Raw genomic sequence first — 72,089 nt, 5'->3', positions numbered from 1 at the left:
TGAGTTCTTGTGTCCCATCTCCCCCACCTGAATGCAGTCCAGTGAAACAGCCCCAGCTTGAGACCTGGTCTTCAGCTATTCTGAATGTGTTATAATCCCATTATAAACTTGAATCACTAGAAGTCAAAAAAGGAAAGAAAAAGAGCAATCTTCTGCCACTTGGCCTGTCGTCTTCCTACTCCATGTCCACTCCCTTATCAGATGCTCCCCTTCACCCCTGATCATCATTCATCTAGGCCTCCCTTGTCTGGGTAGAGGGTCCTTTAGTAACACTGCACCTGGTGCACTTAGTGTACATTGAGGTGATTACCTTTGTTGATTAGTTTTGTCAATTCCTCTCATCCTTTCAGCAAATTTAGTCGGGTCACCTTGACGGTACTTCAGTTTTAATTTAAATACATTTTTTTTTTAAAACTTGCTTGTATTCTCTGACAGCTGCTATCATTCAGTTTGCTCTGTGAGATATTCTAGAAGTTTATTCTCCCTTTTTGTTTTCCCCTAAGATATATTGAGTTCAAAACCAAAATCATAAAATAAGACTGAAAGTTGGCTTCCAGAGGTTATTAAATCCCTTCTTTCTTCAGAAGGACTGCAAGGAAGCCACATCTGAAAAAAAGAAAGACTTACTCTATTTTCAGAGATTTCTGGGGAAAGGAGAATTCACAGCTGCTCTCCATACCCATGTTGGGGCTAAAGAGGCTTGTCAGGGAATTTTTCCTTATATCTAAGCTAAATCTCACTTAATGTTCCTTTTAGGGCAGGCAAAGTACACAGTGTTCCTTTCATACCCAAACTAAGGCTTTCTTTTTGCTCTGATATGCTCCAAGTTGTTTTAGGATGGTGTTTGAGTATGTCAGAGAGAAAATAGGGTTTTTTGTTGTTTGGTCTGAATCTCCATTAGGTGCCTATTTGTCTGGACATACAGGCAGGAGGGCCCATCTTTAAATAATGAGCTCAGAGTTACCTGGAAAATTATTTATCAATGAGTGTTACCTTCTGGATGAGAAAAAATAGCTGATAAAATCACTACTAATGGTTATAAAACACCCAGGTGGGTAGTATGTGCACCTTTCAGCTGGATAAATCATGGCTTTCTAATCTATTTGGAATTCTTGAAAGAGTTAACAAAATAGTAAAGTGTAGAGAAGTAGTGGGCATTAAATATTTAGACATTCAAAAGGCTTTTGATCAAGCCCCTAACCAGAAGACATTTAGGATCCATTTCAGCCTTATGGAGGACCCAAGAGGTGAGAGGTAAAAATTTTGCCTTGCAAAAGCTTAAAGTTAAAAAAAAAAAAAAATGGTTAGCAATGAAAATGAAAGGTAGAAATAAATGATGTTGTTAGCCTGAAAGGGGGTTAATAGAAAGGTGCCCCGGGGAGTGGTATTGGAACCCGATTTTTCATATATGTTAACACCAATCAATCTGGAAAGCCATCTGAATAATGAGGTTGCAAAATGTGTTGGTAACAGAGAATTATTTAGCTAGTGAGAAGTGGGGAACATTTTGAGGAACTCCAGAAGGACCCACAAAAAACAGGTAGTTGAATAATCTTTGTCAGATACAATCGAACCAAGACAAGAGAATGGTACTTTATACTACGAGGCATAATTTAAGCTACTGATAGATTTTGAATTAACTGTAACCTTTCAGGAAAAAGGTCTAACCGTCATTATGCACATCTCAATAAAAGTATCTGCTCACAGCCCAAAGACTGGAGGAAAGGCCTACAGGAGTGCAAGTGAAATGATTAGAGACACATGAGAAACGATGGAGAGGGTCAGGATTATTTCATTGGGAAAGGAGAGAAAGTAAGAGGAAATTTGTTAGAGGAGGGTAAAAGTTGAAATGTTAAAACAAAAAGTCCAGTTGAGTACCATTCCCATGGTATGAGGAGTTTAGGGAAATTAGTTCATGGAAAATTTAAATGAGAATGGAGGGAACTGCTTACAAAATTCATAGTTAACATTAAGAGCTCCCTGCATGGAATGTCACTGAGCTAGATACCAACTACTGAGCAAGGTACCAAATGGGTTACACATTCACAGGGGTGGGCTGAGATTAAACTCGTTCCCTAAGATCCTATTAGAGATGGTGTATGTATGTATGTATTTCAGCCTTTCTTGTAATTGAGTTAATTTATGTCTGTCTCCCTTCTCAGGTTATACATTCCTAGAAAGCAAATTTTTGTCTACACATTTTTGTATGCTTACTCCTTTCCTCTTCAGTGTCTAGTAATATGCTATGTGTCTACAAGGTACTCAGTAAATGATTGCAGATTTAGAGCATGTGTGGCTTGGGGTGGAGCAATGAAAGGGAGGATTTTCTTCCTTGAGTCTATCTGTCCCAGCGCTCCCACTAGACTTGTTTAACTCATACTGCAACCACCAAACTGCAATGAAATGAGATGACATCAGAGAAAGGAAAGGAAGCAGAGAAGTAGGATTGGAAGCCATTAATCATAATTAACAATCTGTGTGTACCAAGCACTTTGCTGTCTGTCTTGATGCATGTCCTTTTACTAACACCTTAAAAAACAGTTGTAGTAAAGTCCAGTCACCACTTATTTGGCAAGGAAATATTCCTAATTTTTCTCCCTGTGCTTGGGCCCATTCCCAAGAATATGCAAGTGCTCAGGAAGATGACCCTTAGTGCCTTTCTTAGAAGTTATTACCTTAAATAAAAAGCACATAATACAGAACCAATAGGGTGTGTGTGTGTGTGTGTGTGTGTGTGTGTGTATACATTTCAATTTTAAGGAATTGGCTCATCTGCTTATAGAGGCTTAGCAAGTCCAAAATTTTCAGGGTGGGCCAGCAGGCTGGAGACCCAGAAAAGAATTGTACTTTGAATCCAAAAGTCATTTGCTGGCAAAAATTCTGTTTTCTCCAGAGAGATCAGTCTTTTTCCTGTAAGCTTTCAACTGGTTAGATCAGGCCCACCCACATCCTGGAAGATGATCTGCCTTACTCAAAATCTGTTTATTTTAAATGTTCATTTCATCAGAAAATATCTTCACAGAAGCATGTGGGATCATGTTTGACCAAACATGTGTTTAAGTTGACGCATAAAAGTGACCATCCTGGTACCGCCTTCCTATTCAGTCACTGGGAGAGTGCAGCTTACAGGAAATTCATTTTTGGCCTGAATGCAGCCATGGATTTCAAGTAAAGTAGTGGACAGAAAAATGGGACCCTAAGAGTGCATCTAAAGTGATTCAAATAGCCACAAATGAGGAGCAGGAATGGAGTAGCCATGTGAGCAAACCACTGTGTTAACAGGCACTATGCTAGTGTGTTGTACATGCATAAGCTCATCTCAAAACACAACTCAGCATTAATTAATACCATTGTGGAAAGGAGATACATTGGCTCAGAAAGTCTATGTCACTTGGGCAAACTCTTCTGGCTAAGAGTAAAGAAGCTAGATTTAAAATTCGTCTTCCTGGTCCCAAATCCTATCCCTTTGTACTCTATTCTACTGACTTTCTCATCTGTCTCGGGATTAGAAGAACCATGAAATGAAGAAACAGGCATGGGGCAGCAGAAGCAAAACATCTTGGGCATGAAAGAATCATCCACTCCAACTGAGAGGCATCCTAATTTATTTCCTCCTAAGGCAACTTCCAGTCCCCAAGGAAGTCTGGGTTCAGGCCCACCCGTGAAAGCAAGAAAGCAACTAGATGCAGTCGGTGGCAGCAGTGGGTCTGAGGACAGAGGCACGGGCTGATCCCGACATAGCTTTGTGAAATGGGAATGAACTATCAGAAACAGAAGGCAGTTTTCCTTTGAACGTCTGTCACATTCACAATGAGAGTGATGAAAGACTTTGCTTCCTTGCCTTTTAGGTGACTTCAATATGGCCAGACTTTGAAATCTAATACTGTACTGAATTTTGTATTGAATGTGGTGGTGCGATATTGAACTATAAAGAAGGGGCTGGAACAGTACTTTTCAAATACTTGCTGCTCAGAATCCTTTTGCCCTTTTCCACTTACAGGTATGATCTTATCTATTGATATTTTCTGTCTGAAAAGACCCTCTGTCTATTCTATCGGGTTGCCCTATTTTTCATTGTGTAATAGGCTGTATTTTGAAAATGAATAGCCCAAACAACTTCGATATATTGCTATTACTGTGCTGTTCTTTTGAAGAAATTCTTCACTTGGCATTTGCACTTTAATCAGACTTCAAACTGCTCTGATAGCGGTGTCCCTTCTTTGCCAGGTCCCACCACCACCTAGGCACTGTCTTTTTTGTAAATCTCAATGACGTCCGTCTTCCTTAAGGCCGAGAGTGCCCCTCCTGACATGCTGAGTTGGTAAGGCGTAGCTGGAGGCTTTCTTCCCACCTCTTCCCGCCAATGGCCATGGCCGCCATTCCGTAGCAATCAGCACACGCACTGTGTGGCTTTCTTGGTGCTCCTCACTGCCTTGTTCTGTCCACCTTTGTCTGGATGCCCACTTAAAATCCTTGTGCATCACGTGTGCAGGTCCTCGTGGGCACTAAACCTAAAGTGAACATGCCAGAAGGAGCTACAGGGAGGCTGTATTTTTTTTTTTGTATATTCATATATTTCAATATTCAAAGCTATTTGTGTTCTAGAGGCATACTGAAGAGCAATGCCACTTGTGGAAACACCCAGCACGTTGCAACAGTGGTATTTTAGCTGCAGTTCGGAGAACTTCTAAATATGACTGGTCTGGGTATGGAATAAAATTATACAGATATGAATAGTAGCAGCAAGCTGTGGTCCAAGTCATAAAAGAAACAAAGCTAACAATATTGTCTGTGGAGCATCTCCTTGAAGACCGGCACTGAAGCTCCCAGCGCTGGGGGCACTCAGGTGCCATGCCGGCACCGGCTCAACCAGTGGGTATGTAGCTGAACAGAATTTAAAAGCAAGGAAAATTGTGTTTCTTAAGCTTATTTATGTGGGATGCGTTGCAGAGTTTGGGATGATCCAGTGAAAGTGAAGAACCCTCCCTCCAGAAACACGCACACACAAAAATTTGCATCAAGTTTTAAGTGGTTCTGTCACTCGCCTAAGGGTCTGCCGGGAAGCTCATCTGGGATTTTCATATACTCCAGAGTCTAATGGAAAGATTTAAAAATCAGAGGAAAGCCAATGAAGTATCAATAATCGGGATTATTGATCCTCATCTGGCAGAAGGTTGATGATCTGACATTTAGATACAACCCCGACATTTACTGTATCTATGAAAACATTTCTTAACCTACCTAACGTTGTTTTTTTCCATCTCTACGCTATTGTGGCATTCGATGTAACAATTTATATGAACAGTTACATAAGCTCTTCAGAAACTGTATTATGATTGAGAAAATCTAAGCTATTTTATTTTATGTCTGCTTGTTTCTTTTCAGCCTTTTGTTGTTCTTCTCCTCCTCCTCCTTTTCCTCATCGTCTTCCTCCTCCCCTGCTCCTCCGTGTTCTTATTCTTACTCCTTTGGCTCCGTGTTTGGTGAAAAATGTTAGTATTTAGTGGTTGTCCCGTATACAAGAAGAGTCATCGGCAATGAAGATACCTAAATATCTCATTAGCATGTAGGGGGTGGTCACCAATATGTATTCCTCAGCTCACATGGTTTATGCAAAAAACTTGGGGTCAGAGCTTAAAGGATGGTAGATTTGAACACTTCCTTCCATTTATTTTAGGACGATTACATAACAATCTTTTTGGTATGACTGTACTTTGTAAAGCTTGCACACTTGGAAAATGGGGATAATGACAACAAGATTATTTGAGAATTCTAGAGACCTTATACTTTAAAATAATACTTTGCGAACTGGAAAGCACTCTGTAAGAGTGACTCGCCATTAGAAAATAAAGATGAGAGAGGGCCAGTCCCACTGCTCGTTGACTGTCAGTGGATACTAGGAGACTGAACTATGATTTTTGTCTGTGCAGCCCCTCCTGTGAGGTCTGAATTGCTCTCCAGATTTCACCCTGTGCCGGCACATATGGGAATGACAACTCCTCTGTAATCATCTTCCCAGCACTGTGATTGGTCCTGGGTTGGCCCAATTAGACTGCCCCTAAAGTTTTCCACATTAGAGTAACAGAAGAGGAACTTTATCTTTCAAGGAGCCAAGCTGGGAAGTTTTAAGTCTGGAGCTTCAAGGGGCCATAGTTTGGCCTCAAGTGAAAAGCTGTTTGGAGCGGATAAAGCCAACATACAGCAGGAAGCTTAGAGACAGGACGGAATGGATCCTGAAGTGATTTTAATCCCTGACATCCCGGAAGTCACCCCAATCCCTGCTTTCTCGAGGCTTGGTTGTTCCACTGTTTCTTGAATGATAGGATACATTTCTGTTACCTCATTTTCGAAAGGTTCTTTGAGGTGGGTTTCTACCACTTGCACACAGGAAAATACAGGCTGACACGGACTCCTGCGTGTGCCTTCACAGAAGGCACAGAACGGAGCTATCACGATGTCTTTGCAAACCTAGAGATAACAACCTCTCTGGTCTCTCTCTGGTCCGAGGCCAACCAAACCCACTTGCAAGTTCTGCCTCCCAAGGAAAGCAGTATGATCCATTTCATTTGCCTAAAAAGCCAGGAAGACACATCTCCACAATTTACAAAACGGTGTGTTCCTTAGCCCAGAGCTTGTGTGCAAAAGCACCGTGCTTCCTATGAATCATCGTGCTTCTCGGAGCCAGAGTGTGTCTTTAAGCAGCCCAGTTGAGGGAGACCACAGGAATAGGGCAATTTAAATTGACTGGAAAGGAGACAAGCAGGAGGAGGCGACAAGGAGGAGACAACAGCAGGAAAGAAATGATTTCTGAGCGAGAGTAGATTGCCTCTCTTTGGCTCTTTTAGCCCATGGGACCCAATAATAATTTTCCTCAAGTTTCAGACGCCTTTCCAACACAGTCCTATAATCACATGTGTAGCGAGGTCTGACTGACTTTGCTTGTCAAAAAGGAGAGCTGTTTGTAAGTGGAGTGTTAACATACTTCTCTGCCCTCAAGTCAACTGAAGACAGATCCGTCTGGATGGAAATAAGGGAATACCTAAAAACTCCTACTTAATGTCAAAACAATACGGAATTTTTAATTATTCCGAAATTCGATCATAATATTTTGTTTTAGGCCTCACCAGAATTAATCCTGTCATGTTTACATTTGATGCTGTGTCAAAGTAATATACTTTAATTTTAAAAAATCAGTTTGTAATTGCCTGTGTAAACCTTTCTATAGAAAGCTTCACCCTCAAAACAGAACAGATACAGAGACTAGGGACAAATATAAAAATAGGCTTTAATTTTCCTTAAAGCCTGGTGGGGGGGGGGGAAATTTCCTTAAAGCCTGGGAACTCTCTTAAAATGCCACAAAATAAAATACTACTTCATATCTTAGGACTATGTAGTAAAAAAATCTTCTATAGGAATTCCTAAAAGTGATGGTCTTTCATCCCCTCCATCAACACCTACTCCTAATAACTACTCTCACTTTATAGTTGTCACTGTTCTTGAGTTTTCTATGTTTGAAATTCCAGAACTTTCTTCATGCTTAAGGAACCAGCTAAGTCTAAGGGATTCTGCTTGCTTGTTCCTATCTTTAGGTATTTAAAAAACATTTTGTCCTGTTAGCCCCTTCTCAGTTTCAAGAGTCTCTGCAAATTAAGTAAGTATATAGAAATGCTTGCTAATTCCTTACTGCTGTACTCATTTTTCTGTAGGTATTACTGTACATATGTCTAGAATTACTCTTTAATGTAATTAACTTTATCATTTGCTCATGCTACACCTTTACATCTTCACATACTCATTAAAAATCCTTGATATTTTAACATTTAATTTTGAACTTCATGGTAAAAATAAATAAATAAATAAATAAATAACAAGCATTTTTTTTTCAGTTGCCTCATTTTCTACTAGTATTTATATTATACACTTTCCTGGTAACCCCACTCTACTAAAGATAGATTTATAAGTGTCAGTTAGAAACAACTGTGTCATTATAAGTATCATTTAATAGATTTTTATTTCTCCCTTTCAATACTCCCTAGGTCCACTCAATTTTTTTTAGACAATTAGATTTTAAACATTATCCTTCAGGATACTATATTGATCTAAATATGATTCATGTTGTCAATTGAGTTTTCAAAAATTTATCAGCCTGTGCTCACACATAATTCAAGGTAGGTATAGTTTTCTAGTCTTTTGCCCTTTTGCCCTGCATAATGTATAGTAAATCTATAAATACAAGTAGTTTATGTCTGGGTGAATTATTGAACTAAAAGTTTAATATATGATCTGGGGGAAATACAACATTTTCACTGAAGGCAAACCGTGAATCTCTTCGGGGCAATTCAAGTTGACTCCTTAGATGTTTATTTCAAGGTTTTTTTGTTTTGTTTTGTTTTTTTAAGACATGAAGTTATATATCTATATCTTTATACTTATGAGTGTATTTCATTTTGTGGTTAATAAAAGCATTATAGAAAATGTTAAAGAAGACATTTATGTTTCTGTAGAAACTTTAAAATCTGCCAATGGGCAAATAAATGGCAAAATTAATCTAGTGCTTTAGGTTGACTGTCCTATGAATTGCTTTCATGTTTTCCAAGCCTTTACCCCACAACATAATTTTATTTATTAAATCAATAATATATAGCACATTCCTAAATTATAATGAAGTAGAAGCATGTAAGAAAAATGTGAGTATCCCCTTTTATTCATCATTCCCCCAGTCTCACACTTGCATACACATGTACACACACCTTACACCCAACTGCTGAATCCCACTTCCTTTGGTATATGATTACTTTTGTGGTTTAATGTGCTTCCTTCTGGAATATTTCCATGTATTTAAATACCCAAATACAACTAATCTTAAATATATTTCTGCCTGCTTTGTTTTGAATTGCTATGTGCTTATAGGTAACCTGGTCAGGCTTTCCGTTGCTCTTTCCACTTCCTGAAATTTTGTTTCCCAAGATGGATAGCAGGCACAGTCCTTCAGTCTAATCTCTCCCTTTATTAAGACCTCTCCTAGCTCCCCTGTTAGAACCAAAATTCCTCTCTTCTGTATAGTCTCCTCTATACCATCCTTGTCCTTGAATTATATGTCAGATCTCTTACATCTTGTAAGTGACATGTTATATAATTTGTTTTTGTTGTTATGTACACACTGGAATGCAAGATACATCTGAGCAGATTTTTTCATCTGGTTCATTTATTTCTAAACACCTCAACACCTAGAATAGTGCCTAATGCAAGTAAATATTTATTGTGTTAATGAATGAAAATTGTGGTCACTAAAAGTGATTGTTTGGAACCAGACTACCTGGATTCAACCCTAGCTCTAACATCCACTAGTTGCAGGATCCTGGAAATTTATTTAAACTCTTTATTCTTTGGTTTCCTTTTCAGTAGTATAAAGAAAAGAATAACATCTATCATCTGGGTTAAGAATTAAACAAATTTACATAGACACAGGGCAGTGCCAAACTTACATAATTCTCACTCAATAGTTAGCGAGTAAATGTGACAGCAGTAGTTGGAATGTCAGTAGTAGTAATCCTGTGTTATTAGCTCTTTCATTCAACAGTGTCTTAGAAGCATTTCAGTCATTAAATATAGGTCTACACATTGCTACAGAGTATCCCATTGTATGGACTTATAATGTATATAACTGCTCGCCTATTGGTGGACATAAAAGTTCCCCACATTTCTATGTTACAGAGAAATTGTAATTGCAAATGATATTCTTGTACACTTATGTTTGTGTACAAATTTGTGTAACACCATATTATATTCATTATGTGAATCTCTTGGTCAAAGAACAAGACTATGCCAACATTCTCTCTCTCTCTCTTTCACTTGCCTTTGCTTTACAGAAGTTTTGAAATGTTAGTCAATTGAACTATCAAGGGGCGCCTGGGTGGCTCAGTGGGTTAAGCCGCTGCCTTCGGCTCAGGTCATGATCTCAGGGTCCTGGGATCGAGTCCCACATCGGGCTCTCTGCTCAGCAGGGAGCCTGCTTCCCTCTCTCTCTCTCTCTGCCTGCCTCTCCATCTACTTGTGATTTCTCCCTGTCAAATAATAAATAAATAAAATCTTTAAAAAAAAAAAAAAAAAAAAAAATTGAACTATCAAGTATTTTATTTATGACTTCTAGATTTAAAGATTATAAACTCTTTCATATTTTCTTCAAGTGTTTTTATTATTTTCTTTAATTGAGTACTTAAATCCACTTGGTAGATATGGTGTTTATATGTATAGCATGAAGTTGGTATCTGATTTCATTTTTTCTTAAAGAAATAGCTTCATTGTCCCCACATAAGGTATTGAAAACTATTTTCTTTCCCCACATAGTTGATATTATATCTCATTCATATATCATATCTCAAACACTTATGTTTGTTTCTGCACTCTGTCTTTTCATTAATGTCCTCATATATTCATATGCAAGTAGCATACTACTTTAATTACTAGAGCATTATAGTTTGTTATGAAACCTGTTTGGGTTTTCCTTTTTTAAATTTTGCATATTGTACTTTCATTAAGGTAAAGTCTTGGAAATTACTCAAGTCCAGATTAGCTTGAAAAGTATTACTGTCCATATTTTTCTAAAAATATTTAATATCAATTTTCTTTGTTAATACTTACAAAAATAATAATTTCACATCAACTTCAATGCTACTGAAATAATTCATAATAATTATAATATTATAGCAAGTCACTTTATTAAGCGTTCTCAAATGATCTTTATAAAGAACCACATATCAAAACAAATCTTCTAGACCAAGGTTTCTCGACTTTGGCACTCTTGTCACTTGGACCAACTAATTATTTGTCCTGTCTTGTTATATGTTGCCTACAAGAGACTAAGTTCCCCTTTAAGGACACACATAGGCTGAAAATGAAGAGATAGAAAAATATATTCCAAGCAAACAGAAACCAAAAGAGAGCAGGGTTATCTCTACTTGTAGCAGACGAAATAGTCTTTAAGTTAACAACATAACCAGAGACAAAGAATAAAGACAAAGGGTCATTTCATCAGAAGGATATAACACTTGTAAATATATATACACAACATCAGAGCCCCTGTGTATGTTAAGGAAATATTAACAAGTGTGGAGGTGAAATAGATGGCAATGCAATAATAGTAGGAGACTTGACTCCCCCACATTCCACAATGGATACATCGATCACCCAGACAGCAAGTTAGTAAGGAAATCATGGACTTGAACACAACTTTAGACCCAATGAATCCAACAGACATGTACAGAGTGTTTCATCCAACAGCAGCAAAGATACCAGAGATAAAATGTTTTGGCTAAATTCTGTCTTTCAGTGTGCCATTTACATGACAGTACATGCTCAAAGAGTTTACTGCCTTTTGAACTCCTGTGATATTGTGATAAAATAAGAAGTGTAAAGTTGGTCTTCTTCCTGGTTCCTGACACAGAGTTACGGAAGTTTTGGAATTTTTGTGACTGGGGTAAGAAGATCATCTTTTGTTATTCATAACAAGCCCTTTTCAACCATACCTGAGTTTATGTCAATGAGGTAAATCTTGGAGGATGAGAGCATGTTGCCAGAGGAACCAACCAGGGGCTTGTAATTAAAGGGTGGGAACTTTCAGCTGCACCCTCAGATCTCCAAGGAGGGTAGAGGGGCAAGAGATTGTGCTCAATCACTAGTGGTTAATGATTTAATCAACTATGCCCATGTAATGGACTGTCCAAAAAACTCTAAACAATGGGTTTCAGAGATCATCGATTGGTGAACACATCAAGAGATGTGCTAAGAGTGTGGCCCATCTGGAGAGGTGAGGAAACTCTGTACCCTTCCCTCCATCCCTCCATCCCTTGCCATATCCATCTCTTCTACCCAGCTGTTCCTGAGTTGTATCCTTTTATAATAAACTGGTAATCTTGTAAGTAAGCTATTTGCCTAACTTGTCTAGCCTTTTTAGTAAATTATCAAACCTGAGGAGGGGTCATGGGAACCACCAATTTATAGCCAGTTGGTCAGAACTACGAGTGACAACTTGGGACTTGTAATTAATGTTTGAAGTGGAGGAGTCTTGGGCAACAATCCATAGCCTTTGAGGTCTGAACTAACTCTGGAGTGTTGGTGTCAGAATTGGGTTAAATTGTGGGACACCCAGTCTGCGTCCACTGAAAATCAGAGAACTGTTTGGTGTGGAAAAATTCATACTTCTGGTACTATAAGTGTTGAGAATACAGAGAGAAACAGCATAGTTTACCTTTAACTCCATACTATATGGTAGGACATTCTGGGAACAAAGAATACTATCAAATGTTCTTGAGTATTGCTAAGGCATTTTGGAGGTACAGAAATCTTTGCTTTTAGTTTAAATTTGGCTATTTCCTGGGAGCCTGCCTTTGATCCCATTCCAAAATTCCCTTGATTGTTATACAGTACATTCCTATATAAGAGAATGGGGGTGAACCTTATCAGAAAGAATTTGACTAGCTTAGACCAGAAAAAAGTATCCAGACTAGCTTAGACCAGAAAAAAGTATCCAACGAACCTACCAATTTATTATTTTTGAAAATGATTTCAATTTTATAAACTCTATAAAACTGATTTCCTAAATCTCAGTGATATCTCTAAAGCATTTGGAATTTTCCTTAAACCGGTGAGTTTACATTGGAATACCCATCTCTTTAATAAATCACTTTTTTAAATCTTAGCAAGCATTCCTAGACAAATCAAGTTCACTGAATCATTTTGAAATATTTGAAATAGAAGACAATGGTGTTGGCACTAGATTATGGGCCAGACAATCTGGCTCTATCCTAAGATCAAAAATATTCAAAGAGCAAAATCTTTGCCCCCACTCAGCCATCACTTGGATTCATTATTTTATCAAAAGAGAATGAAGACCCAGTGAACAATTATATCCCTTATCAACAATTTGTGGGTGGAAAAGAGGGTTTTGAAAAAGAATAGAAAAGGGAAAAATAATAAAATGAACTTATGTTAATGTACATGCCCTCTTGTCTGTGAATTGGCAGAATTGTATTTACCTACAGAAAAAGCATTCCTTAATACATTTCTAGCCCTGATCTAACAGTAGGGAAAATAGTCTAGAGTTAACATCTGCTGGAGTAGAGCCCCAAATTTTTCTCTTACTCACAGTTACTGTTCATGCCTGCAACACCCAGCAGAGAGACCCCGTGTTGAACCTTTGTTATAAGTGTGGCCAGGGCCACGTGGCAAGCATTGGTAGGCCTCCCAGGCAACCGAATAGGAGTTTCCTTGTGTATTCAAGCCAGCTCCCCACAAGTCCCTGCCACCTCTCTTCTGCAATTTCTCAGCCGAGGCTGTGGTGTAAGAGAGGGAAAAATTCCCTCAACTGAGATATTCTCATTCCAGGCTTTCAAAAACACTGTTTCTTTACCTGGAATACACTTCCTTTCTTTATATTCAGAAAATTGGTATCACCCCTTAAATTTCAACTTTAACATCCCCCCCTTTTTTTAAGATTTTATTTATTTATTTGACAGAGAGGGAGAGAGAAATCACAAGTAGGCAGAGAGGGAAGGAGAAGCAGACTCCCTGCTGAGCAGATACCCTGATGTGGGGCTGGATCTTAGGACCCTGAGATCATGACCTGAGGCCGAAGGCAGAGTCTTAACCCACTGAGCCACCCAGGTTCCCCTTAACATCCCTTTGTTACAGAGATTTCCCTAACTGCCCACTTGGGTTACCTTATGTTTCTGTTACAGTCTATATTTTCCTGATTTTCTTAGAAAAATTGATTCACACATACTCACAGAAAGGCAAAGAAGACTTTAGGAAATTGATGCACACCTGAGAATTAATTAACATTTAATTTTATTTCCTCCTAGTGTTTTCTTCTATATGGAGTCCACTTTGATGTCTACACCTAATCTTACTTACCTCTGTCCTTGACCTAAGAGAAATACTGTCATGAGTTTAATTGACAGACTTCAAATCCACTCCAAATTTTTATATGCACGTACACACAAAAACACCACTAATAATAATACACCATTGCACTATATATATTGCAAATTTTTAGAAATACACTATTTTGCTGTAGAAAACACATTTTTTAAATATACTTGTGTTGATAGTTATAGACATAGCCCATTCTTTTTAATTTTATGGCTTATCACATGACTCTTTTTGTCTTTCACATGTATGTACCGAATCTTTTTGACTGTTTATTTCTCAGAAAACTTCATGAAGTTATGAACTCTGTTCACCATTGTTTCTTTCATTGCATAGCACAGTGCCTGCTATGCCACTGGCCACTGTAGGTTACTGAATCAAGTTTGCTCTTACACTTACCTTGAAATGAGACACATGTGTGTGTGTGTGTGTGTGTGTGTGTGTGTGTGTGTGTATACACACACACACAGAGAGAGAGAGGCCCCCTCTTGCTTTTACTAAAGTTTGTGGAAACATTCAGAGAAGATGTTGATGAAATTTTATTGATTTATATCTTTGGTCTTAATTTAGAGGGATTTTTGAGAGGCTTATTAATGTTATATACTGCTGGGCAACCAGTAGGTTAACAGTGAGCTTGTTCAAAATGCCTGCTGAGTGCAGGAGAGCTCCTCAATGGGGTCAGTCCTGATTTACATGACTCCTGACACACTACTTCTATTCTCTCTCCAAATTCCGATTTTATCTGTCAGATGTGGTGGGAGGTGATAATACTTCACCTCCAGGACCAAAATGAAATAACCCATGTCAAGCTGTTACACAGCATCCAGGATACCATATGACTACCATGATCACTGGTGGTTACCCAGATTACAAATGATTAAAATTCTCTACATTCTAAAATGCTGAGCAATGCCATGGATAAACTTCTATTGTGGGATAATCTCATTATGCTTTCTTTGGGAGAATACAGAAACTTACCTTTAAAGTTCACAAGTAATATTCACCATGCCCTTCCTATAAAATACGATATTCAGGGGCGCCTGTGTGGCTCAGTGGGTTAAAGCCTCTGTCTTTGGCTAGGGTCATGATCTCAGGGTCCTGGGATCGAGCCCCACATCTGGGCTCTCTGTTCAGTGGGGAGCCTGCTTCCCTCTCTCTCTCTCTCTGCCTCCCTCTCTGCCTACTTGTGATCTCTCTGTCAAATAAATAAATAAATAAAATCTAACAACAACAACAACAAAATACGATATGCAAAGAGCAGAGGCTTTGGACTCAGATCCAGGTACTACTAACCAGTTAGTCATATGACATTAGCCAAGCATTTTGCCTCTCTGAGACTCAGTGTTTCATCTGCTGATCACACATTTTCTCAGAGAATGTCAGACTTTCTTAGTAATCCAATGTCATTGGTCTCTCTGACTTCAGCCTATCACAGAGGAGCTTGATAGGAAAGCAAGGATAAAATAGCATTTTCAAAACACACACTGTGATACCAGGGAGGGAAGTGTTTGTGAAGTAATCAAAGCCTGTACAATGAATCTGGATGGTATCTTCTTTTCCTTTCCTCTTTTGTAATTGCTTGGCTTTTGTGGCTCGGTTGGTGGTAGGGATTTGCAATAGCTCCCCAGCCTTAAGATAAAAGTAGGAACTAGATGGAAGCCAAATAAAGCCTACAAGGAGCAGAAATCTCAAGGCAGCATTAGGACCAAGCCTTAAAGAGGGAAGGTGGGTTCTCAAGAACCTTGTATTGTTGAGGTTCAGCCCCCATCAAGACAGTATAGTATGCACAGATACGGGGTAGGTGCTTGAGCTGTAAGTAAAATGTGTACGTTGGCTTGTAGTGAACTTTGCCTGTGGAGCCTTTGGGAACTGAGAAATGCATGGACAGTTGGTGGCTGGATTAAACTGTAAGGATTTAGGCTCCACGTCTTCACCATTTACTTATCCATGGACCTCATATTACCACCAACTTCGGAGATGTTATGGGATCTAAATGAAAAGTATTTTTGCTTATTCTCTTTTGCTACAAGTTCTCATTCTTAAGGATCTTGATAGGAACAAATTCTAAGTAAAATGTCAAAGTGAGAGATGTTGTCTTTGGCATTCTCCCTTCTACTTCTTTGTCCCCTGATGTTTTATCTTCTCTCTGCTCATTTTTGCAGATTCTTTGTCTAGCTACACCCAGGAGTAGGGTTTCTCATTTGTTTGTTTCACCTTTGTAAATATGAGACTGGAGGCAGCCCGTGAGTAATCAGGAATGTCAGCACCCTTGAGCAAATAATAACATTTAGCAAACTTCTTGCTATCCAACCAACTAATCACCATGTTTTATCCAAAAATCTGCCTGCTGCAGTTATGATTGCATACAGACTCTTTAAGAAAGAATGTGCCTCTTCACCCACTCACTCAGAACAAGCTGTTATAGAAAAAACAAGCATCTACTAACAAGACAACCCTTCGTAGATATTTAATTTTAAGGGAGGACTATTGAAGATTAAACAGGATTCAGAGCAATGAGTTTCTATGTGCAATTTCAAGTACGTAGTCTGATAGGGATTAAGGTTTCTAGGCTGTAGAAATTACTCGAAGAGGAACAAATGAATAAGAGATATTTTGGAGTGGGGCACCTCGATAGAATGAATCCCTTAAACCATTTAAAGATAATACACCTGGACTCGATGGCTATTTTAGAAACTAAAAACTCTTACCGAACTTCTACATATTCTTGTTTCCCAAGAATGCCCGTGGGAGATCGAGCAGAAAAACACATACCAGGGTGGTAGAGGGGAGTGAGGCCCTGACCTTGTGTGATACCTGGAATGCGACCTGCAGACTAGAGTACACCTCTCTTTTAAAGTATTTCATTCTTACAAAGCTTGTGTGCATTCATGGCTTTAAGGCAGGAATTCTCTCAGGCTTAAGACGTAAATTAAAGCCATGCAGTGTCAACTTCAATAAGGGCCTTGGTTTTTCAAAGTTTTTGACTTCCACTTAGAGAGACAACACTGCACTGGTAGGTGACTCTTTTTGATCAGTCTCAACAATTTTCCAGCCATTTTCAACTCCCCTTAAAAAGAATCTCCCACTAGAATTATATGAATATTGTGCCCCCAAGGTGAATGCAATGTTTGGAACAACAAATATTGATTTCCCATTGTGTAACTTCCATTTAATTTAAACCAAAATGCAAGAAGGAGAAAGAGTTGGTAAGCAAGTACACTGATGTAACCTTTTCCAGTGATCCTTAAAAACTTCACACATTTCCAGGGTTGAATTCTGTTGACAGATGCTTATTTCAGTCACATTTTGGCCCTATATATCTCTTCAAAATCTGGTTTTAAAAAATCTGAAATCCTTCTTAAAGCTTGTCTTCTCTAGCCCAGGCTGATCCCAAGAATTGGTATGGTAAGTAAGCAATAAACCCTAGCAGCCCAATTCAGTCTAATTCATTATAGTCAGTTTAATTCTTAGAACTTACTCCAAAATAACCTCTAACCTTATTTATTGGCTGTTCCATAAATGTATGAAAATGACAGGTCTATACCACCTCCAGCAACATGTCTTTTGTCTTTGCAACCTGGTTATTCCAGTCTAAGAGTAATTTGAAAACCTTTTGAGAAATGTTCTACCATTTCATATATTCTATTATCTTGCTAAACATTTCCTGATCCCCAAAATTCGGAAACATTTTGCTGTGATATTTTTCTGGGCTAATATTATTTTATAAAACTATAGTAAATAAATTTATCATTGGTTATTTTTCTCAAATTTTTCTCTGCTTCACTTACCTGGATCATTGCAGTCCCTATAGCCGATTGCTTTAGACAGGAGATAGACTGGGTATTTTTCTCAGGTTTTATAATTTTTATAACTTAATGGATAAGGTAGTCATTCTTCTCATTATTAACTTCCAGATTTTGTAATGCATTCATTTTTTTTAATTCACTCATTTAAGGTGTCATTTATAATAATAATAATAATAATAATAATAAAAGACAACCTACCTCTACCAAACCGTGCTAAAAGCATTTTATATATATCATTATATATATTTTCCACAATACTTTTAGGATGATAGTTCTATTATTCTCATTTTATAGATAAAACTGAGGCTCAGAAAACTTAGTAATTTGCCCAAACTTACCCAGGTAAGTAGTAAAAGCAGAACTATAATCAATAATCTTCACTTTCAAAGCCTGAGTTTTAGCCTCCATACTACCCTAAATTTATCAATGGATCACTATTTTGAGACATGATGTTTGTAAAAAGTGTAAAATAAATTTAGAAAAGACACTGTTTCTTCACAACTTGTTATAGAAGAAAAAAAATTATATACACCAAAAACTATAATACCTGGTATAAATATGACACAAGCCTGGGGAAGATAAAAGTTCTTCAAAATCAAGGCTAAAAAGGTTCCTGATATTCAAGATGGTAGGTCAAATGAGACTTTTTTATAAAAAGGAAAAAGGAAAAGTAGGTCAAATATTAGTTCATATAATTGCACAGTTCAAGAGCAGATTGCTTATCAGAGAAGCATGGTCCTTTATTTCAGCATATGGCCAGACCCCATTTTTTTTCCTTCTCCCTTTCTCTTAGACATTTCCTCAGTCTTAGTCCCATCCTCCTCTGTGGTTTCAAAGCTTTGAGATAGCACGCTTCCAGGTTTACATCCAGCAGGAAAGAAAAAAAATTCCTTCCTCAGTAACCTCATCAAAAGACATGGAATTTTGGGAGGTCATGATTGGCCTGGCTTGAGTCATCTGTTCATCTCCTAAACCAATCACTGTTGCCCAGAGGAGAAGATACATTAATTGGCCTAATTTAATTAAAGAGATTTTTGCTGAGCTCTGGATGGGGTCAGTTAGACTTACAAAGCACCCAGAAGAGAAACTCAGGATATTATCATAAAAGAGAAAAGAGTAATGTCAATCACTAAGGATTTGTGCTTTGAGATCTCACGATTTGTATATCCTATGTCTTAAACAGAAATAAAAGGAGTATTTAATAATTTAAAATTGTGAAGTGGCAGTCTGGTAGGCTCAAATGCCATTTATCAATGTGCCTTTTACTGGCTTCAGTATGTAATGATTCTTTATAAATTAACAATCCACTATAATGAAAACATGCCTTGTAAGTTCATCCTCTGAATTTCCCTTTGTTCTTACTGTTCCTCTCAACTGAACTACTTTCCCTCACTCCTCTAGATTCTCAATAAGCTAAATAGCACAACTTAAACCTATCCTTAGAATGTCTTTCCTGACATCTTTCCCCAGAGTGCTAACTCTAATCATATTTAATATCACTGCTTGTACTGTTATTTGTCTTTGTGTGTATGCGTTGTCTCTTCATCCTGATAATAGTCTTCCTGAGTTTCTCACTGAATATCCAGACTAGTTATATATTAAAAACCAAGGGCATTTGTAATTACAGTTACAAACACAGTTCATTTTTAGTAGAGCAGTGCTTCTTAACTTGGTCTGGTGGCAGAAGAACTAGAAAAACATTAAATTTATTATGTTGTAAAGGCATCAATATATCTGATTTTATGTAACTAGATATGCTATTTTATGACACATTAGTTACCATCCTAAAATTTATATAGGTAATAAGAAACAACAAAAATATAAGAAAAAAATTTTTGAGAAGAAAATTGTAAAAATTCTACTACTGTGTGTGTCTTACTGATATTTTTTTCTGTTCTATTTTGCCTTGCTTTGTTTTTTGGCAAAATGGGGGAAATATAAGCTTTCTAAAATATTAGTGATTTAGTTCAGAAGACCTTGAAGTTCTACAGGGTCACAGTTTACACACCTCTGCCACGGTGGCAAAATATTCTTATTCTCACATCAACCAGTGAGATAGGTAATGACTACATATGTTATCGATTACAATTGAATTCAGACTAGATCAGTCCCATTGTTAAGAGCTTGGTCTTCAGGGCTGCCTGGGTGGCTCAGTGGGTTAAAGCCTCTGCCTTCAGCTCGGGTCATGATCTCAGGGTTCTGGGATTGAGCCCCACATCGGGCTCTCTGCTTGGCAAGGGGCCTGCTTCTCTTTCTCTGCCTACCTGTGATCTCTGTCTGTCAAATGAATAAATAAAATCTTAAAAAAAAAAAAAAAAGAGCTTGGTCTTCAAATCAAATCTAATCACTAATTCCAGAGACAGTGTTCTGGACTTTTTTTTTTTTTTTAAGATTTTATTTATTTATTTGACAGAGAGAAATCACAAGTAGATGGAGAGGCAGGCAGAGAGAGAGAGAGAGGGAAGCAGGCTCCCTGCTGAGCAGAGAGCCCGATGTGGGACTCGATCCCAGGACCCTGAGATCATGACCTGAGCCGAAGGCAGCGGCTTAACCCACTGAGCCACCCACGCGCCCCTGAGACAGTGTTCTGAAGGCCTAGTAAATCTTGTTTGGGTATTTAATCCCATCTTCCTATTTTTCCAGAACTCTAAAGAAGCATATAGATAGGTTGAAAGAGTGGTAATCATTTTCAGTACTATTGTTATCTACAGAGACACTTTTCATCATCAAAAAACAACAGGTAGGAGATGAAAGAAAGCATCAATATTTATTTAGCCCTACTTATGTGCCAGGCACTTTGTATGACTTAATTTATACATTCATTTCTCATCTTTAACAAATGCTTTTTTGAGAGATGATGGCACACAACCAAAAAAAAAAAAAAAAAAGAGTCATTATCGTGGTAAGCAAAAATAGACTCACACCGTATGTTCATGAAAGGTATATATTTTAATGGGAAAATCATACAAATAACCAAATTCATCATTGTAAACATTGTTGGGAAGGAATAAAATGTGATTTTATCTTCAACAGTCCTTCAAAGAGGCAGGCTGCTCCCTATTTATAAGTGAGATTAAGGAACTTGTCCAAATCTACAAGGTTAGTAAAGGTCAGCAGGGCTGCCAAGAATTGCTGGGCAAGTGTTATCCTGCACCTCTCTTGGGGGCGGGCACCATCATTCACATCAACTCTAACGTGGCTGAAGCTCCTAGAGTTTTGTCGTATACCACCTGCACAACCATATGCATGGCCTCGAGTCAGATGGGATTCCATACTTCGTTTGACCACATTACCTTAGTCAACGTAGATTTTCAGAGTAACTGGATCAAAAATGTGTTAATTTGTTCATCAAATTCATTGTAAAGGAAGGCAAGTTTTGTGGGACAGCATCTAAACCATACCCTGAGATATAAAGAATTTTTTGATACCCTGTGTTTTTTGATGCACCAAAAAAGGTGTTTCATGGCCTCAAAGACTTTGTAGTAGGCCATGAAAATAAAAGGAAATGGGATTGGCCATTATGACCCAATACACTTAGAAGCCATGTTATTGTTAGTAAAGGATGTTTATTTGCTTCTGGTAGCAGCTCATAGTACTTACAGGATAGACGGTTGGCAAGGTAACCAGAATGCTAGAATAAAATGTTTGGAGTTTTCTTACTCTGGGCAATGATGGGCCACTGCCAATTTGGGGACATAGCTGTCCAATGTGTTACACAATTAGGATGTTTACTCGAGTCATGCAGACACATGAAGGAAACCAAGTCTCGGGGAATCCAGTTATAAGGCTTTTACAGGGGTCAATTTAATGTCATGAACTCTTAGATTATAATGATGAAAATTTTTAAAAAAAGAGGGACGAGGACAAATGCAGAAAAACATGTATTGCTTAGAAGGAGTACTGAAGTCTCGCCTCTTCTTGTTTTCCTACGGTTTCAACTTTATGTACAAGTAACAGTAAAACTTTCTTACTTTTTCACTGTAATATAAATGAACAATCTTACATAGCTCATTTCTCAGCTCGTTTTAATTAGTATCAGAAAAGGAGAATGGGTATCTCAGGCTGTTAGTAATTTGATATAGAACTTTTCACCTCCAGGTCAATGGTAAATGAAACACATTTACATATTTTTAAGTGGATTTATTGCTCTTGAAGGGAGCCCAGTTGTAATCCTTCACTCCAGAACATGTTATCGCCAGAAAGCCCACAGGCGTTGAAACATTGATCAGGAAGTAACAGGGAGAAAGGGTTCAATTTCAACTGCTCTTCAATGTTTGGCTTGCAAGATCTTCTTAAATTGTTTTAATTAATCCTAATTATGATTCTATTTTTAAAGACTGATATCTATCTGATGACAAATTAGATATGGACCAATAAGCTGGGCTTATTTCAATTTAGAGTATGTGCTATGCAGTTACTCAAAAATAATTATCCATATCAGGATAAAAAAGCAAGAAATTCACTAGAGAGCTCACTTCGTGCTAAGGGGAAAAAGAAAGAGTGATAGAAATTCTATTACGAATTTCAGTAATAGGAATATGGCTTTTATAATTAAAAAACAATAGTGTCATTTACATTGATCTTAGCATCAAGGGAATTACATGTTACTTTTTTCTGGGTGTCTGTGCCCACTTAACACCCCTAGAAATGGCCATAGTGGATTCAACCCTGTCTGATTTCCCTAGCCTCCGAGGCAACACGTCCATGGCAATCATCACTACAGTTTCTGAACTGCGGAAAAATAATCATTTCTTAATTCCCTTTAACCCACGCTCTTCTTAGGCAATGTAAAAAAAAAAAGAAAATCCAAAACAACAAAAATCCCCAAATGTCATTTCTATCCTCATTGTATATACGCTTTGTCAGACATGTTACTGTGAGATGGGCATATAATAATAAAGGAAACACAATACCTGTGTCATAGCTTGAAGTATGTGGAATGAAGGACTTGAGAAAAGAGTCTGCATGCAGATTGCTTCTCAGAGACATGATCCCCAAGATGGGGAGCGAAAGAAAATGGAGCCAAACAAGGAAGAGGGCAAGCGAAACCAAGTATGAATGGATTGGCCGACACCACAGGAAAGTGATGTTCCATCCTGCCAGATCTTCTAAGGAGACCTATGAAATGTGTTTCAGAATTTTTCACTTGCAAGACAAAAGAGCTAGATTTTATCCATGGGCATCGATTCTCCAGCTGTTACGTTTGAAGTCAGGGACATCAACTTCCCCACATGACCCACTAGGCCCCTGCGTGATTGACCCAAGGGAGCAACCACACTGCCTGGGGTCGAAACAAGACACTGGCGGGTTCACCTGGAGGAGTCTGTCAGGGGCCCGTGTGCAATGGGACACATGGCAGAGACTGCAGGAAGAGATCATCAGGGGGAGAGGATTTGACATGGCCAGGGACATGGGTCTGACACACTCAGCCCCTTCAGGACTTCGGATTTAGTGGCTCTTCCAGGAGGCATAACTTCCTTTGAGGGAAAGAAGTTGAAAACCAGGAACATTTTTTAAATCTAGGGATTTTTAGAGATGCCTCCTTTTAGGATTATTGTTGAGTAGACAGATCGAGATAAAATACAAGGGCGTTCGAGTCAGATAAACAGTAGTTTCAATACTGTCTTGAATTCTTACTCATCATATGGGTTTATCAACTCATTCAGAGTTTCCTGATCAGTGTGGTGGGGGAAAGGAGATAAAATAGTTTCTATCCCATACAAGAAATGTGACTATTAAATAAGATTAGGTATGTGCAGCACCCTGTCCATTGTTGTGCAGGGGTACCATATTAAAAAAAAAAATTAGCTCCTACACAAGGTAAAGATGGACAATCTTCCTGTTTTCTTATCTCTCTTTATATTTATGCATCAAATGATGCCATAAACCATATAATGTCTTTTTAATACAACTTGAGGATTCCTAGGGTAAGAATATGTTTTTCTCATAGTCTTGAAAACTGAAAAGTAGGGAAAATGAACTTTGTCTACAGTCTTTCATCAGAGTCCAAAACAGAAATTGTTTTTACCTTCCTTTTCAATGCACAATTTTTTTTTAAAGTCTACTTTATGAGAAGAAGCTGGCCGATGATTTGGTATATTAGTTTTTGAACTAACTTTTTTAAAATTCAGAAAAAAAATGATGTTTGGCTGAGCTGTTTCTTGAAACATCAGTGACCCCCCAATGCACAGTCTTTACAAGCTGAGAATTCCCTGAAGCTCAGTAGGAGAGCTGATATCTTAACCTACACAACAGAACAGCAGGATCGGGCAAGTCGCTGCGCTGAGACACCACTTGGGGCCAGATTTTAATAGCTGACAACTCATAATGGATTGACAAAAGCAAAACATCATTAACTTGAATCTACAAAGTCGACATTTCCATATGCAAATAGGAGCTAGCACATATGTGCCTGTGTACAAGTCTCATTGCTTGTTTAGTTGTCTGTATGTCCTTTAGGTTGCCTTCCTTTGTCTTGAAGATCCCAGTGGACAAGAACCACGTCTGGTAACCCACTTTGCAAAACAACAAACAGGTGCACAGATTAGGACTCACTAAATGTTTTTATGGTAATGATGGTGATACTGTTGACTTTTCTTTCTCACACAAGAGCCTAAGATCTACAATGTACTGTCAGCACCCAGGAGTAAAAGGACAGTCATGACTAATAGGTCTGAGCAGTGGAACATGAAAGTTACTGTATATTTATAGAACAAGGACCACTGAACGGACCCTCAGGGGCACGAGTACTAGAAAGAACACTCGTTCTAATTTTCTACATCTTAGTTTAAGTTCTTAATATCGATCCTTACAAAAGATGTTTCCTACACGGTAAGCTAGGTAACTCTTCTTCATCGTTCTTGAAAATGATGGAGCTGTGGCATGTTACTTTCTAGTGGAACTCCGCTTAGTTCGATGACATAAAAAATTGGAGCCACCCTAATTCTGGCCCATGGGAAAATGATTTAGCCTCTCTGAGCATTAAGTTCTTCTTGAGTAATTGCAACATATCTCACAATCTTGTTGTGTGGGATCAGATAAGATCAAATCAGATAATACAAAGTGCTATAAAAACTTAGGCCACTGTTATCCCCCAAAATGCATCCTTTGGGTTGCACTTATGTGACTTAAGGAAATAGCCAATTATACTATTTCCTTTATGAGAACATGATCTTTGACTTATTGTTCAGCATGCCTCTCCGAACACAGCACAAGGCTCAGCCGCCTCTTAGGATTCTTTACTCATTACTTTCATCTTCCATTTTCCCCAGTGAGCTGTCCTTTCTTGGCTTGTCATTCCTTTTCCGTTGTGTACACAAATGTTGTGTGTTAAGATCAAGGGGGTGGACACCTGGTTTGCTTCTCTGAGTTCTATCACTCACTCTCATAAAGACATTGCTTTGGGCATTGCAGCTGGCATTCTCTCCTTTTTTTCTCTGCTGCTGAAGAGTTACACAGGAAAGAATAATGAAGGCTTAAATTCTCCAATCCTGCTTCCTATCTACCTCACATCCTCCCGTCACCAAAGGGGAAACACATGTTTTTCAAACTCAATTTTTGCTGATGAAAATTTTGTTCAATTTCACAGCTTAACTTCAGAATTTTCCCAACTGATGGCAAATTCCATTCCCTTGCCAAACAAGGAAAAAATCTACAAGCGTGTTTGGAAGGAAAACTCAGAAATCTCCCTCAAGCTCCAGTATCAGAGAAATATAAGAAAGAAAAGAATTTGTTATGCCAGCCTCTAACGCTAACACGTTTAATGATTGGAAATCTGGGGAAAATATTTAACATAGGTCAATGGAATTTATCATTACCGAAATGTAAACTTTGAAGCACAGAGGTTTATAGCAATGGTAGCTTTTGGATGCTGAAAAGACAGATAGAAGTGAAGCTTGCAGATGACTTGGGATGGAATGCATATTTGTTGAATCAATTAGAGTCGGAAAGAATGCTCAATTATATTTTCTCCTTCTTGTGCATTCTATTATTTTGCTTAGAATCAACTCCCCCCACCCCGCCCGTAACTTACCTTTCTTTGCGAAAACTTCTTTCTCTTATTCCTTTTATTTGCTTGATAGTTACTTACACCACTATAATTCCAAGTGCCTTTTTCTTTCCTTAGTGCACCACAGCCCAGATCAAAACTCTTTCTATAGGTCACTTTCATTAAAGGTGTTATAAAAATAAATGGCTTGTAACAGGTAGGGAAAACATGAACCAGGAGGAATGGTGTAGAATCTTATTTCCCAGCAGTGCCACGGGGAGCCTTCATGTTCTTTGGGGTTTTTATTTTTGTGTTCAGTTCCGGCCAAGTTAAACCCCCTGCCCGGGTGTCAGGGGCTAGTACTGAAAGCTACAAAAGGCAGGAGAGACCTTTCTCCCTGAAAGGGGTTTTGGAAGTGAGCTAGTTTATTTAATCCCCAGGCAAATCTGTAGTCAAGCTAATAAGAAGGAGAGAAACAGCTTCCTACATGGGAGCTAGGACTGTGAGAAATTGTTTTTCAGGGTGTTTTATAGCCACAACCCTTCAAGGGTATGGAAGAGCTCTCCAACCAGGGGCACAAATATTCAAGGAGAGCTTGTTTGTTTTATGGTTATTTTTATCCCACAATAAACAGCTTAAATTTGCAGACTATACTTTTTGACTATAAAGTGGGTTATTTCTCAAGATGCCGGTGCTTTCCCATAACAGATGGAATAAATAGGAGAAAATGCTGAGAATACACCACTGAAATTCTGATTTATTCAATCATTAACAAAAAGAAGTGCAATTTCAATGGTAATAGAATGAAAACCCAACTGTTTCTGCTTTCCTTCTGAAAACTTGTTTTCTATGGAGAACGCTGCTCTTAGGCAAACACCTATTTAAACCTCAGCAATGTATAATCTTAACTTCAGGCAGTATGGTTGTATAGGTTCAGTAATTTGTAATACCTCTGCAACTAGGGATAAAATATTAACTTTCAATAATATAAGCACTCTCTGCAGTACAAATAGTGAAGGGAAAATGCCATGTATATTATCTCCCAGGAAAGATGTTATATATGTGCATACATATCTATATCTATATCTATATTTATGTGTGTGTGTGTATGTATAAACACTTTATACTTGGCTTTCAATGCTTCTCAAGTCAGTTGCTTTGAAGTTTGTTAGAAGAAACACAGTCCATGAATAACCAACCTTTGGAGACTTGACAGTAAGTAGACAGTCAGTCCAGTGTGTCTTTCTCAAGACACAATTAAGAAAGACGGGAAACAAAAGCTATTTAAGTTCAACAATCTTTAAAATAATCATAAGGAAGTCACTTCAACTTTGGAGACCACACTAAATGCTTCCTGGGATAATAGTTTGAATATAATAAAGGCAAATAAAACATTGAAATAGGTTTCTAAGAAAAACAGAAATATGGTAATAAAAACTCTATGATGCACGCCTGTGTATAAAATGTTCATGATACACACCCATGCGCGTGCTCACACACAGGATATATAAGAAGGCAGAACATTTTTTTTTTAACATTACAAAGTCCTTTAATGTAACAATCCTAATATTGAACATTAGCTTTTTTTTTTTAATTTTTTATTTTTTATAAACATATATTTTTATCCCCAGGGGTACAGGTCTGTGAATCACCAGGTTTACACACTTCACAGCACTCACCAAAGCACATGCCCTCCCCAATGTCCATAATCCCACCCCCTTCTCCCAAACCCCCTCCCCCCAGCAACCCTCAGTTTGTTTTGTGAGATTAAGAGTCACTTATGGTTTGTCTCCCTCCCAATCCCATCTTGTTTCATTTATTCTTCTCCTACCCACTTAAGCCTCCATGTTGCATCACCACTTCCTCATATCAGGGAGATCATATGATAGTTGTCTTTCTCTGCTTGACTTATTTCGCTAAGCATGATACGCTCTAGTTCCATCCATGTTGTTGCAAATGGCAAGATTTCATTTCTTTTGATGGCTGCATAGTATTCCATTGTGTATATATACCACATCTTCTTGATCCATTCATCTGTTGATGGACATCTAGGTTCTTTCCATAGTTTGGCTATTGTGGACATTGCTGCTATAAACATTCGGGTGCATGTGCCCCTTTGGATCACTACATTTGTATCTTTAGGGTAAATACCCAATAGTGCAATTGCTGGGTCATAGGGCAGTTCTATTTTCAACATTTTGAGGAACCTCCATGCTGTTTTCCAGAGTGGTTGCACCAGCTTGCATTCCCACCAACAGTGTAGGAGGGTTCCCCTTTCTCCGCATCCTCGCCAGCATCTGTCATTTCCTGACTTGTTGATTTTAGCCATTCTGACTGGTGTGAGGTGATATCGCATTGTGGTTTTGATTTGTATTTCCCTGATGCCAAGTGATATGGAGCACTTTTTCATGTGTCTGTTCGCCATCTGGATGTCTTCTTTGCAGAAATGTCTGTTCATGTCCTCTGCCCATTTCTTGATTGGATTATTTGTTCTTTGGGTGTTGAGTTTACTAAGTTCTTTATAGATTCTGGACACTAGTCCTTTATCTGATATGTCATTTGCAAATATCTTCTCCCATTCTGTCAGTTGTCTTTTGATTTTGTTAACTGTTTCCTTTGCTGTGCAAAAGCTTTTGATCTTGATGAAATCCCAATAGTTCATTATTTCCCTTGCTTCCCTTGCCTTTGGCGTTGTTCCTAGGAAGATGTTGCTGCGGCAGAGGTCGAAGAGGTTGCTGCCCGTGTTCTCCTCAAGGATTTTGATGGATTCCTTTCGCACATTGAGGTCCTTCATCCATTTGGAGTCTATTTTTGTGTGTGGTGTAAGGAAATGGTCCAATTTCATTTTTCTGCATGTGGCTGTCCAATTTTCCCAGCACCATTTATTGAAGAGGCTGTCTTTTTTCTTTCTTTCTGAATTTGACAACTTGACTTCCAAATGACCGTATAAGGCCCCTCTAGTTCTAAAATTATACCATAAGGTTTTCTTTTAATTTGTTTCCCATTGAGTATCTCCTGCCTTACTTTAGGCCTTGTATTAACTAAAAATAAACCAATATAGACTTAGGTTTATGTGATGCAATCATCTGTATTTATGAAAGAGAGAGATGTTTGTGACAGAAACCCTTCAGTTTTGTCCTTTATTATCTTTGGTTTTCATCAGATGAAAAGTTCTCCAGTAGTGAGGTGGCATTTATAATCTATTAAGCTTAGAATGAAAATTCCTTAAATCATTTTCTAGGAGACCCAATTTAACAGACTCGCTTCTTCCTTGCTTATCCGTCTCTTTCCCCTTTTATCTCAGCCTTAGCTCGAGTCTTAAAATCTCAGATAGAGAATAGACTTTCACAGTACTCTTCCTGGGACTTTTCACAAAGCTACCTATATAAACATGGTCCGGTGAAACATTTTCAGCCTACGCATTCTGAAAGTCAATGCGTCCACTCCTGTTCTAACAATATGAGCAAAACGCATGGGTATTGCTCAAACCGGTAAAATCTTTTAAAACACGCTGCCCATTTCCTTTCTTAATCCGCCAAATAGTTGCTGTTGTTTCTCAATCTTTCTCGTCTCTATGCTTTTTAAATCTTTTTCATTCTCTGTGCACAGAGTGCCGTGCCTATCTTTTAGTGCAGGTGTGTGTTTCATTGGTGTTTATTTACAGTGGTGGGGCTGGCTTGCAAACGCCCTGTATTATGAATAAACCAATGGCTGAAATGAAGTGGAACCTTGATTTATTTGGGTAGGACTGTTTTCCAGTGCTGTAAATCATATTTTGGTGTTCATTTACCTTTGCATTCTTTTTGAGCCACCGGCACTGAGGCTGACGAATGGGAATCAAATGAAGTGTGCTAAGTGCTTCTGCTGGAGGGTCTCATCTCCCCGCATGCCCGGGTGTGATTTATCTCTGCAATACATCACGCAACTTATTTCCCTTTACTTATTTTATTTAGTGTTGTCACAAATAATATCAATTGGCCATTGACTGTGAACTCTAAACAGTAGTAAATTAATGAAATAAGCTACATCTACAGAACTCATCTGTCCCCAATTTGATTAGAGCCACTTTGGTTGCACCAAGCCATTTACTATAGATGAACCTCATTTATTAAACAAGCAGCTTCATGAGTTCTATATAAATTGTTATGCATAATATTTGCAGTGATTTTAATGAAACACTTAAAGCTGACTCTTTTATGTCTCAATCACTAAGAGTACTTTATGTTTGTAGAATAGGCATTTTCACTCATCCTATGACTTTAATTGAAGTAACTCCATTGGAAGGAACTATCTCTTTATGGAAGGAAGTGTTCATTCTTTTTGTTTCTGTGGGAGACCAGGGAAGCAGGGAAGGGGCACAGGGCATTTTTAGAATAAGGGCTTCCTGGAGAAGGTGTCACAAAGGCATGGTAAATTCCCATTACAACACAGAGAGGGTCAAGTCTCTGCCTGAGCATTCCTGTGTTCTGCTGCACTAGCCTATCGAGACTTTCAGACCACAGGAATGCAGAATTCCAAGTGTTCACTTTACTTTGGAATTTGGAAAGGTAAGTTTTACAAAAGGAATGGCTTTATAAAAACAATCTGAGTAATTCAAATAGATAATGCCAATGTTTCTTTGTAGCAGCTTCAAAAATGTAGGGAAGCCAAACGTGTCCCAGAATAAGCACTGAGAGGTAGATAAAAACTGTACATCAGAAGCAGAGGAAATGTAAGCAGGTTCAGTTTGAAATAAAGTGACAGCCTCTGGTCACTAGAGCGACTGCCAGGGAAACAGGAGAAGGGGTGAGGGGTTTAACTGAGGGGAACGTGCCTCCAGAGCTGCCTTGGATTTGGGGTGCGGGGGTGCTAGCTGCACAATTTCGGTGAAGAGGAGAGGAACAAAACAGAGCAACGGAGAAGTCATGGTGGATGAGATAAGAACATTCCTGTGAAGTATCTGTATGGGACTAAAGCAGAGTAAAAATTGGAAACATTTGGTAGGGTTTGTCTCTTTCGACAACATAAATGAAGGTGGGTGGTGGTGATGGAATGCAGAGTCCCCAGGCACATTTGCTGAGGACATATGCCCTCCTCATGAATCTACTTGATGAGATCAACTGCGGTCAAGGTCTGATGAAAGAGCTGCGAGACAATCACAATCATGAGCTTAGGGTTCAAGTTCAAAGTATATTCCATATCCTTGTTTTAGTAAAGAATTGGACCCATGCTAGCACCTCAGAACCTCATACATTTTCAAAGAAATTTAGAACCCTACAATTCTGGAACTTGCCAACTCTAAGGGAGGGTTTAGGTGTCTCAGCCACACAGATTCTGTTCAGGACATTTCTCAAAAGTTACTTCATTTTTTTTTTTCCAAATATGGTTGTTAACTGAAACTCAATTCACCGGTACAAGTTGTTTATTTTAAGTAAAACTGGGGGTGCCTGGGTGGCTCCGTCGGTTTAGTGTCTGCCTTTGGCTCAGGTCATGATCCCAGGGCCCTGGGATGGAGCCCTACATCTGGCTGCCTTCTCCCTCTCCCTCTGCTGCTCCTCTGCTTGTGTGCACTCAATCTCTCTCTCTCTTGTCTGTCAAATAAATAACAAGTAAAATCTTTAAAATAAGTAAACAAATAAACACTGAAAAGTCCACTGAAACAATCACTTGATTAGAGGGAACATATCAAGGGAGGGAGGAAGGAAGGCAAGAAGGGAGAAGGGAAGGAGGAATTGAGGATTTGCAGTTGATTTAGGGAGGCAGTTTTCTTATTATTTTTGAGGGGTTTTTTTTTGTTTTTTTTGTTTGGTACGACATTGTATTATACATATATGCAAAACAACTGTTAGTTTGAGGAAAAACTTGTCGAAGAATACTCGATAAAATACAACTAGAGCAGTTAGGTCCCAAAGTGAGTTTCATAACAAAATGATTCCTGGGCAGAATACTTGAAAAACTACAACTATACATACTTCTTCAATATATCCAGTGTACGTAGTGGAGGTTTGAGGAGTCCTGCAGTTTGAGTTTAACTCCCTTTCAAAAAACACATTTGATTAGATAACTTTTTTTTTTTCCATTTAATCCCTAGTAATAGCGATGACACTAGTGTTCCTTGGAATGTATTTTGGGAAATTGTTGCTCTAACACATCTGCAGAACTCACCTACAAAGTCTAATTCTTCCAGAGATTATACATGGGAAAATATGTCCAAGGGTAGAGTTACCCATAAGAAAAGCAAGGTTTATGAAAGAAATTCTTAACTCTGAATTCTTCAGAAGTCACTGATGAAGAAATGAAAATCTCATTTTGGGAGTTCCCAAATTCCAAATAAGTTTTATTTTTCCCATAACTAAACTTGAAGTTACAAGTTTAGCCTACAATGCAGTAGTATCCTATAAAATACAGACACAGACACACACAGACACACACATTGTGGATCAGAGACTCACACTTAGCTACGTTCTTTTATCCAGTTTTTGAAGTTGTAGACATGACTGAAACCCACTTAGGAAAATTGCAATTTCTGCAAGACGAATTTCTTTGTTATCTGAATTCTACATCCTCTACAGAAATCATACTGCTTAAATCTCCTTCTCTCAAATTAGCAATTTCTCCTTTCTGGTTATTTCTCAGATTCAGCTCCCTTCATGTCTCAGAGGCATTTGATAGTGTTGATCACTATCTTCTCAAATGTCTGGGGGTGCCTGGGTGGCTCCGTATATATATAGCCATCCCAACTGAACTCTGTGCTTCTTTGCCTCGTTCCTCTCCCCTGGGATGTTTCTCTTCATGGACTCATATCAGGCCTATTCTCCACGATCAGATCAAAACCTCCTCTTTTCCCACAGTCTTTCCTGAAGCTTTCCCTATCTCTTGTCCTCAATCTCACTGTTTTCTTTTGTATTTGTTTTTATTTTCCAAATGCCTTGGTATATGCTGGATCTCACAATCCATGCATTGTCTTCATTGTTTGAGTCTAATTCCAAGTATCTCTTTTTGTTTGTTGGTTTCTTGAGGACCAGGATCATGTACTTATTATACTTCTTAGTTTCTTACCTTTTATTGGACAAATTGCAAATAATCAATATCCTGAAAGAAATCTACAGGATTCCTGCTAGAATGTTTGTTTCAATGCAAGAATCTATAATAAGAAAATCAATGTCTAAATTTACTGAGCATTTACATGCAGACTGTGCTAGGTGCATCTATGTGTAAGCCTCCTAATACCACTATGTAGTAGGTATTATTATTACTTATTAAAGAAAGTAAATTTATTTATTTTTTTAGTTTTAAGGATTTTATTTCTTTATTTGTCAGAGAAAAAGAGAGAGAGCACAAGGTGGAGGAGTCCTCATGCAGGACTCAATCCCAGGACCCTAGGATTGTGACCTGAGCCAAAGGCAGACACTTAAACAACTAAGCCACCTAGGCATCCCAAGAAAGTAAATTTTAAGTTAAATTAAAATTTGACAATTGCTCAAAATCCTTAATTGATTCATCCAATCAATACATTTTTATTGAGTTTTAAGTAATGTCCAGGCATGATTCTAAAAACCATGGAAGCAATTGTGAGCAAAACAAAATTCTGTCCTGGAAGCAGGGCATTTTGCTTGGGGAGATAGGCCATTAGCAACTTAAACTTTTTATTTACTTTTTAAAAAGATTTTATTTATTTATTTTTGTGAAAGAGTGCACACGAGTTTGGGGGGAGGGGCAGAGGGAGAAGCTGACTCCCCACTGAGCAGGGAGTTTGATGTAGGACTTAATCCCAGGGCCCTGGGATCATAACCTACGTTGAAAGCAGATACTGAGCCCACCCATGTGCCTGCAATTTAAATATTTTAATAAAATAATTTAAACAAATGGTCTTATAACAGTGTCTGGTAGAGCGATGCATGCTATAAAAAAGTCAAGCAAGGCGAAAGCATGGAGTACAATGAGTAGTAAATCATCCAGCCAGCTTGAGAAGGCAGGCTGTCTAACTCTATGTCCTCTGTAATAAGTCCCCTCTTACTTATCAGACTCAGGTACAACTTCATTACTAGCATTTGAGGCCTGCAGTAATCTCTTTCCACTCACATATTCTAATGTAACTCAAACCTCGTCAACTTCAAATCTACATTTTAATGGGACAAATCTACTCTCTTCACTTAAACTGTACTCACAATGGCTTTTGTGTTCAGTCATGCTATTGTTTCAGCATACACACACACAAACACACACACACACCCTTATTTGTTTTAACACAGATTTAGCGTCCTTATTCTATAAAACTCTCTTGTCTATTAGAACAAGAGTTGTACCTTTAGTTTTGTTTGGAATTTCCATCACATGTATTGTTATTCTAGGTGGTTTATAAATGCCTGTTGTGGTGAGTGACAGAATTTATCTGAATTCTAGATCCTGAAAGTGATGAAAAGAAAGCAATATGTCATTATTGAAAATCAAAGAATTATAACTTGGATCTAACTTTCTGCAGTATCTGACAATTATTGACAATATGACAATAACTGACAATTATTTTTAAAATTAAGGTAAAAGTTCCTTGACCTATTGGACTTTCTTTTTTTTTTTTTTAAAGATTTTATTTATTTGACAGAGATCACAAGTAGACAGAGAAGCAGGCAGAGAGAGAACGAGAGGGGGAAGCAAGCTCCCTGCTGAGCAGGGAGCCCGATGCAGGACTCCATCCCAGGACCCTGAGATCATGACCTAAGCTGAAGGCAGAGGCTTAAACCACTGAGCCACCCAGGCACCCCCATATTGGACTTTCTGGTTAGGAAAATACATTGAGAATAAATACAAACATGATATGCATTTGTTAGACTTTGGAGAATTTAAAAGCATTCAATTCAAGGTAACCTTTAAATCGTTGTATCTTAATATTATTTAAATTTTATGTCTTCCAATTACAAAAAAATGAATAAATAAATTAAAATGGTTATTTATGTCATTTTAGCCATTAAATGTTTAAATATATTTAAAAATTGTAGCTCAGTTTGCAGTGAAGAGAATGGTTTCTTTCTAAAAAAAAATATGATGTATGCCTGGTTGGCTTAGTCAGTTGGACATCTGACTCCTGTTTTCCAGATCAGGTAGTGATCCAGTGAATCAGGGTTGTGACATTGAGCCCTGGCTGGGCTCTGTGCTAGGCAAGGAGTATGCTTGTCCCTCTCTCTCTGCTTCTCTCCCCACTTGCTCTCTCCTGTTCTCTCTCTCTCTCTCTCAAATAAATAAATAAATAGAATCTTCAAAAAACTTAAAAAAGATGAAGCAGGTGTGTATTCATACCCAAATAGGAGAAAACCTGTCTGAGAAATGCAAAATCCTGGGAATGCACGTAACATTTGCATCATCTCAAACTAATGCTCAAGTGACCTTGCTAATAACATTTGGAACAACCACACAAACAACTGGCTTTTCTTTTTTCTTTCTTTCTTTCTTTCTTTCTTTCTTTCTTTCTTTCTTTCTTTCTTTCTTCTTCTTCTTTTTTTAAATAAATCTAGTTCTTTCCTTTTTTAATTAAAATAAATTTTTTTAAAGATTTTATTTATTTGGCAGACTGAGATCATAAGTAGGCAGAGGCAGGCAGAAGGGGGCAGGGGGAGCAGGCTCCCTGCTGAGCAGAGAGCCCCAATGTGGGGCTAAATCCCAGGACCCTGGGATCATGACCTCAACTGAAGACAGAGGCTTTAACCCACTGAGCCACCTAGGTGCCCCTGGCTTTTCAATATAAAATAGTACTCTTTCTGCTTTTTTATGTTTCTAATAATAATAAAGAGTCAGAAAAAGGCTTTGGCTAAACCGTAATTGCTCTTCCTGCTTTCCATACTTTTCCAAATTTAAAATATCATTTAAAATATAATTTGTAGGGGAGCCTGGGTGGCTCAGTAGGTTAAGAGTCTGCCTTCAGCTCAGGTCATGATCCCAGGGTCCTGGGATCAAGCCCCAGGCTGGGCTTCTTGCTCAGCAGGGAGCCTGCTTCTCTCTTTCCCTCTAACCCTCCACCATGCCTATTCTTTCTCTCCCTTTCTATCTCTCTAATGAATAAATTTTTTAAAAATCTAAAAATACAATTTGTATATCTTTGTAAGTAAAACAGAGCTACCCACTATACTCACTAGCAACTAGCATGTGTTGTTAAATTTATAGATTCAACCAGAGTTAAAAACACAAATAACACTTAATAAAGTCCTAACCAAGTAGCTGCTATTATAAATATTGCATCTGTTTGTTAGGGCTGCCACAACAAAGCACTGCAAACTGTTTGAAATTTATTGACTCCTAGTTCTGGAGGCTAAGAAGTCCACAATCAAGGTGTCAGGGAAGAAGAGGGGGTTCTTTCTCAAGGCTGTGAGGGAAGGTCTGCTCCAGGCTTCTCTCTGTATCTTGTAGTTGGCCATCTTCATGTACACATGATGTTCTCCCTGTATATGTCTATCACCAAATTTCCTCTTTTTATAAAGACATAAGTTGTCTTCAATAAGAGTCCACTTTAATGGCTTCTTTTATGTGATTATCTCTTTATAGGCTCTATCTCCAAATAAGATCACCTTTGGAAGTACTGAGATTTAGGATTTCAACATATGAATATTGGGAAGGGCACAATCCAACCCATCAATCCAACCCATTTGCCTCATATCTCTTTGAAGCACCATTTAAATTTTTATATATTTTTAATCTGAAATCTGTAGATTAAAAAATACATATTAGGAATAGTATTCAGATAGTTCTTCAAAACTGCATAAATTCATCTAAATTAGGAAAAAAAAGAAGTTAAATTACCTCTGTATGTAGATAAGATGATTTTATATATAGAAAAACTTAAAAATTCCCCCCAAGAATGTTAGAAATAACAAATTCATACAGTTGCAGGAAACAAAATCAATATGTAAAAGTCAATTATATTTTGATACAATAGCAATGAACTATCCAAAAATGAAATTAAGAAAACAATCTCATTTACAATAGCATCAAAACCAGTAATATTTAAAGATAAACTTCACCAAGAAGGTCTGAAACTTCTGTACACTGAAACTATAAGACATTGACAAAAGAAACTGAAGAAGACAAAAATAAGTAAATATTTCTGTATTCATGCCTTGGAAGAATTAATATTGTTTAAATGCTGTATTAGGGATGCCCGGGTGGCTCAGTTGGTTAAGCGTCTGCCTCCAACTCAGGTTATGATCCTAGGGCTCTGAAACCGAGTCCCACATAGGGCTCAGCAAGGAGTCTGCTTCTCCCTCTGCCTGCCATATCCCTGCTTATTTGTGCTAGTTTTCTCTCTTTCTCTCTCTACCAAATAAATAAATAAAATCTTAAATAAATAAGTCAATAAATGCCCGTACTACCCAAATCTATAGATTCAATTAAATCCTTATAAAAATTTCAATGGTGGGTCACCTGGGGAGCTCAGTTGGTTAAGCATCTGCCTTTGGCTCAGATCATGATCCCAGGGTCCTGGGATCAAGCCCCATGTTATCAGGTTCCCCACTCAGCAAGGAGCTTGCTTCTCCCTCTCCTCACTGTTTGTGCTCTCTCTTGCTATCTTTCTCTTTCTCAAATAAATAAATAAAATCTTAAAAAAAAAATCCAATAGCATTTTCCACAGAAATAGAAAAAAAAATCATAAAATCCATATGAAATCACAAAATACCCAGAATAGCCACACAGTCTAGAGAAAAAGGAACAAAACCAGAGGCATAACACTTCTCATTGTGATTTCAAACCATATTATTAAACTACAGTAATCAAAACAGTATGGTATTTGGCATAAAACTGGATACATGGGTCAATGGAACAGGATAGAGCCCGGCAATAAACCCATGCATATACAATGACCTAACCTTTGACAAGAAAGAAAAGAATACACAATGAGGAAATGGTAGTCTCTTCAAAATGGTGTTAGGAGGTGTACCTGATGGCTCAATCGGTTATGACTTCAGCTCAATCATGATCTCAGAGTTATGGAATCGAGCCCCATGTCAGGCTCCCTTCTAAGTCGGGAGTCTGCTTGTCCTTCTCCCTCTGCCCTTCCCCCTGCTCATGCCCCCCCCCTCAAATAAATAAATAAAATCTTTTTTAAAAATAGTGTTAGGAAAATTGGATATCCACATGCAAAAGAATAAAAATGGACTCTTTCCTTCTACTATTTACAAAACTTAAAACATTAAAAACTTGAATCTAATACTTGAAACTGTGAGACTCCTAGAAGAAAACATAGGGGGAAAGCTCCTCGACATTGGTCTTGGCAAAAATTTTTTTGTATATGACAACAAGCACAATCCATAAAGGAAACAATAAACAAGTGGAACTACATCAAACTAAAAAGCTCTGGTCTCAAAGTGAATAATCAATGAAGTGAAAAGGCAGTCTATGGACTGGGAGAAAATACTTACAAACTATCTATCCGAGAAGGGGTCAATGTCTAAAGTTTATGAATCACTCCTTGTTGAATTCATTTTATAATATATGTGTATATGAACTCATGGGATGGTATATTTTTTAAAAAATCACACTATTGAAGTAAATATATATGCAATTTTTGTCAGCCATACTTCAATAAAGTTGAAAAATAAGAAAAAAACAAAAACAGGGGCACCTGGCAGGCTCAGTCAGAAAAGCCTGCAACTCTTGATGTCAAGTTTGTGACTCTGGTCACCACATTGAGTGTTGGGATTCCTCAAGAAAATAAATTAAAATTTAAAAAAAAAAAGGAAGAAGAGAAACAAAGGGAAAAATATTTTTAAAAATCTGAACAAATTATATAGATTTGAAATGATAAGTGAAATACTTAAAGATGGAATCTGTGGTTGTTTGTTTTAATTTTCAAATGAACTGGGAATTGAAAAGTGACTGAACACTGCTATTCAAATTCATAGGCTAAGTAGACAACTGCCTACAATTTGAGATGCATTCGAGCTGCTAGAGACTGTACCTCCAAAATATGTACACTGTCAGTATCTGGCTAATATCTGATATTTTACAAAAAGATTGTCTGACAATAAAATGCAGATATTTCTGCAAGTAGTGGCAGATCAAACCAATTGTCAACCAGAAAAATTGAGCTGAGGATAATGTAATGAATTTCTTCCAAGCAGTAAGTAGCTCTTCACCATCCCAGTAACACAAAGTCCTGTTGCTTCCCTAACTAAGCATCTTTATCATATGTCTGGGGTTCTCTACACTGTCAACTTCCAGTCCAACATACTAATGACTCTTGCCTGAATTACTGAAATAGGGTCTTAATTGGAAGAATACCTTAATTCCTTTATTCAGCCATTATTTATGGGACTTGTAACCATGTACCAAGCACTGTCAGATGCTTAGAACCTCTGTGAAGGGTTTATCTAGATGGGTATGAAAAGGTCTTTTACTTTTTTTTGTCTCCTTCCAATTTGTTATCCATACAATATCCAGAGTGATCATTTCAAAGGGAACTCTGATTTTTTTTTTAAGATTTTATTTATTTATTTGAGAGAGAGGGAGAATGAGAGAGAGTATGAGGGGAGAGAGGTCGGTGGGAGAAGCAGACTCCCTGCTGAGCAGGGAACCCAATGTGGGACTCGATCCCAGGACTCCAGGATCATGACCTGAGCCTAAGGCAGTCGCTTAACCAACTGAGCCACCCAGGTGCCCGGGAACTCTGATCTTTTAACTCCCTACTTAAAACCTTTTCATAATTTCCAATTGCTTTCAATTAAAACCCCAGAACGCTGATGGAGACTTCAAGGACCTGTGTAGTCTGGTTTCTACTGGATTTGCACCTCATTCCATCTGGCGCTCTCCTTCACCCACTCTGTTTTGATCACCCTGGCCTTCTAGGTAATGGAGACTGAACTAAATCTCTCCTACTTCAGGATATTTGCATACTTGCTTCTTCTTTCAGGATTTCTCTTGATCTTCATATGTCCATTTACTGCTCTTCATGTCTCAGCGAAACACAACTTCCTCATCTGGTTCCCTAACTCAACAAATTTACCCAGTGTTCCTGTATTGTAAATAATTATAGTATAACGTTTATCTCTCTAAGTAAATCTAATACAGTTAGGACAAAGACCAGTAGGTTCACAATTTCTTTCTAAACCTAGCACAGTACTGGATTAATAAAAAGTACTTAGTATATATTTATTGAATATAAGAAGAATAAAGAGAAGCGAAAAGAAGAAAGAGAAAAGAGAAGGAATATCCCAGCTATTGGTAAGGCCTATGTGAAAATGGAATGAGCTTGAACTGAAATGGATTAAGGGGTAAAGATTTGGATTCTGGCAGAAAACTTCAGAGAACACAACAATTTATTTTAGCTCATATTTTCCAAGTACATTTAATGGTAGGCCAATCTTATAGCATGTTTCTCAAAAGCATGGTAACATAGTCAAAGAAGTTCTCACAATATTTTCTGCCTCTAGAGATGGACAACACATATATGAGTTCCTCTTAAGAACTCCAAGAAGATTCCTAGTTAAAAAAAACACACACACACACAAACAAAAAAATCTTTTAACAAACCCCCTTTCTTCCTCTAGAATAACTAGCAACACTCAGAATCACTTGCTGGGAAATATGATGTGACATGCCTCTTCCACTCTCTTGCTTTTTCCTCATAATTAAAGGGATGGAAAAACCTCATTCTGCATTTTCCCTTGTCTTAAAAAACAGCCTTGAATGCCTTACCTTCAGAGGTTTTGTTTTTACTTATTGATTGAGAACTAGTATATCACATCAGGAGTCTTAGCCTCCTCTTTACAATAAAAGTTTTACATAATTTTGGATAATTGATGTATCAATATTTATGGTTTTGTAGTCCAATAACAATGGTCACATATTTTCCATGTAGAATTCCTTTAGCCTAATAGTATTATGAACCAGGAGGCTTCACACATTCTTGAGAGTAAATTCCTAGTATTTGTATATTTATTTATTTATTTATTATTTTTATAAAAGATTTTATTTATTTATTTGACACACAGAGAGAGATCACAAGTAGGCAGAGTAGCAGGCAGAGAGAGAGAGGGAAGCAGGCTCCCCTCTTAGCAGAGAACCCGATGCGGGGCTCAATCCCAGGACCCTGAGATCGTGCCCTGAGCCAAAGGGAGAGGTTTAACCCACTGAGCCACCCAGGCACCCCTGTATATTTATTTATATACAGTAGTGTAAGTGTACCACTGTACTTACATGCTATTTATTTTATAAAATGTACCCCCAAATAAAAGCCTTAAATGTTGAGGTGAAAAAAATAAAATGAGAGGTCCTAATATAGTCTTTAGCCTACTCCATGAATCATTTTGCGTACTCCCTGGACAGCATGCATGCACCTGAGTTTAGAGGTAACTCATAAATTCAAACAAGCTTCGAGTTCCCCAGGGAATGATAGGGCCTAGGACTATTTTGAAGAGCAAGTGACAGTGCATTATAGGGTCACAGTTTTCATTTATTTTGAAAATGACTCACCTGTTATTTATTGGATGTGGCTTATTTAGGTGGGTAGAAGGAACTGAATCTTTGGGGAAGATACTGAAATGTGGACAAAGAATTCATTTTTATAAGGTTTCTGTCAGGATTGAGATGTTGCATAATTTACTACCATAATGTTACCAGAAAGAGCCCTATCATCTCTACATGGCCTGAGATGTCAGGAGGGCATAGTTATGAAGGCATATGGTCCTCTTGGATGACCAAACTATAAAAGTGGTCTGATCACTTAGGCATGGGTCTATGAGAGATTAAAAGTGCAGAAAACATACGGGTGGAATCTAAGATTGAGTCAATTGATTTTTACTCAGGAGAATCTCAAAGAGTAATTTCAAAGTTAGTCAACATGGAGAGACCTTCACAACAGTGCCTGGCCAAATATACTTGTCATACTGTGCAGCCAACCTAGTTTAATCGATTCTCTGTGGTGACAGACAACATTCAGAGAAGTCCTTAGAGGGGATTCATTATAGGCTTATAAAGTTGTGAGTTTAGAAGATCCTTGAGTTCCAGAGTTATTTATCATCAGACACAATCATCATAATCATCTAAATGAGTAGAATTACAAATTGTTTAAGAATACAGACCTTGAAGGGAGATGAGTCTGGTGAGAATTTCTGCTTTAAATGGCTTAAAGGCTGAATGATCTGGGATAAACTACTTCATATCTCTTCCTACCATAAAGTGTGAATGGCTGTAGTCTCTCTAATCCCACTTAAAACATTTAGCACAATGGTGCTATAATTAGCACTCAGTGAAAGGTAGTAAATCTCCTCCTCCTTCTTCTCTTTGTCCTAGAGAACATCTCTTTGTCCATCATTGCCTCTTCCCCTTCTCCTCCCCCCACCCCTTCTGCCTTCTTCTTCTCCTTCCCCTTATTCTCCTTTTCCTTCTTCTTCTTCTCCTTTATTATTTTTGATTCCACTAAGGAAATGAAAATTGCCTATGACCCAAATTGTTTTCTAGATATGTGAACCCTAAATTTGTTCTTTACATTGCACATAGATGCACTTGACTACATTAAGCCTAGTGACCATATGTAAACTGACAGATTTGATTAAGGAATTTTCAATTTGAAATTGATTTAATCTTTAGTTTAAGTAGAAAATCTGGTAATAAGGCTTTTTCTCCTCTGTAGTTCTGTCAAACACTGTGATCCATGGAGACAAAATGGGGAAATAAGCCAACAAAGCACACCATAAGTTAAAAAAAAAAAAATTGTGGAATTAAACCCAGAAACAATTGTGAAAAAACTGCAGGAAAAAATATATATAATCAACACTGCAAAGCCAAATGAGTCCTGTAGCCTATATTGAGTGAATTTGAGGGTGAAATAATTTCCACAAAATAAAATTCTTCAGGATAATGAGTTAAAAATAACAAACTCATTAATCCTGATTTTGAATGGTGTTCTAGGACATTTGAGATTTAACACATCTGGAACAATTGTAAAAGTTCTCCACTGGGTTAAAAATTAATCAGTAATGTGTTTTATGGGTTTTATGTGTCAGATTAGTCTAATCACCTGCTAACCCTGTTGAGATGGGGGCCAGAATTAAGGCTGTCAGATGAAGTAAATTGGAAGTAGAAATGATCAATTCTTCCTTTCCTCAAAGACAACATAGATCTTTAAAAGTAATTTTTCCTTTTACAAAGAAGGACCCAGCCTCCTTAATCTAATAGGTTAAAGTAGCCTCATTTATTGCTCTTTTAGGATCTGGAAGAATCCATGAAGCAAGCACAGAATGGAACAGAATACCTTTAGCAGAGAACTGATGTTCCAGTTCATGCTCTGTAAAATTACAAATGGCAGTGCTTTTCATTGTGATACATTTCCCCCTACACATCTGCAAAGAAAAATGCAATATATTTAGAAAAATAATACTCATTGTGACTTTATTTTCAGGGACTAGGAGATCTTAGATTTCTTAACTCTTTATTATACTGAAATGATCAAGATTATGATGGTCTCCTGAAGAAATTATTTTCTTAACATAAAAGTATAGCAAATGGAGAACACACGTAAAACTTTAAACTTTTACAAACCAACATCCCATTCTTTTTTTTTTTTAAGATTTTATTTATTTATTTGACAGAGAGAGAGATCACAAATAGGCAGAGAGACAGACAGAGAGAGAGAGATGAGGAGAAGCAGGCTCCCTGCTGAGCAGAGAGCCCAATTCGGGACTCGATCCCAGGCCCCTGGGATCATGACCTGAGCCGAAGGCAGAGGCTTAACCCACTAAGCCACCCAGGCGCCCCATAACTTCCCATTCTTTCAGCAAAGATTGACCAGCATCAAACACCTTTGTAATTTTCTTGGGGTGGGTGGGATAGTGTACATTATTAGAAAATAGTGCACACTCAGCTTGGACCACTAGAACACAGCCTTCTTTACCAGCGTAAGCATTGGATTCATTAGCCTAACACCCTCAAGGCAAAACTGTAATGACCTCTGGATCATAACAAGATGGAGGTCACAGGAGAGCCATTTAACTCAATTCCTAATGTAAAGTTATTTATGAAAAAAAGATGCAATTTACTTGTTTTTTACACGAATGTTACAAAACATTTTTATTAAAATAAAAACAATGATAGAAAAAACAGAAAAGGGGAGAAAATATCTCAAAGCAACCAAACGTATTTAACAAAGAAGAAGCCCATTCTATTTCCCTGGGGTGAAAATGAGTGGTTTAATATATGAGAAGGATATTTCAGTTGGTGTATGTTACCCATCATAGCTGTACCAGCAGGAGCAGCTAAAGAAAACGGTCCATTAGTTTTTCCATAATAAACTCTTTTTTTCACTGGAACACTCTTGGGATTCTCTGACATTACTTCAGTGTAGTTATTGGTGGATGCCTTCAATAATTGGAATTCTCACAATCTGAAATTAACATTTTCCATGTCACTCTAGTATATCTTAAATATTATGAGACTTGAATTTAAGGGCATCCTCTTCAATATGTGTGATTCCAAAAGGCAAGTTTGTAAATGCAAAATGTTCTCTATATTTTTGCATTTCAGATTTGCATTTGTTTCTCAAATTAGCATGTCAAGACACCTATTCAATATAACTTTATCATGCTCAAGGAAGGACTAATGAATGAGAGCTAACAGCTCTCAGTTGGAGTCTCCAATGTGTCTAACTTACACCTAAGGCAACAGACTCCACACAAGGGAGTTCTCTGAAAATATGTGCCTAAAATGTATAAGCATAAATGAGAATTGAATGAAAGACTTCATCGAGCTTAAAAAAAAAAAAAAAATCAGCACCTAATTTTGCCAAGTGCCAGGAAGAAGACATGGTTCTTGTGCTAAAAAGAAATCATAGCCTAATACAGAAACCAGGCATTTAAGCAACATAGTGAGATAGGTTCAGTTGGAGAAATATACACTGTTTAAGGAAGAACACAGAAGAAATGTGATTTGTGCATACCCAAACACTCCTTGGAACTTCTTTAAGCTACGAAGAATGTGAGACTTCATCTGACTTTATGCCCTCTCTAAATATCATGGATAACACTGAAGCCCAAAGAGGTAAAATGACTCATTCTGGGACCCACACCTCATTTACCTCACATCTCCAAATTGCAAATCTAATGTTCTACTGACTACAGCAGACACCTCTTTGGGAAGTACATGGTAGCACATCCCTAATTCACAAGGCCAATTTGCATTTTATGGCTCTTTTCTCAAGACTACAATGAAGTAGAGAGGGTGTGGCCTGAGGGACAACAACTAATTTCCTACTTACTTTTCCCTTCAATTGTACTATTTAATAGAGAAATAATTGCTGGGAAACCTGGAACTTAGAAATGAGGTCTAACTGAAAGTCTGAGAGAATAGGCAAAAAAGAAGAAAGTAGTCGCTGTATTAGCTCCATAGAGTAAGATAGGACAGTTACAGCAGGAAAGAAAGGAAGGAAGGAAGGAGGGAGAATAGGAAGGAAGGAAGGAAGGAAGGAAGGAAGGAAGGAAGGAATGAATGAATCTTAACATTTCTTAGAGAAGAATTTTTTTCAGAAAAAAAATAAAAGGAAAGAAACATCAGGAAAATTTAAATAGCTTAAGTAATGTCATCCAAGAAATATTTATTGAACATTTATGTTCCATGCATGATGAATACTAGCTGTTGCACAAGAGATGGCAAAGTTCCTGTTTTTAGGGAGGTGTTAGTTTAGTGGAAATTTAATTGAATAATCACATTAATAATTCAACCCACATCGAGTGCTCTGTGATAGGAACGTGGTTCTATGAGGGGTTATAACAAAGAATTCTAACATAGACTGGAAAGTCAAAGTTTTCTTGTACAAATGGATATTTGAACTGAGATAAAGGCACATGAGAATTAACTAGGCTAAATGGATGAGACAAAGGAAACAATGTCTAGACAGTGGGAGAGGACTGTGTGAGATGGGTCTGTAAGCCAGAGACCATGTGAAGAATTTAGGTTTTTGTAGGAGATTGATTGCACTAATGGCCTCACTCTGTCACACCTCCCTAAATTCATGCCCTTCTTTTACTGCCTTCCCATGATGATTCTGAGGTTGTCATGTGACTCTCTAGCCAAACACCTGAGAGAGTTCAGCCAAGATCAACAATTTGACCTCACTTATTGGTACCTAGTGATTGAATTCTGCTAACACACATCACATCAGCAGAGCTCCTCAGAGGAGCCCCAAAGAACCACCCAACCAATCCACAGATTTGTGAACTAAATAAATATTTAAAGTCTTAAGCTGCTGGGATTTGTGGTTGTTAGGCAGCATCAGTATGGGTATAGATAGCTGACACAGTGGGAAATATAAAAAATGGATATGCAGTGGTATATGATGCACATAAGAGTGGAATGATTTTCAGGCTTGTTACAATAAGTGATAATGGCAACTGGGACTAAGTAGTAGTGAGGGTGAAAACAAGACTACAGAATCAAGGCAATTTGGATTTAATTCTCTAAAAAATGATAAACCACTAAAGACTTTTAAGCAGACAGTGACATGAACAAAGCTCTACTAATTTAGGAAAATTAAAGTTGACCATGTTTTCATAAATGGATTACAAGAGAAAGAGATTTAGAGGAACAGAGTACAAGAAAAAAAAAATTAAAGGAAAAAGAAATAGTTAAATGCCAAGGGAGTATCTCCTCACAACATGAACAGCCTCATACAATGAAGCCATTCATTCTGAGGCCTTTATATAAGAATAGGTTCTCACTCTTAAAAAGCTATTCTTTCTAGATATTAGTAGTTTCATTAGAAGCCCTCTAGACAGACCAATCTTAATTAGTTGGAGTCTTAGAAGTGGAATGAAATCCATGGTTTTACAAAATCATAAATTAGTTCCTTCTACATATCAATTGATGGAAACTCCATCTATCTAATTGCTTGGTGGACATAATATATATATTCTGAATTCTTGGGAAAAAAAGAGAAGAGTTAAGGAAATCTCCTTTTTTCATACCCTACATCCATCCTGCCAGTAAATTCTGATATATATCCAGAATTTCATGACTTCTCTTCATCCTGTTACCCTCTTGGTGTGGGGCTACCACCTTGGTGTGGGCTACCATCTTGGTGTGGGCTACCATCATCTGTCACTTGATAACTGTGATATCTTCCTGATTGGTTCCCACTATTGTCTTCTGACACTCTTTTCATTAAATAAGTAGCCAGAGAAATGCTTTTAACATTTGAGACAGATCATATAATTCCTCTATTCAAAAAAGTTTAATGGCTTCATTTTAATGCAGACTGAAAGCCAAAATTCTTTAAAAGTATTAAATGGCCCCTACATCTATACCTGAATCCAGATATGTTTTAATTCATCTCCCAATATTCTCCCCTCAGTATAGCTATGAGAGATCTCCTTTCTTTTCCTTATACATGATGAACTTAGTCTCAGTCTAAGGTGTTTGCTCTGACTGTGTTCTCCACTTAGAATAGTCTCTCTCTGGAGCACCTGGGTGGCTCAGTCAGTTAAGCATCTGCCATTGGCTCAAGTCATGATCCCTGGACCCCGCATCAGGCTCCCTGCTGTGAGAGGAGCTTGCTTCTTCCTCCTCTCTGTAGCTCTCCCTGCTTGGGTTCTCTCTCTCTTTCTCACTGTCAATAAATAAAATCCTAAAAACAAAACAAAACAAAAACGGATACTTTTTCTCCATATTTATATATCACTAATTCTTTCTTTTTTTATAATTAATTCTTTCTTTCTTTTTTTTTTTTTTTACTAATTCTCTTTCTTTTAAAGTCATCTTCTCAATGATGCTACCCAAACCTCGATGTTTAATTCCTTTCCCTAAACCCTAGCACTCTTGATTCCCTTTGTCCTACTTTACTGATAACTTTCATATAGTTATAAATTATATGTTATAACTTAACCTTATAACTTATAACTATTAACATGCTAAATAAGTTTCTTATTGATAATATGTTTTATTTTCAGTCTTCTTCTTTTTCTTGAACATAAGAAATCTGAGGTCAGAAATCTTTGTTCCATTCAGTGAAATAATCCCAAGAACACACGGGGTAATAACCCATAGAAAACACTAAATTATGTGTTGAATGAATGAATGAACAAAGTAATACTTTTATGTATTTGAAAATACATACCTCATCCCCAACTAAACTTCACGTATGTGTTGTAAAAGATTCCTGGGATTAAAATTAATTCTTTTTCTGTTGGCTTATATATCAGAATAATTTTTAATGTGAATTAAGACCTCCTTGCCTTACTTTTCTCCTTTTTATAATTTAACTGTCTACCATTACTGCCACTTTGTATGCAATGTGGAGGCCCTGCCCTCACTGAATATAAAATGTAGGAGTAACTGACAGTACTGAGTGGTTTGTGGATGTGGGGAGTGTGCAATGACAAATAGAAGTCAAAGCCCTATTAGATAGATGGGACAGAAATCTAGCTGAGTGATTTACCTACTTACACAGTGAGTCACCAACAGAAATGTAAGAATATGGGTTTTGTATTTTCTGGTGAAGGTTATTTTCACTAGAACTTACCACTTAGAGTTTAATTCAAATTCCAAGAATTAGCAGCTTGCTTCCAACAGGATCAGATACATGAGACACCTGAGGCTCTAGGCGATGTGTCCTGTTCACAGGTCCATGCTGGACAGCCCCCATGGTTTGAAACTCATCATCCCTTTCATTCTCTAATTATATGTAAGTTAAGGTTCCAAGGTGTTTAAGTTAATGTATTTCCCAGCACACTGTTATAGCAATCAGCTTGGTATTTGTGTGTATGTTCACACACACACACACACACACACAAAATGCATGAAATGATGGAAATTCAAAGAAATCAGAGATGGTGAGGGATTGTCTATGGTAAAAATGAACAGTATCATGCTGACTTTAGCAAAAAGCATGCTTCAACTTTGTTGTTCTACCTTTCTTCTTATATCTATCATGTATGAGTGCAAGTCCTTATATTTTATTTACGTTCTCCCTGAATTTTGCTCAAAAGTTGTTCTATGCCTAGATGGTGAATGCTCACAGAGAGTAACCCTCTAGATTGCAGAATATTTCAGCTTTCCATGCTCTGACTCCTAATTCTCATCCAGACATAGCATTGATTGTTATAAATGCAAAATTAAGGATAAGGAAAAAAAATAGAATAAATACAAATAAATAAATAAATAAACAGGTATGATTAAGTACTGGACAATTTTCTTCAAATAAATGGTAGCTAATATAAAACCAAAGGATGGGAAGAAGTTGCTATTTCTTAAAGTAGCTTATTTTCAATATTGTACTTTTCAACACTTTTAATGACTTTTGAACTGTGATCACTTCTAATGTTCATATGCAACCAATTGTCCAGTAGGTACTTATTTTATGGTGAATATTGGTTTCTGTTGAGGCTTAGCAAATTAATTACTTCAAAGGATGACATTTGTAGAAATAGTATTTGAAACTTCTTCAATACAGTGATTCTAAATTTTCCACCACATATATCCAAAGGATGTGTTTCCTTATGATCACAACTTCTCAAGGACCATGTCATTTCATTTATCCATTTTCCAGTAAATTATCCTCTGTAACAGATGTTATTTACCTCTTCCCAGTTTCCCTCAATGATCCTATCTTCTGGCCCAGAATCTTCATGCATTTTCTGTGTTAGAAAACTAATTAGATGGACAGCTCTTCACTAAATCATAATTTTAATTAATTTACTTAAATTATGCATTTCTTTAAAGTTTGTGTCACATGTCCATCCATGTCATTATTTTTGTAAATACAGTAAAGTCCTACAAGTGAAAGAGCACATTAAATGATTTTGTAAAGTAATAAGACTCTTTATGCAAATAAATACAAAACATTTTGAGAGTGACAATAGGGATTATATTAGATTCTCAAATTTATGTTGATAATATTGCCTTAACCAGCCACAAATCAACTATAATAAGTTCTATAGCATAGGATATTACAAATAAGGCTGAAAATTGTCATTTTTTGATGAAGCCTGCATCACCAGATTGAGTCTGCCTCTCTCCAGAAATGTGGTTTGATGCTGGCAAGTCTGTGCTGGTGGGTTTGAGGGCACTTATAAAGTAAGTTTCTTGCTCACCTTTTCATTAACTCATCCTGTAACTGGAGTGGGGGTCTTACTGTCATTTCTCTGTTTTCCCCATTTATTTTATTTTTAAAGTGGTTATAACAGTACTTTTCCATAACTGTTTGCAGTCAGACACTAAGTAAATAAATAATAATAACCCTTTTAAAATGTAGTGCTATGCAGCACCTGGGTGGCTCAATGGGTTAAGCCTGTGCCTTCCACTCAGGTCATAATCTCAGAGTCCTGGAATCGAGCCTCACATCGGGCTCTCTGCTCAGCAGGGAGCTGGCTTCTCCCTCTCCCTCTGCCTGCCTGTCTGCCTACTTGTGATCTCTCTCCCTGTTAAATAAATAAATAAAATCTTAAATAAATACATAAATAAAATGCTGTAAGAGTGCTTAAAATCTCTCTCTCTTCCTCCCAGATAGGAAGCTTACTAACTACTGCCCTATTTGGAAAGAATTCTACAAAAAAGTCTATAATCCATTCTACAATCCATTTACCCAAATGCCATCTCCAACACTAACATAATTCGAGGGTGGTTTTGTTTTTTCCTTTTTTGGTCTATAAGAAAAAAATGTTTTTAAATATATTTGAAGTGTAGGTTTCTAGACACAGATAACAGATATCTGGTGTTTTGAAGAATTGCTTACTCTGATCTACAATGAATACTTTTAAACCAAGGGACAGATTTCAGTTAAGGAAGTATGAAGATAAAAGCATGGACATCTGGCAAAATGAGTGAGTTTTGTGAGTGGATTGGAGAATGTGTTTGTTGATCCAGTGGAAGGTGTTAATATGAAGGACAAACTGAGGAAGCCAGGGAGTGATTGTGGAGCACGACTGAGGATACATATAGGGCAGAATCTAGAAAACATTTAAGGTTAAGGTGAGAACTAGAAGAGACCCTGACTCCAACTCAAGCACACATCCAGGTAGACTTTAGGGAAATTTAGGGGATTTATGTTAAATAGCTTTTTTTTAATAAGAGGAAGAAGTGAGGGGCTCCTAGGTGGCTCAGTTAAGTGACTCCTTTCTGCTCAGGTTGTGATTCCCGAATACCAAATCAGAGCCCCACATTGGACTCCCTGATCCACGGAGAGTCTGCTTCTCTCTTTGTCTCTGCTCCTCCCTGCCCACCTCTGACCTCCCCACCCCAACATGTGCTATCTGTGTTGCTCTTTCTCTCAAATAAATAAATAAATAAATAAAATCTTTAAAGAGAGACAGAGAGAGAGGAAGAAGTGAAATAATCTGCTATGAATGGAATGATAAAGATTCTAGGGAGAATGCTATTTAGATGCTACAACAAACAATAAAATGATTATCAACAGGCTAATATGAGCAGAACAACCTACCTTTATAATAAGACCATTTTTTCTAATATGTCTAGAACATCTTATCTAGAACTCTGTATTCCCTATTATTATCAACATTTAGCTATTTAATTAATATTTAAATATTTTATCAATATTGCCCTTCAGTGCTTAGACATTCTGGGGAAACAGGCATGCAAAATAAGTAGGATGCTCTGGGTTACAGTGCCCTCCACCCTATGCAGGCCACGGATCAGGAATATAGTGCCTAGTTCCTGATGTCTCATTGGAGGACCATTGACAAACAAAAAGCATCCACAGAGAGTTAGCAGCATACTGGGGGCTCTGGCCAAGTCATCTAAGAAACAATTTAGAAAAAGAAAACTCTTCTTCCTAGAGAATCAAAGAATTGGAAGGACTCCTAAAGGTCATCTGGTCCAACTGCTTGCTACAAGAGCTTTCAAATTCTCCTTCAGATGCAACACAGAAGTTTTTACTGTCCCTGCTGAGACTAACCCTTCCAATGAAATTCTTTTTCCTTCTTTTTCCTGGGAGAAAGGATCTGTAGTAAACAGCTAGATACAGGAATATAATTCTCTCTTTCTTTTTCTAAAACTGTGATATTGAGATTTTGGTATACAACAATTATCTCTCTGTTCTTTGAAACACAGAGTGTCTTTGCCTAGTTTTTAAGATGCTAACGTTTTGCCCTTCACTATATATATCTCCTAATTTTAATTCTCTCCACAGTAGTCAGGCTAATCTCATTCCATTCTCTATGTCTAATAGGCAAATTGTTTTCATTCTATCTTAGTGGCTATTTAGAGTTTCTATTGCTATGTAGTAAACCACCACATTTCTTAGTGACTTTAAACAACATCATTACTTTTTATTCTCAAGATTTGGTAGATCAGGAATTCAGGAAGGATTCAGGAGAGAATATCAGTTGGCTTCATTAAAGATCACTCATTTTGTAGTCATTTCTGTATTAGAGATAAAAAGTACATTTTTTATTATGGCTTTACTGTATCATCTTGTATGAAAACATAAACTTATTTAGCCAGTTTTCTATTGCTGAGTATTTAGATTATTTCTAATTTTTTCACTATTGTTGACATTGCTATAATTAATGCCCTTTAATGACTCATTTGAGTTTCTGTTGGATAAAGTTCTACAAGGGAATTGCAGAAGAAAATATAGGTTCATGTAAATTTTAATATAAATGGATAAACCAACCAATAAATCGTAGTTCAGTCTGGACCAGCATTGGAGGATGACCACTTTTCCATCTAATTTCCATTCTGATAATGAACTGTATTGTTATTTCCATTTGCATTTCCTTGAGTATTAGTGAGGTTGAATTTTTTTTTATGTTCAGTGAACATTTGTATTTTTTTTTCGAATTTTCTTTTTAGAATATTTCTTAATTTCTATCAGGAAGTTTTATATTTTGTTTTATTTTATATCTATAAGCAATGGGATATAATAGTCATTAAGCATTTGAGGTCTATACTAAATAATTTCCACAAATAAATTTTCTTTTAACTGTATTTATTTATTTATTTATTTTTAAAGGTTTTATTTATTTCTTTGAGAGAGAAAGAGAGAGTGAGAGAGAGCACGAAGGGGGTGAAGGGCAGAGGGAGAAGCAGATCCCCCGCTGAGCAGGGATCCAGATGCAGGACTCAATCCTGAAACTCCAGGATCATGACCTGAGCCAAAGGCAGACCTTAACCCACTGAGCTACACAAGCACCTTGTTTTAATTTTATTTATAATGTATGTTTCCCATACATAATTTTAAAGTGTTTGGAGTAAAATTTGCTTTTGTTGTTATTGTTCTTTTATACTTCTGATTTGGTTTTATGCTCCTGCTGTTCAATACTTCAAAATTTCTGTATTTTGTTTCAGTATTTTTTGGTTTATATTTTACATAAATATTCAGTCTATCTGGAACTAATTTTGTGTATAATGTGATGGAGATTTTATTATTCTCAAGTAGATGGGCAGTCGATTCACTGTGATTTATTTTTTAAAGCATCTTTTCTCAACTAACTTGGAAAAATCAGATTCACTGTATCTTGACCCTATTCTGTTCCACAATTGCTTACTGCTTCAGTTTCTCTTTCTATAGTGTTTTAATATCAGTGACACACATTATTGTCAAGATTTCTGGGTATCCATGTAAATGTGTTCTTCTGAATGACACCTACGAAAATGTTGAGTTTTGTCGTTTACTATCACATAGCTTTTTACTGTTAAGTTTATAGATTAATTTGGGGCAAATAGAAATCTTTGTTATATTGAATCTCCCTACTAAATAAATATTATGATTGTTTTATCTTACATTTATATAAATATTTCTTTAAGGTCCTGGGTTTTATGTAGTTATCTTATATGTTATTTTCTTTTTATGCTGCAATAATGTTTTTTTCTTATTATATTTTCCTATTATCTTTTTTAAGTTGCTATTAGTAGTATATAAGAAAGCTATTTTTTTACATTATCAAAATTTTATATATATATATTTTTTTATAATATCAAATTTTTACATTAACCAAATGTTGGACCACTTCAATGACTTAACTATTTCGTTCAGCTTCTCTACTAATAAATTTTTTTAGATAAACATTTATATTATCTTTAAGTAATTATCTCTTGAAATCTGCTTTTAAATTAACAATGCTATTTACTTACCACTGTTTCAGTGTTTTATCATGTTGAGTAATGTTAAATAACTTAGAACAAATTTGATACCTATGAAAATGTATTTCTTAAAAAGAGTTAAATTTTGTTGGTGTCAGTGAGTATATGATATGATGCCAGGCACTATAATGATTATCATTGTGTGGAATGAAAATTGAGAATAGTTGGCCATATTTCTTACAATGTGCAATGCATGTGGCAGTATTTCAGGAAATCATAAGACTGAGAAAAAAGAACACTGACTTCTTGGGAATAATAAATGGTTCAATTTGAGATTTGAGGATTACAAATATTTTGTTTGTTTAAACTTTGATTATTTGACTTTGTCTCTTTTGGATTAAAAGTAGTGCTTTAAAGAAAAATAGAAGAAAGAATAGTAGGCATGGCAAGAATTGAGATTGATGAAAAAGTCACAGATAGAAACTGACTGATAGTCATGGATTATGAGTGATAATCAAATAATAAGTAAAGACAGAGAAAAGATATGTGTACCTTGAAGGAAAGTTTCTCTTGTTCTACTGTTTAATTCTAGCAGTTGGTGGTATGACCAGCATATAGAAATTACTTAATAAATATTGTTAAATGAATGAAGAATGAATGAGAAATCAGTGTAACTCTATGGACTAAGTGCCCATATTTAATCCAAATAACAGGTCTATCCACATCCAAATTATTCTCACAGGTGCATTAAGGTCTAGTGTTAACGTCCTCACTCCCAATCCTAGTGACTATATGATTCAGCAGCCTCTTCTCCATAACTGAGAGCCCTAGCTCATATTTTGGACTGTATCTGGTGTGAGGGGGGAATCTTGGGCAAGACAAGAAAGATAATTATCTAGTTAAACTGAATAGGTTCTTGTTCCACGCCATCCTTCTCCTACTGAGTCCTTTTAAAGAAAATGGGGAAGTAGAAAAGTATGCAAGTTGATGACAAGAGAGATATCGAACTATCTACCATTGGTTCAACATTTCTTGTGATCCATAATAATACAATACTTAAAACAAAAGTTGCGGGGTGGGGGAAATGCCTCCATCATGTAAATCCCAACACCCTCTCTCTGAAGCAAGACTACAGGACTATTCACATGAGAAATTTGCATAAGGAAAGATACTATCCATAGCACACCACCAGAGAAAGGTTTTAGTCAGGACCTAAAGAAATGTGAATGTCTAAATTCTCTGAATTGAAAAGCACATTCTTAAACTTCAGTAACTTGGTAATACCTAAATACAGTCTTTCTGACCAGGAAGGTTTGGAGCCAGAGATGCACTGATGATTCCACCAAGGGTACTCGTTTCAAATGACATAGTATTATCCTTCCACGTAAGTAGAGAAGCAACATCAAAAAATATTCATTATGACAAAAAGTTCTAAAAACCTAAAACAAAATCCTGTGGCAACAAAAACTACATAAGGAAATTTCACATGCTCTGATTTACTCATAGCTGTGGGCTTCTTTAATGCTTTTCATATGGTGCATTAGTTCAAACATCCCAGATTACTGAAATGCATATTACTGATTTAAGTAAACTTCTGTATAGAACTTTTTGTTCTTTCTGCTAAATTTTTTCATATATTGGAAAGAATGTTGAGATAGGAAAAGTAGTTTCCACAAGCTCTGATAAGTTCAGTGATTGTTGAACAGGTGATACACATAGCTTAATTTCTTTAGGACCTAAATATGAAATGAACTGGTTTATCTCTAAAGCTGATCCTAAAAGGCCTTTCTCAACTAGGTAGGACCAGGTGGGAGTAGGCTTTGATATGGTTGAATTTTGAAAATTGAACTTAGTAGGTGGTAATTGAACTCATAGGTGTGAAATCTACTGTATTTTCAATCAGGCAATCTAACTAGAAAATACAAATTAAAGAGAAGAATGGATTAGGTCATAAATTGAGACAGGGAATGTGGTTAGGGAAAAAAAGGTGAGGCATTATTTGAGCCAGAAAAACCTAAGTTTGATGTCGCTCTACTGAACAGGTCAATCAATTCAAGGCCCTCTGAGCAACTTTATTTGGGTGTGTGCTTTGAGGGATGAGTCGGAGAGAGTTGCAGGTGAAAACAATCAATCCTTAAAAAAATCTGACATTCCCCTCTCCCAGAACTACTATGCCTGGCTGTCAAATCCACAATTCTCAACAACATCTGAAAATACTCCAAATCAGTTGTGTTAGCTGGGTTTGGCTGGGCCAGATAAGGTTACAACCTGCTCTATGGTGGGCTGCAGCATAGTAATTGCTGGAGATGTGGAAGAGACCATGCATAATGACACCCACTGGCTTTATCTATATGACCAGGCACAACATAACAACCCTAAAATGGACTCTGCCCAGTCAGTTCTGCTTCCTTGGCCATATCCATTGCCTGTTTGGATTGCGGGTACAATCCGTTGGAAACTCTGCTGGAGGAGAACTGTCGAGAAGTTCTGAATCAGCTATGCCAGGGTGATCTGTTGTGTTCTGTCAATGTGGTCATTATCCTCACTTCAAATTCTGTGGTAAAACTGTTGAATGTGGAAAACTCAAGTAGGGGGAAAGGCTTTTAGTACAATCTGGACTGGGCTATTGATTATGCCCGGAAGTTTCTGGGAGGCCAGAAGATTAATTGAAAATGCTCACTTAGAACTTCAGTGGACGATTTCCCAATCACCCTGGGGAGAAGTCTATACTTCTCTTTCACACTTGCTCACTTGGGATATAAGAAAGAGAGGATGGAGGAAACAAAGCCAGAAGTAGGAGGGCAAGGGTTCAATATATGTAAATGTTTCTACACAAGTTGATATAAAACACATGACTCTGAATGACTTCCAAAATGCTTGAATCCTATAAGACACACAAAAAAATGAATGATCTGAACACCATCTGTTTGTCCTTTTGGTACATGTGGTAATGGTCACTTATCCGACTACCTGTGGATATGGAAATGCATTTGAAATAATGAAGGACCCTCTGCTCTATTATAATGACAACTACCAGTGACATTTGTAACCTTAGCAGCGGGTTAGAAACTATTTATGTCCACTCCCATTAAGAATTTTACCTCTTTTGACACATCCATTTGGTTCTGTTTGAAAGAGAAAATCATTAGTCTGACCTAAAACCACAAATGAAGACCAACTACTCTCAAGTAATTTGCATATGCTTAACTATTTATGAGTTCCCTGCTGAGCATCAAAAGTGGTTATCAATCTACCTACACCCCAAACTTCTACAGAACATTCAGTTTCTCTTAAAAGAATGCTCAGTTCCCTATGAAATGAAACTTGAGGTCAGAAGCGTAACAGACAGTACTTTCTTTTCCTTAGGGACCATTTTGGCATTTTCTGCAATGAATAAAGTTTATCCATTCATCCAGCAGATATTTATTAAGTAGCTACAATATGCCGAGCACATAGTCTAATTTTGGAACATGTTTAGGTCTTCAATAGAGTAGTGTATTAAAATCAGTCTTATTTATCACCATGTATTTTTTGACCAGCATTCACAACCATTCCCAGCTCTTACCATAATTCAATTTGTCATTTGTTGATAGATGAGCTAGATGACAAAATTTGGCAAGCTACAAAACATGGAAAATCTCTTATTTGAAGCATGTGTACTAGTAGAATATTGGGTCTTTAAACTTATTCAGCATAGCCTGAAATAACGGTGCTTCAATATGTACTTATCTTTTTTACTTGCATGTTTAATCCAAGTTTGTTTTTTTTTTTTTTTATTTTCATCTGATCTAAAGCAAAAGCAGCACTTAATACTGTTCTACTTAATATCATTTCAGTGCCTACAGTGATGAGGCAGCAATCTCAAGGAAATTACTTCTGTCGCAAATAAATAAGTTATTCATTGTTTTGTTGACGGAGTTACACTCCCAACATGCAATGCCTTAAACTTTGTTTATTTTACAGTTTGGATGCAAATGACTTGCCATCTTAATCTGGGAGTACATCAGAAACAAAGCATTAGAGTCTTTGTCAAAGCCACCAACTCTCAGCATATTTTCTGAAATCACATGGGTCAAATAGCAAGAAGATTGTTTAGAAAGTACAGACCAGCGTCAAAAAGATTTAGGAAAGGATAATTTTACTTCTGACCACTAATGACTTCTGAAGTCTTTAGTTCACAACAAGAAAAATATTTTAGAAACAAAACAAAAATGTGTTTACTGATGCCTCTTTCAATTAGTCTTTGCCTCTTAGTATAAAAAATAGAGTGCATTTTGGGTTTTATTTCAAAAGTGTATAGAGTCTATTGAATTCCAGCTGACACTGCTAAAGGCAAGTTGTAAAGATTTTCCCTTATATAATGAGAGTTCATATTTACATTGCTTTGTATCATATTTTTGTGCTGTATAATTATCAAATAAACTATTTAGGAGTTACATGGGGAAGGGTGGGGGAGAAAAACCTAAGCCACTTTACTGGGGTTTTGTTTATTTTTGTTTTTTTTTTTTTTAATCTTTCTTCATAAAGTGTTTATAAAATAGGCAAGTCTAGGGGAGCTTTCTAATTTGTGCATGGTGGTTCCAAGCTGTGCCTATACAGCTTTATGACTGCTTAGTTCCAAAATGTATAAACACATTACCCTTCTACATAGCAAAATGCCCAGGAGAAGGCAATGTAAAAGAAATGAAGCAGAGGAAAATATATTGCACCATTTTCTTTCTTTCTTTTTTTTTTTTTTACATTTAATTTAAAATTGATATAAAGTGATTTCCGCTTTCAGGAACTGGTGAATGCTTTCCACTTTCTGTTTCCTCATTTTATCTCAGCTGTACTTGGCCAACAAGTGAATCCTACACAACTACTGAGAGAGTCCTCACAAGCAGGTGTAGAAGGAAGACATAGTCTTTTCTCTGAGAGTCAGCAGTTGACATTTCTAGTATTTATTTTGAAGCTAAGTGATTTGGGGACTTGAAGGGTGTGTGTGTGTGTGTGTGTGTGTGTGTGAGAGAGAGAGAGAGAGAGAGAGAGATTCCCCCACAGTCTTAACTTCACAATGCAAACCAGTTTTTCAAAAGGACCTGTAAAGTTCAGCCATCTGCCAACAAAATGCTTGCCCATCAGCTTCAGAACAAAATGACTGCAGGTCCAATTGCCTTAATGTATATTTTAGTAACTAAAATACTGTACAGATCCAAGGAGTTGGTATGCAACTGAAAGAAAGTTTCATGTTTAAGAAGTGTTGTTGTTGTTGTTGTTGTTTGGCTGAGAAGCATGAGTTTTGGCTGAAAATCCATGGTTCTGTGTTGATTAGAAGAAGATATAAGAGGAAGAATCCAGGAAAGCTTTTGACACATAGTAGAGTTCAGATAATATACATTGGGTTTGAAGGTGGATGTTACATGTCCTCAAAGTATTCCCTGATTTTGAGAAAAATAGCAAAGAATGCTCCTGCTTGCATAGAGGAAAGGAGTCTGCTTCTTATCCAAACCATAGAGGTTAGCCTAACACAACTTCTCCTCTGGTACCAACTCTACTGGGCATGTGGCCATGAAAAAACCGCAAACAATCCAGAATTTGTTCAAGAAAATAAGAGGGTCTCAGAGACATGTCATGTGGCTATTGCCATCCTCCCTGTGCAGCAGAAACACAGCTCTTGAAACTGTGGAGTTGATTGCCACTTTTTCTATCTCTTATTTCCTCCCCAAGGCATGGAATAATCCACTCACTGAGTGGCTTTTGCCTTCACTCCCTGTGGAAAAATCCATGTGCAAGTCTGTCAGTGGTCAATGAAAAGATCTGCTTTCATGACTCATTTTCTGAGATCCCTTTGACATACCATCTTCTCTCTGAAACAGGCCCTAATCCCTTTAGCTGATGTAGTTACTTCTTCCTTTGTTTTCCCATAATACATTTTTTATAGCTCTGCCATTATACTTATTCTAATGTGTTATGATTTATCTACATACATAAGTGACAACTCTGGTCAGATTTTAAACTTTTAAGAAACAAGAAATACTTTTTTTTTTTTTTTTTTAGCATCACACATACTATATATACTGGCTGTATCGTAAAAAACACAATGGATACTTATTGAGTGAATAATGGAGAGATTTCTGACCTGTTCTGTTATAGCCTTGTTAGGTTCTGTGATGTAGTATGCTCTGTCAGTTACATTAGAAGAAAGGAATCAAATGATGCCACTGATGCCAATGGCATAGCTTTCTCTTACTAGCATACAGCCTTCCTGGAATACCCTGTATGGCATATTGAACCTCTATTCCACCAAGCCTGTAACTAGTAATGTTAAGCATCTATAAAGAGGAGTCTTCAATGACTCCTCTTTGGTTCTACAATCAACACAAAACTTCTAGGGATAGTCTAGCATTTTTAACATGCTCTATTTTGCAATACATTTCATCAAAACTCATATGTTGCAGAGAGGATAGTGGTCTCTGACAGTATGAAGTACCAATACTTTACTGAATGTCCCAAAGATGGTGAATGGGAGGAATCAAGGGAGAACAGAAGGAAGAGAAATTTCTTAAATGTATTTCTCTTTCTATATCAGAATAGGGAAAGTATTTTAAATTAGAAATTCAGACACACTTGATGGCATATATTTTTAAATTCTTGATTGTCAAAAACATCAGAATATAAATTAAAACCAGAATGTCAAACTGTAAAATAATTATAACAATAATTCAGGTATAAGCTTGTTTCCTTAAAAGAAAAAAAAACCCACTAGAATTGAATTTAAAAATAGACAAACACTACACACACACACACACACACACACACACATCAAAAATGTGAATGACTAGAACCCAGTTTAAATGATAAGATGATATGGTTTTATCTATAAACATGGTAATATATATTTTATTTTATTATTTTTTAATTTTTTATGAATATATAATATATTTTTATCCCCAGGGGTACAGGTCTGTGAATCGCCAGGTTTACACACTTCATAGCACTCACCATAGCACATACCCTCCCCAATGTCCAAAACCTCACCCCCCTTCTCCCAACCCCCCTCCCCCCAGCAACCCTCAGTTTGTTTTGTGAGATTAAGAGTCACTTATGGTTTGTCTCCCTCCCAATCCCATCTTGTTTCATTTATTCTTCTCCTATCCCCTTACCCCTCCATGTTGCATCTCTATTTCCTCATATCAGGGAGAACATATATTATATATTTTATATGTAAGCATGGTAAAATTTTATTTTAATCTTTAAATTTTTTGGCTTCTTTGTGTTTTATTTAAGTTATAATAATCAGTGCAGGCTGGCACTTTTTTTTTAAAAGATTTTATTTATTTATTTGACACACAGAGAGAGATCACAAGTAGGCAGAGAGGCATGCAGAGAGAGAAGGGGAAGCAGGGTCCCCACTGAGCAGAGAGCCCGATATGGGGCTCGATCCCAGGACCCTGAGATCATGACTTGAGCCGAAGGCAGAGGCTTAACCCACTGAGCCACCAGGAATCCCGGCACATGTCGAAATAAGTATTCTCACAAACTGTTAGGCAGTTTAGTTAGAACAATTTTCAAAATTGGAAAAATCCTTGATACTATTTCACTGAGAAGCAGAAATTCTCTACACTGTGCCACAGAAATTCATCAAGTAACAAAAAGAACAGAGAGTAAATTCTCGTTACATTTTTGAAATGACAGTGTAATAAAATAAACAATTTTTAAAAGTATAAGGCTTACAAACAACCCCCCCCACACACATACACACACACACACACTACAACAACTTTGAGAATTTTGAAAAAAGAGTACCAATAAAATCCTTCCTTAAATTACTACTGGGTTCAAGAGGACACTAAAATGACAAAGTTAGGGGCTCCTGGATGGCTCAGTGGGTTAGGCCTCTGCCTTCAGCTCAGGTCATGATCTGAGGTCCTGGGATAGAGCCTCGCATCGGGCTCTCTGCTCATCGGGGAGCCTGCTTCCTCCTCTCTCTCTGCCTGCCTCTCTGCCTACTTGTGATCTCTGTCTGTCAAATAAATAAATAAAATCTTTAAAAAATAAAAATTAAAAAAAATAAAATGACAAAATTAGACTCTTAGACCATAATAAAAGATAAATTCTTCGTATTAAAACTTATTTGTAGGGGCGCCTGGGTGGCTCAGTGGGTTAAGCCACTGCCTTCGGCTCAGGTCATGATCTCAGGGTCCTGGGATCGAGTCCCACATCGGGCTCTCTGCTCAGCAGGGGACCTGCTTCCCTTCCTCTCTCTGTGATCTCTTCCCTTCCTCTCTCCTACTGTGATCTCTCTCTGTCAAATAAATAAATAAAATCTTTAAAAAAAAAAAAAACTTATTTGTAGATTTCTAATTCAAGATAAAAACTTCCATTTCAAGAAATGCATACTGACCACAGATATTATTTCTTACTTACCAAAGATGCCTTTGAAATGATAGAAAAGAAATAAAATCATTTAAATCAAAGTGACTTGAAGAATTGGGTGCAGGGTCAGGCCAGGAATGACAAATAAACCTCAAGAGATTTCATCAAGTTTCTGGAATGTGGAAAGCAAGTGCAGGAGGAGTAAACAAGAAACAAGCAAGAGGAAACTTCTGTCAAGAGTGTAAGGAATCCTCAGCCAATTTATTTTTCCTAACCAAGAGCAGACAGAAATTAGGAATGCTAGATATAAAGGACGGTGAGAGCCAGGGTCTCATTGAATTGTACATTATAGCTGCTGCCAAGACACTTAGGACCTCTTTGTATCTAGATATTAACAGCTGAAAGGAGTCACTATTGTAATAAGAATAATTGACTCTGATCAGCATGCAAAAGTAGGACTCCATTTAAACAATGGGCACAGTACTCTCTTGAAATACTGTGATTGTGATGAACATGGGCAGCCACCCCAGCCTAAAGGGTATGACTGCCAAATATTTGGATGTTTATGCTCCCCTGAAATCCATATGTGAAATGTAATCCCCAATATGGTGGTATTCGGAGGTGGATCCTTTTGAAGCTAATGAGGTGATGAGGGCGGAGCTCTCATAAATGATACTGGTGTCCTTTTAAGAAGAGACCATAGGGCCAGCTTCCTTTCTGTCATATGAGACGGCAAGGAGAAGTCCATTGTCCACAACCTGGAAGAGGGCTCTCTCCAGAAGGCAGCTATGAAGACATCCTGATCCCTGACTTCTAACCTCTAGAACTGTGCGAAATAAATATTTGTTGTGTAAGACGCTCAAGTGATGGCGAGTTGTTAAAGCAGCATAAACTAAAACAGCAACCCAGGGCTCAGATCCCATAGAATTGAAGGTTTCTGTCATGCCATGAGGTAAGCCACCAACACCTCCTGAGGGGACAGATAAGAGAGTGAAGATAATTTGGATGGATAGTAGAAGAGAAGAGAATGAATTCCAGTTGTGACCCTGAGGCTACCTGAATAGTGGAGGCTACAGTGCAGACTTTTAACCTTTGTCTTCTGTTTCTCCTCACGAAGAAAAGCCCACATGAGCCATAGAAGAGCTGCTCTCTGAACTACAGATCTGTGAGACACATGGGAAGGACTATGGTGATAATTAAAGACACTGGTCAGATCTCCTGCTGTAGTAAGCAGATTTGATTGATCTTAGCTATGGCTCTTGTGGTTCTCACTGTCATATTTACACTAGGGCCACACTATCCTTGGGCTGATTCAACCTAATGATTGAGTTCAGTGGGTCTTCCAATGCAAGCTTAATCCTGTGAAATGCAGGACTCTTTAAAAGTGAATCTTTTGCTCCAGAACACCCCATTGGCAAGGTCAAACTTAGAACTAAAAAATCATCTGAGACTACTTCCCTTGTGCTCTTTCCTTCCCTTTCTCTATGGAAGGATTCAGATTGATCTCACTGTCTGACCATGTCCCTACCTCCACTTTTTCCTGCACCAGTGTTTTACCAACAAACCTCTTGCACATCTTATCCTGCCTTGACATCTGCTTCTCAGAGGACCCAAACTAAAAGCTCTCCAAATTTAATTTTAAAAGGAACAATTGTAGAATAATAAGGTATTAACAGTAAAACATCCTTTGAAAAAAATTCACCTTGATTTAAAAAAAAAATAGACTATTTGTGCTGAGAAGTATGACAGAAAAGATAATAGACATAAAGTATTGATAAGAAGGGCCAACATCAAATGAAGAATCTAGAAAGTGAACAGAACAAGAAAAAAGTGGAAGAGAATTTCTGAACACTGATTTTAAAAAACCCAAAATTTACACTGAAAACTATCCTACTAAATTAACGAAAAATGGCCCACTTATACTTGGGTGTTCTGAATTTTCAGAACACTAAATATAAAGACAAGAGTTTAAAAATTTCACATGGCAAAACATGTTAACATTGTGAACATGAATCAAAATGCAATGGACTTCTCAATTAGAAGTAGTACTTCTCTTAGCAGTAGTATATACTAAGAGACTATGAAGGACTGAATTCCAGATTCTGACAATGGTCAGCCTGAAATTCTAAGCCTAGCCATCCTAGTAATCAAGTGTGAAGTTACCAACACCCTGTGCTTACTAAGGGGCAGGAACTAATGAAAGGTTTATTAATCTCTAACAATCTTATGAATAGATGCTATTAATATAGCCACTTTGCAGATAAAGAAACTGAGCAAATGAACGTTTAACTTGCTCAAAGGCACAGAACTAGTAAGTAGAGAGTCATGATTCAAGCCCAATAAAATTTAAATTGAAGTCAATACTTTGAACTATATTATATCTCAGTACAAGCTGTGTGGATTATAGAGATTTTCAAATATGCACAGTCAGAAAATGTATGGCTTATGCACATTTGCTTAAGGAGTTTTTTCAAGATATTCAGAAAAAAAAATGATAATAAACATAAAACAAAACACAGCTATGGTAGAACAATGCATCCCCATTTCCCTGCTCTTGAAGGATGCCTATGCCTTATTCCCTTATACGTTACTATATATGGCTTGGCAAAAGAGATTTTGCTGACATGATTAAGTCAAGGATCTTGAAATGGAAAGATTAGGCAGGTGGGCCAATGTAATTACAAGACTGTGGGAGGGACACAGGAGGCAGGAAGTGTTTCATTGATGTTATGCTACTGAATATGAAGATAGAAGAGGCCATGGGCCAAGGAATGCAAATGGCCACTAAGAATTGGAAAAGGCAAGGAAACACTCTTCTTTAGAGTCTCCAGAAAAAAATGCAGTCCTGCTGACCGATTTTGGAATTCAATCTCCAGGACTATAAGATAATAAGTTATGTTATTTTAGGTTTCTAATTTTATGGTAATTAATTATAGTAGCAATAGAAAGCTAATGATAACAAAAGGAAGAATAACAGAGATATGGGGTCCAAGAGGGAAGACAACTCTTCTCAGGAAGTAGCTAAAGGATGCTCAGGATGACAGCTTTGCAGAAAGTCTAGAAACAACCATCCTGGGTTGGAAAAGTTAAACACATGGACCTATAGGGAATTATTCTGAGGGAAAAAAAAAAGATATTATGATCATATTGGAAAAAAATAACTAAGAATATAAGAAAGACATAGCATGAATAAGTAAAAAGTGATTAGAAATTCCTGGGGGGAAAATATCAAGTAAAGAAATGCAAACATACAATTTGCCTTGGAATAGAACAACACCCACATCATCATAACGTGAATAGTCTTTATTGATTTAACTAAAAATAGCAATATAACTATATTGGAAAGATAAGGAAATGTAAGGAAGGTTTTATTCAAATGATAAATCTTCATCTGTCCGTGGATAGTTATTAAATAATATCTAAAATAATTAAGTCAATAAAAAGCAACAACCACATATTTAGAGACATAGAAGTATCACTTAAAAAACAGAGTTCAGGGATGCCTGGGTGGCTCAGTGGATTAAAGCCTCTGCCTTCACCTCAGGTCATGATCCCAGAAGCAGCATCAGGCTCTCTGCTCAGCAGGGAGTCTGCTTCCTCCTCTCTCTCTGCCTGCCTCTCTGCCTACTTGTGATCTCTCTCTCTGTCAAATGAATAAATAAAATCTTAAAAAACAAAAACAAAAACAAAATAAAAAAAAAAAAAAACAGAGTTCAGAATAGTTGTTCTTGGGCCTGGGAGAAGGGAAGAGAATAGAGGGGAAGATATTAATTTTTTTTACTATATTGGTATTATTTTATGTCATATTAGTATTATTTTATTTTAGCCACATGAAATTAATTTAGAATAACTAATTTATAGAGAAGAAAAATGAAAATGTAAAATTAAAAATGTAAAATTAAAAAGTATGTGAATATTGTAACAAAATAAGCACAAAAATGAGATCAGTTGAAGGACCTCAGTGTGAAAAAGGAATCCATCAAAATCCTTGAGGAGAACACAGGCAGCAACCTCTTCGACCTCAGCCTCAACAACTTCTTCCTAGGAACATCGCCAAAGGCAAGGGAAGCAAGGGCAAAACTATGGGGACTTCATCCCCATTGAGGGGGATGAACTATTGGGACTTCATCAAGATCAAAAGCTTCTGCACAGCAAAGAAAACAGTTAACAAAACCAAAAGACAACTGACAGAATGGGAGAAAATATTTGCAAATGACATATCAGATAAAGGGCTAGTATCCAAAATCTATAAAGAGCTTAGTAAACTCAACACCCAAAGAACAAATAATCCAATCAAGAAATGGGCAGAGGACATGAACAGACATTTCTGCAAAGAAGACATCCAGATGGCCAACAGACACATGAAAAAGTGTTCCACAGCTCTTGGCATCAGGGAAATACAAATCAAAACCACAGTGAGATACCACCTCACACCAGTCAGAATGGCTAAAATTAACAAGTCAGGAAATGACAGATGCTGGCGAGGATGCGGAGAAAGGGGAACCCTCCTACACTGTTGGTGGGAATGCAAGCTGGTGCAACCACTCTGGAAAACAGCATGGAGGTTCCTCATAATGTTCAAAATAGAACTACCCTGTGACCCAGCAATTGCACTACTGGGTATTTACCCTAAAGATACAAATGTAGTGATCCAAAGGGGCACATGCACCCGAATGTTTATAGCAGCAATGTCTACAATAGCCAAACTATGGAAAGAACCTAGATGTCCATCAACAGATGAATGGATAAAGAGGAGAAGGTATATATACCAAATGGAACACTATGCAGCAATCAAAAGAAATGAAATCTTTCCATTTGCGACAATGTAGATGGAACTAGAGGGTATCATGCTTAGTGAAATAGGTCAAGCAGAGAAAGACAACTATCATATGATCTCCCTGATATACGGAAGTAGAGATGCAACGTGGGGGGGTTAGGGGGGTAGGAGAAGAATAAATGAAACAAGATGGGATTGAGAGGGAGACAAACCATAAGTGACTCTTCATCTCACAAAGCAAACTGAGGGTTGCTGGGGGGACGGGAGTCGGGAGAGGGGGGTGGGGTTATGGACATTGGGGAGGGTATGTGCTATGGTGAGTGCTGTGAAGTGTGTAAACTTGGCAATTCACAGACCTGTACCCCTGGGGATAAAAATACATTATATGTTTATAAAAAAATAAAAAATTAATAAATTTTAAAAAATGAAATCTCAAAAAGACAGAAACATGCTATACATTCCAAATGTATTCATATACATAAAAAAGAGTGAAAATATTCCAAGTTTCACATTCTATTATGTATGTTGTTAGCATTTTAAATTTTATCTGCATGTTTTTTTCTCATTTTTCTACAATGGGTTCTCATATATATATATATATATATATATATATATAAATTAATGAAAAGCAGTAAATGAACAGAAGTATAATATAAAGATTATTTGTTTTCTTTCCTGTAGCTTATGATTTTAGCTTATGATTTTGAGGCTAGTAATTCCTCAACCAAAGCAACTAGTGACCAAAAGACAAGAAATGGCCTCCTACTCAAGCACAAACTTCAGAAGAGAACATGTCTTTATTACTTGATTTTCCTTGTAATTCCATTATCTACCAGTCCCTGTCTTTATTTCCCTCTCAAGATGATGTCCCCACGGTCACTAATTTCACTTTTTTTAGATACATGAAACTATTTACCTCCTTCCTTCTCCTGAACACAGAAAATATTCAAAGAAACATGAAAAATGATTAATTTTCAAATTTACATTTATACCAATCTTTCTTAGATGAGAAGATAATCACTCCTCCTTTACTTAGCTGACTCTCTGTCTCCCCATACTACACTTACCCTTCTTGTCCCAAATCTTCTTTCCTTTCAGTGGCAAATCCTTCCTTCCCAGTCATTAGGCAGACATACCTTGCCAAGGTCACATCCTATGAGGGCTCAGCTGTGAAGTTGGTAGAATCACAGTGAGTGGCAAGGGTTTACCAGAAATGGCAAGGCTGGGCCCAGTGTCTGTTATGAACTCCTCCTTTGGGAGAAATCTAGCAGTTCAGTTACCAATGTACAAACAGATGGGGATGGCTAATATTCCACAGATTGGGAGGCAATGTACCAGCATGAGCTAATTCAGAAGGAAGATTCTCCAGGTTTAAATCAAGGCTCTGTCACTTCTTTGCCCTGTGACTCTGTAACAGTTACTTAACACTAACACTAGGGTCTCAGTTTCTTCTCATCTGAAATGGGGCTCATGTGTCTCACAGAAAGTCTGTGCAAGGATCATAAGTACAATCTAAACAATTTAGTATGAAGCATCACACGGAAATGCTCAGTAAGTACTATTGACTGTTATAAGTTCTGTTTTTATCATTTCCTAGCTGATCTGATGGAGTTTCTTTAACCAAATTTATAAGGTCAGACAGAAGACAATTGTATTATCCTTATGTTTTCCCTCTGAGAAACCAGAAGTCAGTTAATCACCAGAGTACAGTGGGGGTAAATACAGCTCCTGGTGTCTTAATGTGCTACTTAGCTTGACTAAGATAACCCTAGGTGAGCCTGCTAATTGTGGAGAGCTTGTGAGAATTTGTAATGAGGCAACTAGGGCAATTTTGGACAATAACAGAAATTTGGACAATCACAGAAAGTTTCCCTGAAGAAGAAACATTTAAGGTTTGAGTGGGAGCTGGTAGGTGAAGATGGAGGAAGAAAGAGGAAACAGCAGTTGTAAAGGTATTGTGTGAGAAGGAGTAGAATAGAGCACAACAGAAATAAAAGGCCAACAGAGTTAGCATATGGTGGGGAGGGAAAAGTGGCTCCGGATGAGGCTAAATAGACTGACAAAAACCAAATCTCTAAGATCCCGTAAGCCATGCTGAGGTAATCAAAACAAGACTAGTGTGGAAGAGTGTGGAAAGGAAGGGGAAAGTGTGGAAAGGAGGGTGTGGAAAGGAAGGGGAAAAGATTCTTCCAGGTTGATTTCTGTATTCCCTTTTACTTAGAAACATAAATAACCCTATTGGTTCTCAGAGTCATTTCCTGTAACTAAACCAACACTGAGAAGAATTAGAAATGGAGCTGAAATGCTAAAATGTATACACACACACACATGCACACACACACACACACACACACACCCAAAAAAAAAAAGAAAAGAAAAGAAAAGAAAAAAAAAAGAATCTTCAGAGATTAAGAACAGGCAAATTAGGGGCGCCTGGGTGGGTCAGTGGGTTAAAGAACAGGCAAATTAGAAGAGATGAACAGGTTCCTTGTCATTCCTGTTGAAAAGTAATCCTGTGTGGTCTCAGTGCTATAGATGGTAACTACCCTCTTGCTTATAAGCTGAAGAGTATAACTGAGGTCTAGAGGAGCTGCCATCTTAACGGGACATAAAGAAATAAGGGTGAGGGAATGCAGAGCTTCTGGGATACCTTTTATGGCACCAAGAAATCTGCATGAGTAAATAAATTTACTTCCCCAGTTGCTAGAATCAAAATGAAAGCAAGATAAAAACGATAAAGCAAGATAAAAAAGATAAAAGATAGTTATAGTTACCCCAAGAGTCTCTCACAGGAATCATGAACCCCTGGGGGTCCTGAGGAACAGACTACTGGTTGAGAAAAATGTCAGGTTCACTCTTTCATTTAGGACATCTGAGAGGACTTGGTGGAATCTGAAAGGGTTCAAGACACCTCATACATCAGACCCTTGAATCACTTCCTATTGTCCTACACCCACACCTGGCTTGATGACCAGGCTTAATGGGAAGGTATATTTCAGTAGGGTTGAAATTCCATTTAAGTTTAAATAGCGACTAAAGCGATGGAACAAAAAGGAGCTGGGAATAGGCCAACTCAAAAAATTGCTGTTGCAATGGTCCTATTAATTTATTTAATAAATACTTATTGAGTACTCCCTCTGTGCCAGAATCTATCCTAAAGCATTGGGTAAAGGAGCAGTGAACAAAACAAAAACTTTTACCCACATGTATCTTTTATTCTATTAAGAAATAGTAATCCTGATTCCTGGGTGGCTTTGATATTTGATTATAATAAGCAGCCAAATAAGTTTCTGCTTAATAATCTGTGTGGCTAGAGGGACTTCAAAGCTTTTATGGCAACCTGTGTCATCTGCATGCCATTGTACACATACAGTGCGATGAACTCTGCTCTGATCCGTAGATGAAATTGATCTGATTAGGGACAACTGGGTGGTGCCGTCTGTTGGTCATCCAACTCCTAGTTTCAGCTCAGGTCCATGATCTTAGAGTCATGGAGTTGTGACATCTGTTTCCGGGATCAGCGCAGAGTCTGCTTGAGATTCTCTCTCCCTCTCCTTCTGTCTATCCCCATATCCCTCTCTCAAATAAATACAGAAGTCTTAAAAAATTTTTTTAAATAAATTGGCGAGATCAATCAGCAGACAGTTTGGTCTACACTACACCAACGTCACTGTGTGACTCTATCAGTGGAAAGAAAATTATCCATTTTTTCAGAATTTATCATACACAGGCTCTAATTTAAAATAGCAAGTTGTAAAAGTCAAATGATAACTGTATTTTGGTTTGCATTTATCTTAAAATGAGTGTAATGAAACCTCCAAATTTCCCTAGTTATTTTCCTGACTCTTTAGTACATAACTGGAATAGAAAAACTTGGTAACTTAGAGAACCACCACATAACCCTCAAGATTATTGCCTTTTCTATTTGGAAACAGCAAGTGGAAATTATTGGAACTCCCCCATCTACTAATTTTTCTTCAAAGAAACATCATTGTAATACTTTGGATGAGTTTTTGTGTTCATTAAGGATTGGTCAGAGATCATTGTGTTTTTGTTAAATTACATGGTTTGACAAGTTCAAAAAATGGAGGAATCATAGGCAATGATGATTAACTAATAAATAATGAATAAATCATGGAATGACTTTCTATTTATACTATTTATTCAGCAAACTTTCATTGACAGACTCCTGCATTCCAGGCTCTTGCTTTTATAGACCTCAGAGCCTAGACTAGAATTAAAAAATAATCACATACATATAAATACACTTACACATTATATTAAAATATAATTTAAAAATATATAAAAGGCATAAGAAGCAATTATATATTATATAATTTTTTAAATATAAAAGGCATAAAGATAATTTTAAAGTATTTAAAAGGCATAAGAAGTGGCATTTATTAGGAAAAAGAAGCCCAGAAAAGTGGCAGATTTGAGGAGGTCATAAGTTCCGTTTTCAATACATGGAGGATAAAATGCCCATGGGACTTCCAACAGAGAGAGAGAGAGAGAGAGAGAGAGAGAAATGACATCAAAATTTGCAGACATACATCACAAGCTGTGAGTTTGTTTGTTTTTCCAGATAAGATTAATACATCACAAAAATGTATTAATGGAACACGATTATGAATCTAATAAAAGGATCTTTAAAACATTGTTGAAACAGTTGTTGGAGGTGTGTTACCTGGGGGCTGGAAGTAGCAGCCAATAAACAAGAGATGGCCATAGCTCTGTTGGACACATTCCAGTTTGGCAAAAGGCAGTACAACAGAATTGTTTCTTCAAAGTTGTTTTGGTTCCACCCATCAACATAGTATGTTTGGCAAACAGAACACACTGACGCTCTTCCAGTGAGAAACACAAAGATAAATACCAAAGGCTCTTCATTTGACACTGCTTCATTACCACCTCTCTGCTTTCCTACCAAGAAAGTATGACCCCAAGATGATAGCTTCCTCTCAGAGAAATTACTTGGAGGTCGTGGCACAAAAGAATCAACTTCTGAATGCCGGGTGGGCTAGCACGTCGTCCTAGCAAAGTCGCAATGAGCCCTCGAATTCAAGTGAAGGGATCCAAACAGAGAATGAAGGCGAAAAGCAAAACACTTGGGCAGAAAAGGCGAAAACCAGAACTTTCTGAATTTCTACCAATTTGGTGGAAAGCCAACTTCTAAAATAGTAGCTCTTCAGTAAGCAGGTTTTGTACTAGCTCTGTAATAGAAAGCTTAAAAGACCATTTACTAATC

This window comes from Mustela putorius, unplaced genomic scaffold (genome assembly GCF_011764305.1).
Source record: "Mustela putorius furo isolate JIRA1106 unplaced genomic scaffold, ASM1176430v1.1 tig00003853_pilon_pilon_pilon, whole genome shotgun sequence".
In the NCBI taxonomy this organism is placed as follows: domain Eukaryota; kingdom Metazoa; phylum Chordata; class Mammalia; order Carnivora; family Mustelidae; genus Mustela; species Mustela putorius.
The sequence above is the reverse complement of the archived record's forward strand: the minus strand, read 5'-3'. Positions refer to the sequence as shown.